Consider the following 72089-nt stretch of genomic DNA (forward strand, 5'->3'; position numbering starts at 1 on the left):
GCGGCCCTAACCCCGACCGCCCTCATCCCGCCACCCCCAACCCTATACCTCAAAGAACCTCGAAGGACCTGTCGCGGCATGGGTGATCCCGAGACCAGAACATAGGGCCCGGGCCCACCCATACCAATGGATCCCAACATACCCAAACGGAACAGGAAGCTTACTCCCCCTCCCACAGAGTCTCTCTCTCTAGAGGGAGAGTTTTAGCCACTATCACGCAGTCCCCAACCCCCCACCCCCCACCCCACAGCCCCATTCTCAATTAGAGGACAGAAAAAGTACTGCCCCATGGCGGCAGCAGTGCCGGGCAGTCATTAAGGCCCAGACGACTCGATGGGTCCAACCAGAAGTCACAGCCGTGACAGTAGAGATGGAAAGGCAGGGCCTCGGAATTTTTTAGTGGTCCGTCCCAGATTGTTCGGAGTCTTCGGTTCTGCCACTGGTCTGCGTGCCATCAACCGAGGCCGCACGTCTGCGCGATTTGGATCGCTTGGTTCGACCCTTCTTCCTCGACGTCCGGTCTTGCTGAGCCCGTGGTGAGCCCTCTGGAGAGCCCGGATTGAGCCCCGGTTGCGAGCTCGGTCTAATCCGCACCGTTTCATCCGTCCATTTGAAGAGGTCTTCCGGCGTATCAAAAAACAATGTCCGCGATTGAAAAATCACCCTCAGGCGTGCCGGATACAACAGGGAATATTGGAGCTTAAGACCCCTCAATTTTGCCTTGGCGGCCATGAAGGAATGACGCTGCTGTTGCACAATTTTGGTATAGTCAGGGAAAATCATTATCTTATGATTTTCATAGAGGAGGGCGTCCCTGATTCTAGCTTCCCTCAACACAGCATCTCTGTCATGGTAATTTAGTAGTCTGGCGATCACCGCCCTAGGCCGCTCGCCCTCAGGTGGCCTTTGCGTCAGGGCGCGATGAGCTCTCTCGATGATGAAGCAAGTGGACAGCGTCCCTGGGGGCATCCACGATTCCAGCCACTGTGTGAGGAAGAGCTCCGTGTTGCCCTTCTCACAGCGCTCCGGAAAGCCAACAAAGCGGAGGTTGTTGCGGCGCGCCCGCCCTTCGGCATCCTCCACCCGGAGCGCCGCGATCCGCTGCGCTGATTCCATCGCCGCCATTCTCTTTTTAAGGGTAGTTACATCTTCCTCCACTACCGTGACCCTGGATTCGGTTTCTGTAATGCGCGCCACTGCGTTTCTCAGGTCTTGGCGTAATAGGGTTACATCCGCGCCCACTGCCCCGATCTTGGCGTCTAGCATGTCCCTCGAGTGAGTAATGGCCGCCATAAGGGCTGCATTGTCTGGCCCCCCTCCAGGCGGAGCACCCCCGGATGAGCCAGCGCCCCCACTGGGCCCGGTGAATTTGTCGATAGTCACTTGCTTGGCGGGGCCACCACCTCCCCTGGTCATGACTGCGGAGGGCCAAAAAGCAAGAGGAAAAAAAAAAGGGGGGGGGGGGCCCTCACGATGGAAGGAGGCGCTGAACCACGACCGCTCTTGCTAAGGTCTATGGAGGGCAAGGGAGGACAACGTCCGGCCCCGGGGCAGGTCTTGGTGGATCCGTCTCAAAGCGGCCCAATGACTCGGTCAGGACGCGGCCGGCCCCAGTGACCGCCAAGGAGCAGGGTCGCCTCCGAGCAGCAGCCCCCCCCAGAAGGGTGGACAATTATGGAGGGCAAGGGAGGACAGTGTCCGGCCCCGAGGCAGGTCCCGGTTGGTCTGTCTCGAAGCTACCCAATGACTTGGTCAGGACGTGGCCGGTCCCAGTGACCGCCAAGGAGCAGGGTCACCTCCGAGCAGCAGCCCCCCCCAGAAGGGTGGATAGTTATTGTGTATGTCGCGCTAGAGCGCTGGCGTCTCCCTCGGCCTGGGGGGGGGGGGGGGGCACTACTCACGGCTGCTGCCAGCTTCTCCACTGTCCGCCCACGTCGAGGGTCAATCACCGCTGTTCAGGAGCATCAGGGCGCCCGACCTCCGCCTCGTCCGCAGGACCCGGCCAGTACTGGGCCGCGAAAACCGAGGCCCCGGTTGCGCCTGGGCCACCAGGCCTCTCCAGCCGATCTCGGTCGTCCGCTGCCCCGGCTCCTCCTCCGTGTAGGACTGGGCCCCGGCAGAGGGAGCACAGAGACTCTCCCGCGTTCCCAGCCCCTCGGGTCTCCGGGCGTCGCGGCCGTCACCAGGCCCGGCGATGCACTGCTCTCCGGCCGGGGAGCGCCAAAATCGAGGTCCCGGCTGCACCTCCGCTCTCCAGGCCGCACTTTACACCTCGCGGCTCCGTCCCGTTCCAGGACGCCGGACCTCCGCTGGGCACACCGGAGGAGTCCAGGTGTTCTCGGCAATCACCGCCCCGTTGTGGCTGTGGGTTCTGGGGTCGGGGACCAGGATATCAGGAAGGATTAATGGCGGGCCGGCGGGAGCTCTAACAAGCTGCGACCGCCATCTCCGCTTGCGTAGCCACGCCCCCCTTTTTGGGATTTTTTAATTCGATTTTTTCCAATATCTTTGGTGGATTGCGCTTAATACTCGCATTAGTTTCCGGTGTGCTTTTATTAATTTGTTTACATAAATATGGATGCACATCCTGCAGCAGATGATAATATATCCCGGCTGTTGCTGCTCCGCAGCTGAATGCTTAGTTACTATGGAGCGCTGCCTCTTGCAAGGTAAGTGCAGTTTATGGATTATCGTTTCGATTTTCCTTTTTCACATGCGTTCAACCTGTCTTCCATTGCCTGAGCTGGAATTTCGACTGGGCTCTGGATTTGTGTCCCTGCAGTACGGTGTCTCCGAACGCGGATTATGACCAGCTGATGAGCCCCTTAGTGGTTCATGACTTGCTCTGTTCTGGTGGCGGGATTATGGCCTTAGCAGCAACACATGGAATAATGGGACGTTGGAATGTTTTTGCAGTGGCGCTTGAGTTCTTGGCACGCAGTTACATTGTAGATGACCCGATTTTTCCTCTGAATGTGATAGAGGCTCCGGTTGTTGAGGAACATGTATGTTCATTCTCACTATTGAATTGGATGGCTGAAATGTTTTCAGATGAGAACAATGACTTCCTCTTGGAGGCTGTTGCTACAATCTGTGCTTACACGCTGTTGGATTAGGACACTTTGAGTGTTCTACGCATTCTTTTTTATTTAGTTACTGTTTTCTATCAAAGAGCGTATAACTTTTTTTGGGAAGTGTGAACTTGACTCTGCTTTTTAGGCTTGGACTTTGCGTTCCTAATTCGCCCACGTTTATATCACGTGCTTTGATCAAGAAAGGGTGCTGTGGGGCTGAGTGTTGCACTCACAGCCTGTTAAGTTAGCATAGTTTTATTAGAAGCTTACACGCTATTTTTGCTTTCCTGTTCTGCATTGCACAGAACACGTACTTGTGATATTGTTTAGAGAAGGCTGAGTATTTTGCTTAATATGAGAATAATTTGGTATGCTAGATTTGTAAACTAACTCGCTAGTTTTGTGTGTATAGTAAGAGCATGGAACATCAAGGTTATCTTGAATACTGTGTCTCTTATTCAGAATGATCCTCGCATGTTCGAGCCATAATACATATGGAGCTGTGGGCACCTCTGATACTTGCACATTTCATAATCCATTGTGGAGGCAAAGTTACACACAGTTGGAGAACATTCGGATCTTGACAGCTTGTGGAGCACTGAATGTGATCCACTACTGCTGAGTACCAGAGGTATGGGTGTGCTCATGTAATCCTATGAGACTTTCTGTAGTTATAAACTAATCTGCTAGGTAGGGAGGGTGAAATGTAGGTATATTTTAAATTTGTTTACCTTTAGCATTATAGGATGCTTCTTCAATTTGTATTTCATAGAATAGTAACAATGCTGATAACATTGTTTCTGATAATATGTTTGGTTGTATTTTCTAAGGTACTGTGCATGAGATTATGGCATTAGAAATAAACATTTCAAAGTTGCACGTGTCTTTATTTACATCTTGTTTTTGATTGGTGTAAGAGTATATTGAAAGAGTGTTTTTGTTATCCACTTTACTTCATGTAATCTAAGTCGCATGTTCTGGATTGACTAGTCATTGGTGTTTTTTCTCTAGGGTGAAGAACCAATGAGTGACTGATTGCTAGTCTGGTAGAGGGATTGTGTAGTAAGGTGGGTTTTGGTACACCGTAATTCACTGAGGTCCTAAGTCTTTATGCACAGTTTTGTGTATGAGCAGAATTCCTGGAATAGTAGTTACAACAAAAAGGCTCGATAAAGGGCTTGCACTTTGAATATGAATATAAAATAGAAGAATAGTTGATAATCACAGCTAAGGAATGCAGCAATCAGATGTGTGTATGTGTGTATGATGTGTAGATTGAGTAGAAGATGAAAAACGTGAAAAATAAGAAAGGTTGGAGAGACGCAAACTACCCACTGCATTGTCAGTGAAGTGGATCTTTGGATTTCCAGGTCATTACACAGATAGGGTGTTGGATTCTGCAGTGGGAGCAAGAGAAACTAGTACAACAACTAAGGAAGAAAGCTAGTGCATAAAGTACACACAGTTGGGCAGATTTACAAGGTCGTGGAAAAATGATGCAAAAGTGGCGCAAGGGGCTTGTAAACCTGCCGCAGTGTGTGGTAGGAAAGACGCAAGAAAGGACAGAAGTGTGCAAATTACCCACTGCTATTCACGGGAAGTAGTTACCAAGAAAGCTGAATAAAGGGCCTGCACTTTGAATTTGAATTAAAGAAGAATAATTGATAAGCTTAGGCAAGAATGGTAGCAAGTAGGTGTGTGTATTTGTGGTTGTTGTGTTGATTGAGTGGAAGATGACTAAGGTGAAAAATTAGAGAGGTTGCAGAGATGCAAACTTTCCATTTCTTTGTAAAGGAAGTGGGTGTTTAGTTTTCCAGTGCATATATATATTCACTGAAAAAAACATAGGTTTCAGGCACGTTATAGTTAGGAATTAGCATTTAAAAAACCTTAGAAATTCACTGAAAAAACTATAGGTTTCAGCAACGTTATATAGTTAGGAATTAGCATTTAAAAAACCTTAGAAATTCACTGAAAAAACCATAGGTTTCACCCATGTTATAGTTAGCTGGACATTTCTCTCATACAAAACCATTGAAATTCCCCCGGTATAGTTAGTTCAGCTAACTATAACTTGCACGCCTGCAATGCACTGCTGATAACGTAACATATTACATCACTCATGACATGGTCAGTGACATCACTCATCACATCACTGATGACATCTCAAATGACATCACTGATGACCTCACTGATTACATCATCCTTGTGAAAGAGTGGCAGACCTCCTCTCACCCTAATATAACCTTTGATACACACATTCAAAAATAGAAACTAAAATGTTCAAAAAATTGGAGATGCCAATACCAGTTACAACAACCTATTAGGTAATTCCAACATCTAGATACACATCCCCTCATTCAGCAACAGTTCTATATAGTCACTCATACATGTACTCACTCATCATATGTACTCATACACCTATACATCCTGTTACACACCGATACTCATCAATAGAGTTACTCACACACATACTCACACATGCAAATAAACAATCAAACATCCATTTACTTGCATATACAGCTATACATATACCGCTACACTTACTTCTACTGAAATGTACACATACTTACTCTCTTTAACAATCACTTATAGAAACACATACTTATGTATACAGGAACTACTCCAATCTCTCACTCTCACATATACTCACTTATATACATCAATACTCACATATACTAGTTTAAAACATATGTAGTTACTCATAAAGATACTATTGAGACAGTGATTCACTCACTAACACACCCATATACACACTCAGTCACCGATACAGTCCTGCACACATTCTGTCTTCAAAACACATACTAACAGTGAGTAAGTCATTCATGCATCTGTGCGCTAAGTAATACCCCCCAACAAACCATACAGACACTCATTCTAATACTCAAAAAACCAACTAATAGCCCATATAGACACTCATGTAGGCACTCACCAACCCATGCAGTCACTTATATACAAAGTGAGACACTGATACAGATATTTACATATTTAAACATTACTAGCTAATACATGTATTCACTAAGGTATACTTAATAAGTCAGTTATACAATCAATTTTACAAAAAAACATCCATTTAGACAATTATTTACCCATTTATTCTTCCATCAACCTTTAGATATACATATATAAAAAATATTTATTTTTCAGAAAGACACACATTCACTGGATGATGTCATCAGTGAGGTCATCAGTGATGTCATTTGAGATGTCATCAGTCATGTGATGAGTGATGCCACTGACCTTGTCATGAGTGATGAAATATGTGACGTCATCAGCAGTGCATTGCGGGCGCGTGAGTTATAGTTAGCTGAACTAACTATAACGGGGAATTTCAATGGCTTTGTATGAGAGAAATGTCCAGCTAACTATAACACTGGTGAAACCTATGGTTTTTTCAGTGAATTTCTAAGGTTTTTTAAATGCTAATTCCTAACTATAACGTGGCTGAAACATATGTTTTTTTCAGTGAATATATATATATATATATATATATATATATTACCTACTGGCGGTCGCCAGTAGGTAGTTATAGTTAGGATAATTTTCAATGTTAAATCTCAACATTCTATTTTGAATAACTTTGGCGCCGGTTGACGAATCTGCCTGAAATTTTCAGGAAAATGGTCTCATGGCGGTCCGGTCCTTCCCTGAAAGTTTGGGGGGGATTCATCAAGCGGGGGCCGAGATAAAAGGGGGGTCCCAAAACGCGTTTTCCCCATGTTAATTTCCATAGGGCGGTCGATTTCACTTTTAGCCCGAACGGCTGAATGGATTTCCACCAAACTTGGCAAAATTGTAGGGACTGGTAGCCCGATGTGCCTTTGCTATGTCTCAAGATATGTGCTCCAGTGGATTTTGAGTAATTAAGGTTCAAAAAAATATATATATCTATAGCCGCGCTCCGGTACGCGCACCGGTACGCGCACCGGGCGCTTACCGCGACTTGCGCGGAGAAAGCTGATTGGCTCTGGGGGGTCTGTAAACATTCTAAACAGTCCGGAGCGGCCGCCATCTTGTGTCTCGGTAGGATCGAGACACAAGAGGTGGCCAAAACAAAGGGGGAAATGACCATAAGGGGGCAGAGTAGACCCCCCTTGACCCCCTAGGTTTGATGTGGGGGCCATAAAAGGGCCCCACGGGGCAAAAAAAAAATAAAAAAATTTTTTGATTTTCGCGGGGTGAGCGCCCGGTACGCGCACCGGTAAGCGTACCGGGGAGTGTACCATGGGGAAAAAGAATGACAGTTTTAAAAGTAGCTGATTAGAAAAAAAAATGTTTAGTTGTTTTTTTTATATATACACATACATATATATAAATGCATATGCACATATATATATGCATATATGTCTATATGTGTGCGTGTAGAGAGAGGTAGAGAGGTAGAGGTGTAGAGGTAGAGAGGTAGAGAGGTAGAGAGTAGAGAGTGAGTAATAGAGAGTAGAGAGTGAGTAGTAGAGAGTAGTAGAGAGCAGTAGAGAGAGTAGCAGAGTGAGTAGTAGAGAGTAGTAGAGTGAATAGTAGAGTGAGTAGTAGAGAGTAGTAGAGAGTGAGTAGTAGAGACTGAGTAGTAGAGAGTAGTAGAGAGTAAGTAGTAGAGTGAGTAGTAGAGAGCAGTAGAGAGTGAGTAGTAGAGAGTGGGAGAGAGTAAGTAGTAGAGAGTAGTGGAGAATATTCCAAAGTTTGGCACAGCACCACTTTCACAATGAGTCCAATCAAATCATATCACTTAGAGTACTTATTGAAGCGCTGAATCTTGGTGTATATTCAAATGCTTTTATTTTCCTTAAGTTTATGTACCACAGCCAGCCGAAACGTTTCGTTCTGTACAACAGAACTTCTTCAGGGCGTTCTTATTTCCTTCAAGTTATGTCGGTATCCCGTTGTCATATAACTAGATATTTCTTCCAAATGTTAGACGAGACATAAGTATATTCCTATTCAAAGTGACTAGGTATCAATTTTACCCACACAATTCGGGCAGACTTGAGTAATTTATAGCATCCTCAAAGTCAGTCTTTCAAAAATTCCAAAGTATAGGACATGATAATCCAAATCCAAATGTTTCTCAAGAAAAGTCATTTACAATCGTTCGGAATATCGGTGTTTGGGCAGATATGATCCAGGGACCCCCAGTATGCAAGGGGAATTAGTCCCCCCTCTGCAAAGGCGCCAGTGGCCTGCATTGCAGAGAGGTGTAACAAGGGTGTGGCCTCATTACACTTCTCTGCAATGCAGCTCCCTCGTGCATACTGGAGGCTCCTGGTGGACTAGTTGACCCCAGGGACCCCCAGTATGCAAGGGGAATTAGTTCCCCCTCTGCAAACGCGGCAGTGGGCTGCGTTGCAGAGAGGTGTAACAAGGGGCATAGTCTCATTACACCTCTGCAATGCAGCCCCAGGCGCATACTGGAGGTTCCAGGTGGGCTAATAGGCCCCCAGGGGCCCCCAGTATGCAAGGGGAATTAGTTTCCCCTCTTCAAAAATGCACGGGGGCTGCGTTGCAGAGAGGTGTAAAAAGGGTTGTGGCTTCATTACACCTCTCTGCAATGCAGTCCCCTGGCGCATACTGGAGATTCCTGGTGGGCTTTCAGGTCTTATATAGTTAGGAATTAGCATTAAAAAAACCTTTGAAATTCACTGAAAAAACCACAGGTTTCACACCAGTTATAGTTAGGAATTAGCATTTAAAAAACCTTTGAAATTCACTGAAAAAACCATAGGTTTCACACCAGTTATAGTTAGGAATTAGCATTTAAAAAACCTATTAAATTCACTGACAAAACCAGTTATAGTTAGCTGGAAATTTTACTGATATAAAACCAATGAAATTCCACGTTATAGTTAGTTGGACTCACTATAACTTGCGCGTGCAATGCACTGCTGATGACGTCACATATTACATCACTCATGACATGGTCAGTGACATCACTCATGACATCACTGATGACACCATCCTTGTGACATAGTGACAGACCTCCTTTCACTGTAATGTAACCCTTGAAACACATATTCAAAAATAGAAACTGAAATTTAAAAAAAAATGGAGATACCCATATCAGTTACAACAAGCAATTCAGTAATTCCACCATCTATATGCACATCCAGTCATTCACCAACAGTTCTATATAGTCACTCATACATATACTCACTTATCATATGAAGTGATACACCTATACATCCTGTTACACACCGACAGTCATCCAAAAGTTACTCACACACATACTCACACGTGCAAATAAACTATTGAACATCCATTTATTTGAATATAGAGTTATACACACACTTCCACCTTACTTGTATTGAAAATTACACATATTTATTCTCTTAAACAATCACTTATAGAAACACATACTTATTTAAACAGGAACTCTTACAATCTCTTACTCTCACATATACTCACTTATATACATCAATATTCACATATACTAGATTAAAACATATGTAGTTACTGATAAAGACACTAGTGAGACAGTCATTCACTCACTAACAAACACATATACACACTCATCCATCCATACAGTCCTGCACATATGCTGTCTTCAAAACACATACAAACAGCGAGTCAGTCACTCATGCATCTATGTGCTAAGTAATACCCCCACCAAACCATATAGACACTCATACTGATACTAAGAGAAACATCTAATAACCCATATACATACGCATGTAGCTACTTACCAACACATGTAGCCACTTATACACAAAGTGAAACAATAATATATATATTTAAATATTTAAACATTACTCACTAATATTTATTTTTCAGAAAGACACATATTCACTGGATGGTGTCATCAGTGATGTCATGAGTGATGTCACTGACCATGTCATGAGTGATGTAATATGTGACGTCATCAGCAGTGCATTGCACGCGCAAGTTATAGTGAGTCCAACTAACTATAACGTGGAATTTCATTGGTTTTATATCAGTAAAATTTCCAGCTAACTATAACTGGTTTTGTCAGTGAATTTAATAGGTTTTTTAAATGCTAATTCCTAACTATAACTGGTGTGAAACCTATGGTTTTTTCAGTGAATATATATATATATATGTATATATGTATGTATGTATGTATATATATATTACCTACTGGCGGTCGCCAGTAGGTATATATAGTTAGGATTTTTTTCCTATGGGATTTCTGAAAATTCTATGTCGAATAACTTTGCAGTTTGTCGACGGAATTGGCTGAAATTTCCAGGAAAATGGCACATTTTGTTTCTGAGCAGCCCCTGACAATTTGGGGGGGTTTCGTCAAGGGGGGGCCAAGAAAAAAGGGGGGTCCCAAAACGCGTTTTTCCCATTCATTTTTCCATAGGGCGGTTGGAATCACTTTTAGCTCGAACGGCTGAATGGATTTACACGAAACTTGGCAAAATTGTAGATATGGTTTGCCCGACGTGCCTTTGCTATGTCTCAATATATGTGCTCCAGTGGATTTTGAGAAATTAACGTTTTAAAAAACAGATATATCTGTGACAGCGCTCCGGTTAGAGCCCCGGTTCGCGTACCTGACGCGTAACGGAACTTCGCGAAGCGAAGCTGATTGGCTCTCCGGTGTCTGTCAACATTCTAAACAGTCCAGAATGGCCGCCATCTTGTCTCTCAGTAGAATCGATAGACAAGAGGTGGAGAAAAACGAAGGGGGAAATGAAGGAAAGGGGGCAAGGTAGACCCCTCCTGACCTCCTAGGATTGATGAGGGGGATATTAAAGTGCCCCACGGGGAAAAAAATAAAAAAATAATTTTTTTGCGATTTTTCGCCGTAGAGGCGCGTCCCGGTACGCGAACCGGGCAGCTAACCGGGCAGCTAACCGGCAGCGTAACGGGAGTCTGAGGAGAAGCTGATTGGCTGTCAACATTGTAAACAGTCCGGATCGGCCGCCATCTTGTCTCTCGGTAGGATCGAGAGACAAGAGGTGGAAAATATATTTCATGTGCGCCCTCGGTATTTTTATTGCAGGCTCGCACGGAAAAGGCTTTTGCTATCGAGCGCCTTGCGTGGAACAGACCCCCGGTTACGGTAATTACTTGCCTGCACCAATCACCAATCGCCGCCACTCGCCCCTCACTCCAATTTATCAACCAATGGCCCTTGTTTTTTGTCCACAGGCTACAACTCTTAAACTGGAGTCCCACATCGAGCCCACGCTAAATGCTAGGCTCCATCGGTAATGTTGTTTTACCTTCACTGCACTTAAGTCGCCACCCTGATACCACTGTTGCAATTTTAACTTTGGATTATAATACCTTCCTTCTAGGTCACAACCAATTCGACCTTTTTGGCCGGTATTAATCCTCCTTTCGATTCCTCTGAATCGCCACCCGGTAACTATGGTTTTTTAATTTTTTCCTGTGTCTTATTTATCTGCTACACGCCAAATAATGACCAAAACAATTCCATACAGGCATCAACTGTAATCGGAACTGATTGGCCTTGGAAGTGTTTTCATCCACGACCGGCCCATCCAGCCCTGCTCGTGCTAATTACCTAATTCTTACCGGGCTCCCAATTTCACTCCCATGATCCCATGCTTCACTCACCACGATAATTCTTCACCCAAACACTATATTCCCCGCCACTAAGCACCACTGCCACATAAATGAACGCGGTATGCCTTTTTTGACTCGGTCTTCTGCACCCCAAACACGAGCACATTGAGATCCGTGCCCTTTGGGAACACACAACTGCATGTGCACATGTTGCATTTTGCATGACAAGAACGGTTGTTGACGAGCACTTTAGCCTTTTAGCACTCACTCTGTAAAGATTTGGTACAGAAATTTTTCTTTTCTTTCTCTTCCTGTTTATACCCTACAGGCTTACTCGACAAATCAGGCAAAGTCAAATTTTAGTCCTGAAGATGATCCCACTATATTATTGGAGATAGGGATCGAAACGTTCGTCGACTGTTTTGCAGTACTGCTCGTTGTATGATTTTTAACTTTCTCGGCAGTTACTGTGAGTTTGTGCTTATTCAAGAACTTCTTGCATTGTATTATAAGCCACCCTGTTCTCCCTGTTTGCCTGTGAATTCTTTGTCTTTCATTTTTTGTATTGTCTCCCCCTGACTTGGTACAGGCTTGTGCCCAGTTATTAATGTGCGATTTGTTTCGCTTTATTCTGTTTATCTTTACCATTTCCAAAATAAATACTTCTAGGTCCGGCTGGACACTGAAGAAAAAAACACAGTCTTTATTTTTAGCCTGTGAAAATTAATCCTCTAGATATCACAAAAATCCGAGGACCTTTGTAATATAAAAAAAAAAAAAAAAAAAAATCGGTAGAACCGAGGCACAAGAAATCGGTAAAACAAATGCGCAAAACGCGAAAAGGGTGCAGGGTAGAAACACCCTTACCCCCTAGTCCTGCTTAGGGGTCCCACAAGGACTCCCAGAGCCAAAACTTTTTTTTAAAATCGGCTAAATTCACTGAGGATTCGCGGATCCGTCCGAAAATAAAAACGAAGTCCGGGCTCCCGCGCTTAGTTAGTATTTAGCCCCCGGGTGGGCCAAGTCCCAGAAGCAATTGTTATATTGTAATCACCTGGGCTTTTAAAAAAATATGTTTGGGGGGCTCAGATCACCCCCAGCCCTGGGGACCGCCACCCCCAGGGCTTTTCAGTTAAATGGGTGGGGGGGCTCAAAGTCCTCTCTAAGCCCCGGGGACCACCACCCCCGGGGCTTTGTAATTGGTGGGAGGGGGCTGCATGGCGCCCCTCCTGGAGCCCTGTCATGGCCCTGGGGACCTCCACCCCCCAGGGCCGGCTCTTGCAGTGTTCCGGGTTGCCCACCCCGGGACACTGCAGTTTGTTATGGAAGGGCGGGAGCCTCATGGCCCCCTCCCTGCCATAGCAAACTCCTCTTTGTTGTTTGGAAAAGAGAGCAGGAAACCTGCTCTCTCTTCCAAATACCAAACCAGATTGCTTTTCCACATGAGGAGCTGCATCTTAGCAGCTCCCCGTGTGGAAAAGCATTGCCAGCTCCCGCAGGAGGGACTGTGGGGGGATTGGGGACCCCCACACGGTCTCCAATGGATAGGGCCGGCCCCGGGGGATGGGGTCTCCGGGGCCAGAAGTGGCCGGGAGGGGGACCACGCAGCCCCCCTCCCCTTAGAAATAAAAAAATATATATAGGCAGGGAGGCTTGGGGGATGTGCTCCCGGGGCCATAATAGGCCTGAGGAGGGGTACCACGTGGCCCCCCTCTGAAAAAATAAAAATACAAAGCAGTGCCCAGACCCCAGGGGATAGGGTCCCCGGGGCAAGAAGTGGCCCAGGAGGGGAGCCACACGGCCCCCTCCCCTTAGAATTAAAAAAATATATAGGCAGGCCAGCCCCGGGGGTTGGGGTCCCCGGGGCCATAATAGGCCTTAGGAAGGGGACGACACAGCCCCCCTACGGTCAAATAAAATTAAAAAGCAATGCCCGGGAGTGACCCGGGAGGGGACCACATGGCCCCCCTCCCAAAGAAAAAAAAATAATGGGATGGGGTCCCCGGGGCCAATAGCAGCCTTAGGAGGGGGCCACACAGCCCCTCTTCATAATAAAAAGATCCAAAAATGTGGTCATGCCCCGGGAGATGGGGTCCCAAGGGCCGGAATTGGCCATGGAATTTCAATTTGTGCAGGGGGAGCGCCCGGTATGCGCACCGGGGAGCGTACCATAAGGAAAAAAGAATGACAGAGTTATTAAAATATGTAGCTTTTTTTATAAATTGGAGGTAGTTCTAAAAAGAACTGTTTTTTTCTTCTTTTTGTTGTTTTATATTTTTTTATTGTTTTTTTGAACATTTTGTACTTTTTTGGGCTTTTATGAACAATTTTATATTTTTTTGTTATTTTTATGGGGAGAAACAAAAAACTGGGAATTGTAAAAAGGCTCAACTGGAGCAAAAAAAAAATCAGGAAAAAAATTTAGGTTTTTTGGGGCAATTGTGGTTGTCACCAGCACAGTTGATGAGCTTTATGCTTTGCTCACCATAGGTAATTGTTTTACCACAAAAAATACAACTGATTTTGTATTTCCCAAACTGGGGTTGTATGTTTGGGACCATCTCCCTTGTCTCTGGTCCCGATGGAGTGGGTTGCTTTCTTTTGGAGGTGCTGGGTGAGGATTGGGGAGGGTTTCTGGCTAGTTCTCGGACCTCTGCCGCAGCATAGTTGTTAGGATGCTGGCGTTGCATGTTGCGAATCATGGTGTTATTGCCAAAAGAGTATTTCTTGTTAGGGTTCCCCCTTGAAAGTTCAGTGCCTCAGATTAGGCAAGTTACCCTTGGCGCATTCACTTTTTTGAGGTCCTTTGGGATGGAAAAAAACTCCCAGATAATGTGCTGCTTTGGCCTATATGGGGTATTATCTTCTGGCAGGAACGTCCTCCTCCCCTCCTCCTCCTCCTCCTCTTCTTCATCTCCACCACTGTGGTGTTGTGGTGGTCCTCTTGGTGGTGGTGGTGGCTGAGATGCTCCTGCTGCTACTGAAGCCATTTTTCAGTACAAAAAGGTACAGAGAGGTCTATCAACAGGTCTTCTTCACTCAAAGTACAAAGTGAGAATGTGGAAAAAAGGTGGGGGCTTTCATCATTAGGAAAAAAAAACTGTCCTGAACCAATGAAAAGTGTTATTTTCAGGTCACATGACCAGGGCTTTCATCAGTTGGAAACCAAAACTGTCCTGAACCAATAAAAAGTGTTATTTTTAGGTCACATGACCCGACGCGCTTACGCTACGCCCCCCAGGGCGCGCCCCGGGGTGCGCCCAGGGGCGCGTCGCGTAAGCGCGTCGGATGCTTACGTTGCGCGATCGTATGCGCTCGAGTGCTTCCGGGTGCGTTTACACCGTGCGTATCACACGGACGCGGCTACGCGATACGTCACAATGATGTTTTCGTTCGCAGCAATAGCGCTAACGGGTACTCACCGGTACACGCCCTGGAGCGCGCCGCAAGACTGCGCCTACCGGTGCGCTCACCAGGACGCGCACCGGGAGCGCTCCAGGGCAAAAAAAAAACACCAAAAAACATGAATAATATACATAAAAAAATAGTATTACATAAATATACAATATAGAATTCATTATAAAAAATATTACATTTCATAGCTATAGAAATTTTCTATTAAAAAGCCTTTGAAATTCACTGAAAAAACCATAGGTTTCACACCAGTTATAGTTAGGAATTAGCATTTAAAAAACCTATGAAATTCACTGAAAAAAACATAGGTTTCACACCAGTTATAGTTAGGAATTAGCATTTAAAAAACCTATTAAATTCACTGAAAAGCCATAGGTTTCACACCAGTTATAGTTAGCTGGAAATTTTACTGACATAAAACCATTGAAATGCCCACGTTATAGTTAGTTGGACTCACTATAACTTGCGCGCCTGCAATGCACTGCTGATGACGTCACATATTACATCACTCATGACATGGTCAGTGACATCATTCATGACATCACTGATAACACCATCCTTGTGACAGACTGACAGACCTCCTTTCAGTGTAATGTAACCCTTGAAACACATATTAAAAAATAGAAACTAACATTTTCAAAAAAATGGAGATACCCATACCAGTTTCAACAACCAATTCAGTAATTCCACCATCTATATACACATCCTCTCATTCAGCAACAGTTCTATATAGTCACTCATACATATACTCACTCATCATATGTAGTGATACACATATACATCCTGTTACACACCAACAGTCATCCAAAAGTTACTCACACACATACTCACACATGCAAATAAACTATTGAACATCCATTTATTTGCATATACAGCTATAGACACACTAGCACATTACTTCTAAGGAAACTTACACATACTTACTCTCTTAAAGAATCACTTATAGAAACAAATACTTATTTAAACAGGGACTCTTTCAATCTCTCACTCTCACATATACTCACTTATATACATCAGTACTCACATATACTAGATTAAAACATACGTAGTTACTCATAAAGACACTAGTGAGGCAGGCATTCACTCACTAACACACACATATACACACTCATCCACCCATACAGTCCTGCACATATACTGTCTTCAAAACACATACAAACAGTGAGTCAGTCACCAACCCATGCAGCCACTTATACACAAAGTGAAACACTGATACATATATTTAAATTTTTAAAAATTACTTGCTAATATATGTATTCACTAAGATACACTTAATAAGCCAGTTAACCAATCAATATTATATTAAAAAAAGATCCATTTACACACTTATTTAAACATTTATTCTTCCATCGACCTTTACAAATACATATATAAAACATATTTATTTTTCAGAAAGACACTCATTCACTGGATGGTGTTATCAGTGATGTCATGAGTGATGTCACTGACCATGTCATGAGTGATGTAATATGTGACGTCATCAGCAGTGCATTGCAGGCACGCAAGTTATAGTGAGTCCAACTAACTATAACGTGGGAATTTCAATGGTTTTATGTCAGTAAAATTTCCAACTAACTATAACTGGTGTGAAACCCTATGGTTTTTTCAGTATATATATATATATATATATATATATATATATATATATATATATATATATATATATATATATATATATATATATATATTCAATGAAAAAACCATAGGTTATAGGCCATATATAGTTAGGAATTAGCATTTACAAAACCTTATTTTACTCGCATAAAACCATTGAAATTCCATATATAGTTAGCTAACTATAAGCGCTAACTATATATCGCGCACCCGCAATCCACTGCTGATGATGTCACATATTACATCATTCATGACATGGTCAGTGACATCACTGATGACATCACTGATGACATCTCAAATGACATCACTGATGACATCACTGATCACAACATCCAGTGATTGTATGTGTCTGTAAAGTTTAAATATGTTTTACATATTGAAGAATGAGTGGATGTATAAGTGTCTGGATGAAGAATTTAGTAGGTGCATGACTGACTGTATGAGTGAGTGATTAAATGTGTCTCACTGAGTACATGGGTTAGTGACTAAACTGTCTTAATTCGTGCATCAGTATGTTTGATGTTGTGTAAGCTGCTGCATGTGTTGATCAGTAGCTATAAGAGTGGCCATATGGGTTATTGATTGGTTGCCCAAATATTTGAATGGGAGGCTGAGTGTGTGTGTGGGTGGCTGGGAGGTGCGTGACTCTGTGCATAGATGTGTAAGCAGTTGATTCACTAGGAGTATGAGTTCAAAAGTGCATGTGGAAACAGCTATATGGGCGGTTGACTGTGCATGGGTGTGTTGGTGAGTGAATGGATTTCTCATTGCTACATGTGCAAGTAAGTACGTATGTAAAACACAATACATGTGAGAGTTGAGATATATAAATAACTGAACATAAGAGCCAGTGAATGTGTGAGTGGCTGTATCGATCACTGTGAGCTTGTATCAGGGATTATATAAGAGAGTAAATATGTGTTATTATATGTTTGAATAAGTAAGATGTGTATAACTGTATAGTTGAGGAAATGGAGGTGTGATTGATTCTTTGCATGACTGACTAGGTGTGTGAGTAACTCCATGGATGAGTGACAGTCTGTGAGTGTCTGTTTATACTGAGTGTATGTAAGGTTATATTAGAGTCTGAAGAGGTTCATTGTATTATCACATGAGTGATGTGATCAGTGATGACAAATGAGATGTCATCAGTGATGTCATTTGAGTTGTCATCAGTAATGTCATCAGTGATGTCATTTGAGATGTCATCATTGATATCATTTGAGTTGTCATCAGTGATGTCATTTGAGATGTCATCAGTGATGTCATCAGTGATGTCACTGACCATGTCATGAATGATGTAATATGTGACATCATCAGCAGTGGATTGCGGGTGCGCGATATATAGTTAGCGCTTATAGTTAGCTAACTATATATGGAATTTCAATGGTTTTATGCGAGTAAAATAAGGTTTTGTAAATGCTAATTCCTAACTATATATGGCCTATAACCTATGGTTTTTTCATTGAATTTTCAAGGTTTTGTAAATGCAAATTCCTAACTATATATCCACTATAACCTATGGTTTTTTCTGTGAATTTCATTGGTTTTTTAATAGCAAATATGAAAAGCTTTAAAATGTCAAGTACGTGATAGATAAAAACATTTTCGTATTTATGCACGCTGATGTGCTTTGAACGCTGCCCCCCCCCCTCCCCTCTTTTGCCTTAGTAGTACTCTCTCTTTGCAGATACTGAAGGGTAGTTAACGCAGGCCTTTACCCCCGTTGTAATCCGTCGTGCCTCCTTGTCTCTCCATTTGATTGATTGTTGTCCAAGCATTTACTGTTTTAGAATTGGTTCTCTTTGGATCATTCTCTATTTACAAACAAGCACAAAGTCGCAATACTCTGTTTAGTCTTTGCAGATAGTGAAAAATCGTGTAAAAAAATAAAAGTAATCGAGCAAAATCAGTAGGCCACTAATTGGATCTCTTTTTGACCTCGCTAAAATAGAAATATTAGGAACAACCCTTCTTGAGAAATACGAAAATAGTGAGATGAACTGAGCTCCACACCATGAGGGCTGCAAGACAGCTCGGCTCCATCACCCATCCCGCACAAAATAATGACAAACCCTATGCAAATATTAAAAATATAGACAACACACCAGCAAAGAAACAGGGTAAAACATTTTATTAAAAAACTATTTACATAACGTTGGTTTATAAGATGATATCAGTAGTGGACCGATGTGTGAATAGATCGAAAACAGCACAAGGCTCCAAGATCCGGATAGCAAGCTCCTGGATGTTGGGTGCCATAGTTTAGAGTTCTGAATTTCAGCCTTTTTCAATGCCTGTGCTTTGTTGAATCAAAATGGCGGCTTGACACAAAGCTGACTCAAGCGTTGTTACTGATGCTATGCAGACCAAAACTGGTTTTCAGTTTGTACATTTTTCTAGATTTTTCAATCCAAGTTTGGTTGACTTTGTAGAACGATGGCTTCAGATTTTCAACATACGGTGTGGTGGCGCTAACTGGGAGGGGGCGCTTCGCTCCTGCCCCCTCCCCAAGTAAGATTTTCATACGTGAAAGTACGTTAATGGTTTTGGTCCCTGAGATGCTTCGATGTCACTACCATTCTCAAATAGCATAAGTTCTGGATGTTGGGTGCCATAGTTAAGAGTTCTGAGCAGCGCTTGTAACACTGTCTGAAGCTTATTTCCACCTACTGCAGCTTCACTATTCTCAAAGTAAGTGAGTGTCGTTTGTGGACCTGACTGCATTAGAAAACAATGTGATATGTTACCTTCCTAAACAGCTTGACGGAGGCCCCTGAGGGGCGGTGTGATGGCCATGGACTCGGAGAAGACGCTTGGCTCCGACACCCTCCCCAAGTCTTATAGCACTGGTGTAGCCTGAGATCGCCCCCGACATAGGCGGCCGGCTCCCGGGGTCCGGCGGAACTTTTTGCCTTTTGATGACTCTTCAATTCTGGACCTTGTCCCAAAATCCGTTTGACCTGAAGACAAGCTGTAGTGGGGCGCCCCTTTATCGTTTTAGTTGCCATTCCGCCCGCTTTTGCTACACTGTGCCTCTTCCGCCATTCAGCTGTTTTCCGCCCGCTCTTGCGACTACAGCGTCTCGCTCACCATGTAGTTGAGATGCGCCCGCTCTTGCGGTGCAGCGATAGGCGGCTGCCACACGACTCTCAAAATGGCGGCCGGCTCTTCGGTTTTGGGCCTGGTCCACTAAAATGGCCCTGGGACACCTTGGAACTCGGACGCTTGTCTGCTAGGGCTTGGGTCCCATTCTCGAAAAGCGTCCCCTCAGCCGTGAAGATTCTACAAAAGTCTTGGGGGCCTCCGACTCCCGCAGGCTTCTGGTGGGGAGCGGCTGCCATGATTGCTCGTGGAATGGCCACGACGGAGCTACGAGATGGTAGTGGTCTCATGCTGACGCCAGCTTTAGTCTGAAACATCCAGAAACACTGTAGACTACCAATTCGATCAGTTCCGGTAGCGCCCCAACATGACCCGGAAGAGAAGAACTTGCCCTCCCCTCTTTGACTGATGGTTCTTGTTGCCTGTCCCCTCTGTTGTCATTTAACAGAACTTTTTGGACTGCTGAAAGGGGTTGTGTTCTGAACGGTGGTTGGTGGAGACATTTAGACTATATTCTTGACCTACGTTGTCGCGTAATGCGTTTTATGACACGCCGCGTTAGCGCACCCGGAAGTGATCCGAGGCGCGGCGCGCAGCGCGTAACGTAAGCATAACAGGTCATGTGACTTGTTAATAAAACTTTTCATTGGTTCATTTTACTTTTGTTAATTTAATGATGAAAAGCTTGGTCATATGACCTAAAAATTACGCTTTTTATTATTTTCGAACAATATTTTTTTTTCAAACATATGTTATAATATTCCAGGCTAATGTACTTTCCCGGAAAATTTACAACTGTCTTGCAAGTAAAATATATTCCTTTTTCGAGAAAAAGGGCGTTTCTTCCTTCCATGACGGAGCCGTTGAGTAAAAGAGATTCGGCCTGCTGTCTTAGTCGCCGATACGCCTGATTATCAGATTCTTATCGATCACTTTATGTTGCAGACATGAAAAACACAACTGCCCTTGACCATTTATCTTTACTGCGTTCCTACATATTATACCTTTTATCCGTCATGTAATTGGACTGCTTTATTTCACTTGCCTTTTACTGATTCCAAAACAGTCACTAAAAGTAAAAACTTTACAAATGAAAATACTACTACCGTGTTTTGTTTTAAAAACCTTTATTGTGAAAATGTCAGTATACAAATACGGGCCTATAACCACGTGGGCCGGCCACGGAGCAAACTCAAATCGTATATGATGAGGAGACATTTACACTGTAGAGGAACGTAACGAGCGGGCCATTAGGTGACAAGAACAAAGGTGTCTAACAGTTGCGGAATCGGTGGACGTACATTTTGTAATTAAAATACGACAGGGCCACTTACAATAACATTTTCTAGATATACATTTGCGGGCAAAGAGTTACGAGTCCCATTTATACCGGCGCCATTTTGGGCGAGGCCGGGCAGGTCCAAGATATAGTCAAAATGTCTCCACCAACCATTGGCCAGACCAGAACCCCTTTCGGCCCTTTATGTTACAAGATGGTGTCTTCTATTCAGAAAATATTGGTGGCAGCATTTTGAAAGGAAACAGAAACAGCCGTTCTCCTAGTGAGTTTCACATTGTTACATTTAGGAAGAATGTTGAAGAGTAGTATGTGGAAAATCTGAAGCCATTTTTCTACAAACTCTCAATCAGACTTAGATGGAAAAAAAACCTGAAGAATGTACAAACTGAAAACCAATTTTTGTCTGTATAGCACCAACAGTAACGCTTGAGTCAGCTTTGTGTCAAGCCGCCATTTTCATTCAATCAATAGCGTCCCCCTGCACACATTCAGGGACCTGGTCGTGTCTTTAGATGAAACGCATTGTAGGAAAAGAAGCAGAAAGGAAAAGGAAAAAATTTCCGCCGGACCTAGTGAAGCTGCAGCAGGTGCAAATAAGCTTCAGACAGTCTTACAAGCACTGCTCAGAACTCTCAACTGAGGCACTCAACATCCAGGACTTGCCATTCGGATCTTAGCGCCTTGTATTTTTGTTTTGTTCTTGATGGAGGGGAAACAACAAAAAACAGGCATTGAAAACGGCTCAACTGGAGCAAAAAAAAAATTACTTCTTGGGTGCATTAGGGCATTTATGATTTTCGAATGCCGTATTCATCAGGTTGGTGCTCATGTTGCCATAGGACAGCATAGCACCACAGTGTATACAAGTTAACTTCATATGTTCAGATGAGGCAGGTGGCATATTTAGCATTCACCTTCTTTGATCCAGGAGGGATGGAGAAAAACTGCCAGATGAAACTTGAAACTTGGCCATCCAGATCTCGGCACATCGGTCCGCTACTGACAGTGACCGCAACTCAGCTGGACACGCCGTCTTTCGGCGCAGCATTGTAGGATGGCCACACCAGTGCGGCAATTTGCTGGACACCACATCGGTGCCATCCGCATCTCGACGCGTTGTGCTGCCTTCGGCCTATTCGCACATCGGTCCGCTACTGACAGTGACCGCAACTCAGCTGGACACGCCGTCTTTCGGCGCAGCATTGTAGGATGGCCACACCAGTGCGGCAATTTGCTGGACACCACCTCGGTGCCATCCAGATCTCGGCGCGTTCATTCATTCAATAGCGTCCCCCTGCACACATTCAGGGACCTGGTCGTGTCTTCAGAAGAAACGCATTGTAGGAAAAGAAGCACAAAGGAAAAGGCAACAAGTTCCGCCGGACCTAGTGAAGCTGCAGCAGGTGCAAATAAGCTTCAGACAGTTCTACAAGCACTTCTCAGAAATCTCAACTGAGGCACTCAACATCCAGGACTTGCCATTCGGATCTTGGCGCCTTGTGCTGGTTCCGACCTATTCACACATCAGTCCGCTACTGACATCACCTCATAAGCCAACGGGGCACCCCACGCCGACTTCCGGCGCAGCATTGTAGGATGGCCACACCAGTGCAGCCACTTGCTGGACACCACCTCGGTGCCATCCGGATCTCAGCGCGTTCGAGTCACTGTGCCGGAAGAGTAACCGGAACTCAGCTGAACACGCCGTCTTTCGGCGCAGCATTGTAGGATGGCCACACCAGTACGGCAATTTGCTGGACACCACCTCGGCGCCATCCGGATCTCGGCGCGTTCGAGTCACTGTACCGCAACAGTGACCGCAATTCAGCTGGACACGCCGTCTTTCGGCGCAGCATTGTAGGATGGCCACACCAGTGCGGCAATTTGCTGGACACCACCTCGGTGCCATCCGGATCTCGGCGCGTTGTGCTGCCTTCGGCCTATTCGCACATCGGTCCGCTACTGACGCCGCCTCACGTGCCAACGGATTTTCTACGCTTTTTGTAGCCCTATGTCGCATAACAGGTCATGTGACTTGTTTATAAAACTTTTCATTGGTTCATTTTACTTTTGGTTTCCTAAAGATGGAAGGCTTGGTCATATGACCTAAAAATAACACTTTTCATTGGTTTAGAACATTTTTTTTTCCCAAACGATGAAAGCCCCACCTTGTTTCTGGATCATTCAGACTGAAGCTGGCGTCAGCATGAGAGCACCACCATCTCGTGGCTCCGTCGTGGTCATTCCGCGAGCAATCATGGCAGCCGCTCCCCACCGGAAGCCTGCGGGAGTCGGGGGCCCCCAAGACTTTTATACAATCTTCACGGCTGAGGGGACGCTTTTCGAGAATGGAGCCCAAGCCCTAGCAGGCAAGCGTCCGACTTCCAAGGTGTCCCAGGGCCATTTCAGTGGACCAGGCCCAAAACCGAAGAGCCGTCCGCCATTTTGACAGCCATGTGGCAGCCGCCTATCGCTGCACTGCAAGAGTGGGAGCAACTCCACAACATGGTGAGCGAGACGCTGTGGCCGCAAGAGCGAGCGCAACTCAGCTAGATGGCCGCCACCTGGGGAGACCCGTTCACGCCGCCTCCCCCCCCCCGGGCCGCCGCACGCCAATTTTCGGAGCAGCATTGTAGGATACCAAAACCAGTGCGGCAGTTTACTGGACATCACCTGGGTGCCTGTCGTACATGTTGTGTCAGCCATGTGACACTGGACACAGACCGCTACTGACGAGGCCTCCCCCCGCACCACCCGGGACGCCCCACGCTGTTTTTCTGTGCTGCATTGTAGGATCCCTAAACCAGTGCGGCACCCAGGCGACATCACCTGGGTGCCGTCCAGAACTCTGCACGTTGTGCTGCCTTGGGACTATTCGCACAACAGACCGCTACTGACGAGGCCTCCCCCCGCCCCACCCGGGACGCCCCACGCCAATTTTCGGAGCAGCATTGTAGGATCCCTAAACCAGTGCGGCACCCAGGCGACATCACCTGGGTGCCGTCCAGAACTCTGCACGTTGTGCTGCCTTGGGACTATTCGCACAAAAGACAGCTTCTAACCATTGTTGCTTTTTGTGTTAATAAATGTTTAAATGTTTTTAGTTTTTGTTCTGTTCATTATCGTTAAAAGTTAATAAAGTTTTATAATCTTACTTTGTTGGAGTGTTATCTATTTTTTGAAAAACGGGTGAATGGGGCCTTGAATCGGGTTATTGTCATGTGTGGGCTTTGGAAGTGTGCTGCTGCAGGATCGGACATTTCAAACTCAAATGCACGTTCTTTTTCTTACCTTTCCGAAGCATGGAGCGCAATAGCAAGCAGAGAAAGGGTGATGCACGTGTTGAACACTACCTGACCTGGCAAGTTGCTGGCAGTGCCCCCCCGCCCGCTCCTGAAAGAGGGCACACACACACCGCCGCCCCGAGTACTTCAGAAATCTTTAAAAGACCATGCGCTTGTTCATGAGGCTTAAATGGTTTATCACCTCTTCTAGAACCCCTACATCGACCCTCTGACGTTTCATGGAAAAATTACCATGTAACACAATACCAAGCCCTATCAGCTGAAACCCCCAAGGAATCGTGGGGCATATTAGCAAGGGGGTTTATCTCCCCTTTTTTGGCTTTAAAAACCATGAAAGCGGAGATAAAATTATTTCCCTATTATCAAGCTGTCGCTAACACCAGTTAGTGACACCTAAAAGGAGATAGCGACCATCTTGGGCCCGGCTTTGCATGTCAGTGATACTTATCACTAATGACATGCAAAGTGGCGTGCCAAGATGTTAGCGACTGGAAACAGTCCCTAACATCGCTACCTTCTATTACCAACTTTTGGAGATATTCGCACTAAGCGCGAATATCTCCAAAAGCTAACACCTGCCCTGAGCAGGTTTTAGCCATGTTATCCAATGGGAGGTGGATAACATGGCTAAGAGCATTAGGTCGATAATACATGAATATCGCTGACTTTTCTGCGATAATAGCAAGGTTTATCTGCGATAAAAATCGCCGATGTGCGGCGATAATTTTTGTCTCTAAACAAGTTATAGACAAAAATTATCGCTAGTTGTTAGTAATATGCCCCCGGGTTTTTGCTTGCAGAAATCGGGAGGCGGGAGACTAGCACTGAAATCAGTACTCACACGCCTGAATCAGGAGGATTGGCATGTCTGAATTCTCTACAGCTGGGGCCATAAACTACATCCGCAGGGGTAGGTGATAGCCTGGGACCAGCCTGGCATCTAAAATGGCTGCCGTGCACGACAAAATTGTGGCATTCGAAAAAAGGCAAGATGGCGCAGCCGCTGGAAGAGATGTATCAACATATATCAGCCTCCTCAGCCACCCTCAGGAAACATAGGGGATTAGGATACGTCTCCCGCACCCCCTTATACCTAGTAATTTAATTTACGAAGCACAAAATGGCGAATTCCCGTTTCGCTACCAGTTTGCGGCCCAGTTCGCGGCCCGTGAAGCGCTTCTACCGTGAAAAATCATTTTTTTTTTCTTTTCCCCACGGGTCCCTTTAATAACCCCAACAACATTCCTAGGGGGTCAAGAGGGGGATACCTTGCCCCCTTTCATTAAATTCACCCTTCGTTTTTCACCTCTTCTTCTCTCTCGATCCTACCGAGAGACAAGATGGCGGCCGCTCCGGACTGTCACGCAGCAAAAAAAAAAAAAAAGCTCACGCACAGCCGCTGGAAGAGATGTATCAACATATATCAGCCTCCTCACCCACCCTCAGGAAACATAGGGGATTAGGATACGTCTCCCGTACCCACTTATAACTAGTAATTTAATTTACGAAGCACAAAATGGCGAATTCCCGTTTCGCTACCAGTTTGCGGCCCAGTTCGCGGCCCGTGAAGCGCTTCTACCGTGAAAAATCATTTTTTTTTTCTTTTCCCCACGGGTCCCTTTAATAACCCCAACAGCATTCCTAGGGGGTCAAGAGGGGGATACCTTGCCCCCTTTCATTAAATTCACCCTTCGTTTTTCACCTCTTCTTCTCTCTCGATCCTACCGAGAGACAAGATGGCGGCCGCTCCGGACTGTTTAGAATGTTGACAGACACCGGAGAGCCAATCAGCTTTCTGCGCGCAAAGTTCCGATAAGCGAAAAGTAAGCGGACCGGATCGCTGCCCAGAGCGCTGTTACAGATATATATCTTGATTTAAACGTTAATTTCTCAAAAACTACTGGAGCACATATATTGAGACCTAGCAAAGGCACATCGGGCTAACAGTCCCTACAATTTTGCCAAGTTTCGTGCAAATCCATTCAGCCGTTCGAGCTAAAAGTGAGTCCAACCGCCCTATGGAAAAATGAATGGGAAAAACACGTTTTGGGACCCCCCTTTTTTCTCAGCCCCCCCTTGACGAAACCCCACCAAATTTTCAGGAGCTGCTCAGAAACAAAATGTGCCATTTTCCTGAAAATTTCAGCCGATTCCATCCACAAACGCCAAAGTTATTAGACATAGAATTTTCAAAAGTCCCATAGGGAATTAATCCTAACTATATATACCTACTGGCGATAGCCAGTAGGTAATATATATATATATATATATATATTCACTGAAAAAACCATAGGTTTCACACCAGTTATAGTTAGGAATTAGCATTTAAAAAACCTATTAAATTCACTGAAAAAACCATAGGTTTCACACCAGTTATAGTTAGCTGGAAATTTTACTGATATAAAACCATTGAAATTCCCACGTTATAGTTAGATGGACTCACTATAACTTGCGCGTGCAATGCACTGCTGATTACATCACATATTACATCACTCATGACATGGTCAGTGACATCACTCATGACATCACTGATGACACCATCCAGTGAATGTGTGTCTTTCTGAAAAATAAATATATTTTATATATGTATATGTAAAAGTTGATGGAAGAATAAATGTTTAAATAAGTGTCTAAATGGATGGTTTTTAAAAATTGATTGGTTAACTGGCTTAATAAGACATCATCAGCAGTGCATTGCACGCGCAAGTTATAGTGAGTCCATCTAACTATAACGTGGGAATTTCAATGGTTTTATATCAGTAAAATTTCCAGCTAACTATAACTGGTGTGAAACCTATGGTTTTTTCAGTGAATATATATATATATATATATAGAGGTGTGTGAACAAGAGTACGTGGTACTCGAAACGCGTCACTTGAAGGGTCGTGAATAAAAAATCATCCTGCCTGAAAACGTGGGGTCTGCCCTCTTCTTTCGCCGCGCTGCGCTGTTGGCGTGGAGGTTCGAGGATTGTGCTATATATATATATATATATATATATTCACTAAAAAAACATGTTTTAGGGGTGTTACTTAGCTGGACATTTCACTTGTACAAAACCATTGAATATCCTACATTATAGTTAGTTGTACTAACTATAACTGGTGCACCCACAATCCACTGCTGATGACGTTGCATGTATTACATCATTCATGAAATGGTCAGTGACATCACTGATGACATCACTGATGACATCTCAAATGAAATCACTGATGACATCATCCAGCGAATTTGGTTTGGTTCGATATTTAAATATATATTATATATATATAGCAATCTACATTGAAGAATGAGTGAAAGTATAAGTGTCTGGATGGAGGATTTACTAACAGTTTTATTGACTGTTTTAGTGACTAATTTAAAGTGTCTCACTAAATATACGATATAGTGATTAAACCATGTGAATATCTGTATCACTGTGTCTCTTGTTGTGTAAACTACTGCATACATTGGTTACTAGCTATGTGAAAGTCTATATTAGTTATTGATTTAGTTAAATGAATATTTCTATGGGAGAGTGAATGTGTGTGTGGTTTGGTGGGATGTGTGTGACTGTCCAAAGATGTGTACATAGTTCTTTTAGTAGGTATTTGAGGTTAAGACTGCATGTGGAAACAGTTGTTTTGGTGAGTGAATGTCTTTATGGGTGTAGTGATGACTAAATATATTTCTCAATGATACATGTCCAACAATGTAGAAATATAAAAGGCAGTGTATGTGACAGTTGTTGTATATAAGTACGTATACATAAGACTCAGTGATTGTATGATTAACTGTATGGATAACTGTATACTTGTAATACTGATTTTATAACACATTAAGTATGAGTTACTATCTATATGAATAAATGAAGTGGTGTTTGTATAAGTGTGTAGCTGAGTAAATGTAAGTATGATCAATTGTTTGTATAAGTAAGTAGGATGACTGTACAGATGTGAATAGGATGTTTGCTGGTGTGTAATGTTGATGTAGGTGTATAAGTATATTTGATAGTGTTCTATTGATCTTTGTTAGCATGTATGAGTGAATCTATAAGTAAGTGTTTAGATGTCTGTGTAGATCTAGTAATCACTGAGTGGGTTTTTAGAAACTTGTACTGGTGTGTCAATGGTTTCAAATATGGTACTCCATATTTCATAATGAGTGTTGAAAGGTTATACTAGTGTATGATGAGGTGTATCAGATTGTCACGTGGATGATGTCATCAGTGATGTCATTTGAGATGTCATCAGTGATGTCGCCTGACCATGTCATGAATGATGTAATATGTGACATCATCAGCAGTGGATTGCGGGCGTGCAAGTTATAGTTAGTACAACTAACTATAATGGAGGAATTTCAATGGTTTTGTACAAGTGAAATATCCAGCTAACTATAACACCTCTAAAACCTATGGTTTTTTCAGTGAATTTCAAAAGTTTTTTAAATGCTAATTCCTAACTATAACATGCCTGAAACCTATGGTTTTTTCAGTGAATTTTAAAGGTTTTTTAAATGCTAATTCTTAAGTATAACATGTTTGAAACCTATGGTTTTTTCAGTGAATTTCAAAGGTTTTTTAAATTATATTTTTAAAATATATTACTTGTTTTATTTTTTTTCAAAATTCTTTTACTATATTTTGTTAAAGTAATTTTTTTAGATATATTATTTTTCAAATAACATTAGACATATTTAATAAAAATGTATTTAAAAAAAATGAAAATATATATATTTTTAATTTTTTTATGTTATTTTAAATTTATTTATATTATTTGTTTTTTTTTAAATCTATTTTTTTTGGAGTCGCTCTCCCAAAGTGCACCCTTCTCGTTCACTGCGTGGAACATGTCTGCCATTTTAGGACTCTTGTGTAGGATCCGTGTACGGTGTGCGACGGGTACTACTTTCCCAACGCGGCTGCTATGCGACTAGTACGCGACTCGTAGGGCCTACGCGACATGTACGGATTATGCGGCGCGATGGTCGCGCAGTTATGCTTGACATCATACGCTCATCAGACGCAGTGGGTGCGCGACCCAGCAAAAAAAATGTTATTATCAAAAACCTTTATATATATATTTAATATAAATATCACCACAAGACATTATCTGAACTAATCATAAAAATAATATTCTTTAACTTTCAATAAAGTTACATTACTTATAAATACAATTTCGCGATGTCACGCTGGGTGCAAGTTGGGTGCAAGCTGCGTACGCGCATCCTATGCATACCTCGTGTGACCAGAAAAAAAGATTTGATTGGTTCATTACACTTCCTATTGTAAGTATTGAAGTACCCCACCCATTTCAATCACTCTTGTTAGAACTTCCTGAGGAGAAGACATCTTCAGGCAAGATCTGCTCTTTTTCAATTGTGCACACCTGTTTCTCAGCAAAGTTGGAGAAATAATGAACCATCTTCTGATTCAGAACACTCTGGAAATGAAGATTTGTGCCTGAACCTCCAGAGCAGTATACTTCAATTTCTGTGGAAGTTTTTCACTTTTCCCCCAGGGCATAAAAAAGTGAATGCCACAAAAGTCACTTGTAAAATCTGCAAAGCAGTCCTGTCCAGGGGAGACCCTACAAAGAAGTACTCTTGTGGAACAGCGAGTATGCAAAAACATCTGCAAACTCGACACCCAGTCAACTTCGCCAGGGAGGAAATGAGAAAACTCAAAGAAAATGCTCGTCAGCCACCGGCTGTTGCAAGTACATCTGGGGCAACACCATTAACATCATCATCTCCTCCAGATTTACGTCTCCAATTTGGGAGAGTCAGGATCCATTGTGTTCAATGTAACCGTCTTATTTCATATGGGGAGCAGTCGGTGGACCTGGTTTGTCGTGCCATCGACAACCACCATTGTTAGTTTCCTTTATTTTTCTCTTCCTAGTTTTTAGTTCTTTTTGTCCTGTTCACATATTTTCCCTCTTTAAAAAAAAATCGTTCAAAAAAATCAAAAAAGAAAAAGAAAACAATACATAGAAAAAAAAGTTATTTTCAGAACTAACTACTCAGGTTAAAGAAAGAGCTAAACTTGTATGCTAGTGTGTGAAAGTTTACATGAATGTATATCTAGTAGATAATTGACTGAATGAAAGCATTTGTGGTGTGTGGCGAATGCATACGTGCAGAACTATAAGGAAGTGCTGCAGCATGACACTGTAAACTGTTTAGCTACAGCGTGCTGTGGTACTTCCGAAGCATAGGGATGTGTCATATGTATATAAATATGTTGCAAGTCTGTGCTTCCCTCTGGTGCAAGGATGTCTGTGTCGTGAGGACATTGTCTTTGTACAGGAAGACACACCTTCCTACACAAAAACAATCAGTAAAGGCATTTTCTCCTTCAATATATGCTGTGCATTGTAGCATATATTGAAGGATAAAAAATGAGAAGTGAAAACAATTCTCCTTGTTGTACCTTGCTACACCAATTGGAAGATGGTGCAGCATTCACACACATGTCCAGATTTATGATTTTTGATAAAACTGGAGATGTGTCTTGTTCTAGGAGTGGTCTGTGCAAACACGCACAGCAACACCTATAGAACGCCTTTTCAATGCAAAGTGGTGTGTATGATGAGATTATATTTACATGGAAAACAAAAGGTATACAGAGTGCCTTTTTTCACCTTATAAATAGGAAAGAGAGTTAATCGCTAGGCCAATTCTTATTATAGGAGTACATTTCTGCACTGCTAACAGAGAAAAAGATAAATTTATAAGTACTTATGTTTTAGGAAACTTATAGCACATATTTATAGATAACTGAAGAGAAGGGATGGGGCCTACTGTGACATGTGCAAAAAAACTCAGTGATGTGCTCTAAGTTAAATAGTTTTATTTCTTATAATTCTGAAATTACCAGGATATACAAGATCACCATATGTCTCTATTGTGTACTATACCATGTATCTTGCAGACAGGTGCTCTGAAGCTGTGTCCTATTTGATACCTGTCTTCAATAGAATTCTCTGGCACTCCATCCATCTTCCCTTTTTTCATCAGTGTGCAAACCCAAGCCATTGTGCATTTTAAGACTTACTTAAACTTACCTCAGCAGTGATATATGTAAAAAACGCTACATATTTTATTCAGTTGTTTTTTTTATAATGTAAATTGTGGTAAATTGCTTATTTTAGAATTAAGATCTGTGAAAGGGAAGAAACATACTTATAACATGTAATAATACATTTTTAACAACACAGCATCATTTTAACATTTTACAAAGTAATTTCTTTGCCTTTTTTTGCTGTTCTCAGAATATATTGAATTTTTCTAGAAACAGTGATTTCAATCGTACTCATCACATAACAGCAGGCATACAAAAAAACCAATCAATAAGATTATTAAAAAAAAAACAAGAATACATCCTCAAAAATATACTGTATAATACAAATCACACACATATAAAATACTTACTGTTAATAAAATGTTATAACTTTAAATCATAAACACTGTAAATGTTCTCACTTAAAAGTATACACCGAGACAATGTGCAAGAAAAAGTCCATAATTCAAACAGATACCTTTCCATGAGGCCAAATGGTATTTTTGCACTCCTTTTTATGTAAATTATCAAATAGTAATCCTATTAAATCATAATAATAAATTCCTCAGAGGTTGAATTATCTTCCTAAAACTTTGGCTTTAAAAATATTAGGTAGGAATTTGGTAATTCGAAAGGCAATTGTTGTTTCAAAACCAACTGAGCATCATTACAAGGTGTCCAGCCTTTGTCACTTTTTAGATAGGCAGTGTAATGTCCAGATGTTGTGGAAGGACCATCATGGAAAATTATTGCTACTGCTACAAAAGTCCTTTCTGATATTGATAGTTGAATGGCTACAAAATGTTTTATTAAAGTGTGCAATTTTCTTCCATCCGCTGTACAACGTTGCATCATTAAAATTATATATTGTCCATATCTTTGTAAAAATAATGTTGATAACATTCCTGATTTACATTGGATACACTGCATGTTTAGATTTGCAGCTTTAAATAATTTATTGAAAGACGCTGATTTACAGTCCGGTAATATCAAATATAGAAATCTTTCAGTGTCTACATTAGTGCTACATGTGTACATACAATGTTCACAATGATGTTCTCATTTATAACAAAGGCCAAAAATATTTTCTATTTCTACACCTTCATTTTCCAATATGGTAAGCATATACATTAGAAATTCCTGAGCATCTTGTTTGATATTTTGCGTAAATTGTGTAGAACCAGAACATACATGCAAAACATTACGAACATCAGAAACACTTTGCATTTTACTTGTATAAGTTCTCAATTTTTCATAAACAGAATGCAACAAGGAACAAAATCTTTTATCACGATTCTTCATAATTTGCTACTGCAAACCTTCAAGAAAAAAACAACAATGACCACTACATTAGTATAGCAGTTGACACCTAAACTATTTGCAAACTGATAACCAACAATCTCTTCAATATTGTCCTTTTTCTTTTTGCTTGCAATGACAACATTATCTTGTTTTTTTCCCTTCTCTACACCTTCAGTACAGATATTCTCATACCTTCTTTTTCGACCTACTGCACACTTTTCAAATACAGGATATTTACTTAAATTGGGAGCATATGTTCTTCTTAACCTATTATACTCTTTTACACAGTTTGTATCTGCAGTAACCTTTGTGTCATCAAAATCAATCATAAACAAACCAGATAATGTTCTGACTCACGACAAAGTAATATATGCCTTACTCTCTTTAAACACAGTATTTCCAATGTTCACCAAAGCACACTTAAACATTGAGATTTATGAATAGTCACTGCATATGCCAGCAAAACTGGAAACTGTTTTCTACGGAGATATAAATCTTTAACAAGCAAAAAACGAACTCAACAACGACCAATTTGTTTAACTTCTTCAACCTGATCAAATTTAATTTTTAATAATTCAATACCATCTTTATACTGATAATTAACAATTCCACAACTTTGCCCATTGCTCCATTAACTAAACCTTTTTCTATGTCCAAATTACACCTTAAAATGACTTGACAGTTTCAACATGCATATAGATTCTTTTCTAAACCAGCAGTTTCAGATATCGATTTTTCTAAAGAATCCAATTTTGACTTCAATTTATCTGTCAAAATAATAGTGATTCCTTCATGCTCTTTTTTATCGATGGCTTCCATTCTTATTATTTCTTCATTTTCCAGTTTCAAAAGTTGTTCGTTGAATATAGAACACTAGCGCAGTGTTGGCATTAAACAGATTACAGATTTGTTTTCTATTAATTTCACGTATATTTCCTCAGGAACTACATTTTCATTAGGAAACAAATTGGAAAGTAATCAACTCTGCAAAGCTTGTTTGCCATGTTCAGTCAGTAGTCCAATTCTTATATCTTGGAGAATAGTTCTATAATCAACATAATGTGCCTGTCGAATATTTGTAATGAGTTCTTTGTGTTCAAAATATGACAAAATATTCACGTTTCTAACACTACCCAGAGACTTTCTGGTGTCTTCATGCGCAAGTGTTTTAAATACTGGTTGTCCTTTTACAGGAGTAAGTTGCAGTAGATATCCAAAAACTATGACGTGTTTTCCTCCAAATAACATGTCGTGCTCTGTTTTAAGAATTTGTTGCATTCTTAAATGCACAAAAGCAAGCATTAAGTTTTAGACCATGCTTACCTCATCAATAATGAGAAGTTTCATTTTCTTCAGGACTCTTGAAACTTCACACCAAGCTTCTCCAGATAGCTTGTGGTATTCCAATTTGTTTTCATACGCTACTGGTAGCATTAGTAAACAATGTAAAGTAATTCCTTTAATGTTGTTGCTGCCAACCCAGTTGGAGCAGTGACAGCACAAGACAAATGCGACTCAGTTGTTTTCTGTAGATAACTTGTAATTACTTTAATTAAGAAACTTTTCCTGTTCCAGCTTGTCCACTCATATACATTTGAATAGGTTGAAATTATGTTTATGAGCACTCTTTCTTTCCATGAAGTAATCCATGGTCAATCTGTTGTCTCACTTGGTTATATATTTGTTTCTGTTCAACATTTAGTTGTTCTTCCAAGTTTGCTAAATTTGTTACATCTTCTTTAGCTTGATGCATTGCTGTTTCCACCTCATTCAAGGCGATTGCTGCTTCATTTTCAACAGCTGGTTGTCCTAGCGGATCTTGACTCAGCACAGCAGAACTTTGACTGTCTTGAGAATTGTCTCTAGCAATCTCAGCTGCAATTATAGCTTCTTGCTCAATTTCATTGTTAAACATTTTTGCATAATTTGCAAAAGCACTGCATTGTATCCTATCTTTACAAGCATTAAAGGAATCTTTATAGTTCTGGAATTCACAAGTAATTCTAGTTCTGAATGCCATGGTTTGAACAGTTGCAAAAGAGCTAAATAGTAAAATTCCCTTTTATCAGCAGTGTCGCAACTCAGCTTCCTGTGATCAATCAAATTTCCTTTTGTTTGTTTCACCAAACATTCTTCGGAACCAATGTCTCCATATTTTCCATTGTTGATGTTCTCTGTACTATTCCGTTTAAAAGTTAAGTTTTGCAGCACTTCATAGAGACACATGTTCTCAAGATGATGACTTCTGTTTGGGTAATATTTGTCCAACATATTCGTTTTCAAAATATCTGTACTTTCTGGATCTTTTTCTGCTAAATATTCAATTTCTTGAACAGATTTCAGTACCCGATTTTGCATTGCTGCAAGACCTAGACTCACCCAAATTCTTCTTCTAGATTTAGAGTATAAACTTGCAGATGATAACCAATCTGAGCATTCATATGCTCCGATTTCTCAATGCGATAACATCTTCAAACTGAAACTGTATAATTTCTTACTTAGCGTCTTCTCGTGAGAAATCTCTTCCCACATTTCTTTCAATTCTGTCTTTTCTGATTTTGTAATATAGGACATTACATATTGAGAAACAGCAATGGAATTGTATCAACGTACTGAATATCCATGTTAGCATTCCACATGGACAGAATAACTGGGTTGTAGTCATTTATGTATTTTGACTCTTCATTTCTTTATAAGTTGTAGGTATTTTTTGGAGACTTTCTTGTGATGGTATGTCGCAAAGATGACATAAAACTGTTCACTCTTCCTTTGGATATTACAGGATGTGGAAATGCAAAACGACATTTGGTGTAGAACTTATCCTTAGATTTGTACTTTTGTCTACAGTATTTTCCACATCGGTGGCTTTGGAATCGTAAGACTTGTTCTCTTAAGTTGTTTTCTTCTGTGCTTTTAGGTACAGCACATGTGGCATATTCTTCAATAAAAGACAAAACAGTATCATCCGCATCTGTTCCATATTTTGGGGCATCCTTAATCCATAGCAGCATATGTATATGAGGAACACCTCTTGCTTGATACTCCTTTCTCCAAAAGAAACCCACAACTTCTCCAAGAGGAGGATTTTTTTGATTGCAGATAAAAGACATCATAGCTTCGAATCTATGATTGAAATACCTGCATACATTAACAGGATCCAAGGGCACAATTCCCCAGGTGTCTTGTATTCAATAATTTTTATATTGCAATTTGCCTCTCGAAGAAATTCAAGTAAATCATCCCAAGCGTACTCAGCAAAGCTTAGGGTAAGGAGCCATGTAGGAGTTCCTAAGATCCGTAGCATACATTTCAGTTCTCCATTAAAACAGTACCAATATTCATTAGTCCCACGCTGACATGCCATTTAATTTATGAGCTGAGATTCTAAATGATCATCTTTCTGCTGCACTTTATCCATAAAATCTTTGCAGATACATTTTGCAGATGTATTCCAGTTTTTAAAATGTGATTGACTGCATATGAAAGTCCAGACAAGTCACTCTCAAATAAAAGATGAAATATATAAGGAATACATTGTCGAAATCTTGGATCTTCTGCATATAATCTTGTTGTTTGATATTCAAATGCAGGAATCTGAACAGGACGTTCAGATCCTTTTTAGAGAGCTTTTTAGGTCGTCCCTCAGCAGCGCGCATGCGCTGAATGGAATACATGCTGTGTCTCTTCTTTGGGCTTCAAGGGCGCCCATAACTTTCCATTTGATTCTTCTTGTGCCATTCACAAATGCTGGCTTTTGATTGGGGCATTGCTAATAAATGTCCCTTCTTTGGGTGCTTGATTCCATCCCATTGGATTTCCCTAATTGTTCCTTCTGGTCGGCCATCCAACGCATTCACTGTTCCTCGGGGTTGGACATTGCAACGTCTAGCCTGTTGGAATATATTTTTTATTCTCATTCTTCATATTTTAAATTTTATCAGCATTCCTCTTTTTGTTTCCTTGCCATGGTTTTAGTGATGATCAATCGTCATGTATTTACATTCTCTTTTTTGGAGGGTAGGGGAAGGCACAGTGTTACCAATGCCGAGACTCCAACCTAGTTCCCAGGTCTGAAGACGGCAGCTCTGGAGGCTATTCCACAGTCTTTCTCCTGCTGGGCATAGGCATCAGTATGTTTGGCTTCAACTTTAGTTTTGTCTATTTATCTCGCTTGAAGAGCTTGCAGTGACTTTATAACATTAACTTTGATATTTCAAAGGTGCTTCTATATCTTTTTTCTTTTAATAACATGTGGCCTGTAACATTATTTCACAGGGAGCTCTTATCACGTACATTTGTTTTGTTTTACTGTAGGGGGCTGCCACCCACTGTTGAAGAATAGATATGTGACCTTGCATTTGGAACTGTTGTGTGACTTGTGCTAGAGAAACATGGTTTATTGATGCCACAAAAGTACGTCCTCTCATGTGGTGGTGCCCTCGAAGAATGTGAGACCTACCCTCCATGTTTCACAAAATGTCAGAGTTTGATGGCACCTTCATGATTCTTGCTACCCAATCTCTGGTTTTAGATTGCTCTCAGTTCTTTCAGACCTGCAGTACATTGCATAATATCCTACTGCATGGCTAATGGAAGTGATATGTCTGTGAAGTTTTACTTGCCATTTCTTGATTGTGAATTGCCGACTTTAGAGACAGATCAATAATTCTCTGATAGAAGTTGCCTTGAAATCAACAGCTTACCATGTGTTCTACTTTGCTCATTGTTGTTGGGAAGGGGTCGCACTATGCACTTCCTATATTGTAACAGGTGACACAGTTGAAAGATGTGCAAAGTTAATTTTCTAAAACTGGTAAAAATAGCTTCTTGTATTTGGTGTTGCATACATTATATTGTCTCACATTTTGTTATTGTAAAACATTGCACCATGAAGTAATTAGAACAATTTGTTATTTATGCTTTGCTTGTTTTCATAAGGTCATATTTAGCCAGTAAATTATAGTGCAGCAGTGAGCATGCTTCCTGCCATTTGTTATTTGGCCGAGTTGCCATCCCCTTGAGCCAGAAATAGAAACAATCAACCTATCAAAATTTGCCTTCTACTTTATACAAGAGTCAAGGCAACATTATGTAACGTACAGTTTCCATTGTGTTGTTTCTGCCAGGGCAATACTTTGCCTTCTTTCTTGCTTTTATCTGTTTTTATTGATTTCAATAAATACAAAGAAACATTTTTGTGCATACATTTCAAATGCATTTTTATGATAGAACGTTATGTACATGCCTCAAACTTTTTTGTTAAATTTACGCAAATCGCTTATGTCATATGAGGCATCATTCATTGCAAGCGCATGTCAGTAGCACAATTGACAGGAGAACTGTGTCTTGTGATCCCTTAAATGTGCTTTGTATACTGGTTAGGTAATGTATAGCAATGTGGTGTGGATTGAGCCCAGTGGAGGCCGAGGCCCCATTCTTTCAAGGTGGTTGAGTGTTATCTTTAATGGAGTAACCTATTGCCACACACTATTCTCACTCTCTGATAATAGGGACTTTATGCAGGCCTCTGGCTTCCTCCCAGTATAATGTGGAGCTTTCGCTTTTTGTCAAGCCATAGGCTGACGCTTCTCATTCATTTTTTTATGTGTGGACCAGACAGGGACTTCCAGAACATTGTGATATCCAGTTTGGTAGTTTAGCAAAAGATCTCACTTTGCCCCACTATGGGCGAGGTGGTCATGCCAGCTCCTCTCAGGTCCTTGAACAGCTTCTCTCTGGTGCTCGTGTCATCTATTCGCATGTCCTTCTGCCTGCTCCCCCTGCAACAGTTCTCATGCCCTGCTTGCCTGCAGTCTGCTACCTTCTGCTGCCTGTCTATAGGCTGCCCTCTGTTTGTGCCTCCTCTACTCCTTTACTGATTTTTATGCCTTTTCTGCTCTCTGTTTTGCATTTTTCTGCTTGTTTCCCTGCCTTCTGTTTTGACTTTTCTGCTTGTTTTGTTTACTCCAGCACCACCTCAGTACCCCTCAGCATGACCTGAGCACCACCACAGCATCAGCTCAGCACCATCTCACCATCAGCACAGCACCGGCGCAGCACCTCCTCAGCACCAGCACTGCACCACCTCAGCACCAGTGCAGCACCACCTCAACATCAGCACAGCACCACCTCACCCTCAGCACAGCACCACACCTCTGCATCAGTGCACTACCACCAGCACAGCCTCACCTCAGCAGCAGCACAGCCCCACCTCAGCAGCAATTCAGTGTCAACGCAGCACCAGTTCAGCACTACCTCAACATCAATGCAGCATTACCTCAGAACAGCACCAAATTAACCAAATGTCTAAGTTTACAACTTTGGGAATTCACAAAGGGTGTTTACGATTACTATCTTTATGTCTGCAGTCAAGGTGGATCTCCGCCCTGAGTGCCGACATAAAGATAGTAATCTTAAATGCCCTTTGTGAATTCCCAAAGTCATAAACTTAGACGTTTAGTCCAAGTTTAGACCACATGTCTAAGTTTACCTTTGTGAATCTGGTCCAATGTCTTCCTGGTTATACATAAGGTAACAAAAATGCTTATACCACTTTTTTATCATAACTTTTCAACATGCTGCACAGCAGCCACACTGCTCTACAACATAACTTAATGACATTAGCATAGCCAATAGCTCTGGCTGAACAGTTTTAAAGGTCTCAAAGGCGAGACAAATTGGCTAATGCCAATGCTTGTTTTTAGATACAAGAGGTCATTGTCAAGCAACAGCGCATGCTTGCTGCCTGCAGGCTCGACCTAAAAACTGGCCCAACAGACCATAAAATATGCAAACAGACAGTAAAAAAACGGCCTACACACTGGCTTGTCTTAGCAGCCCTTTGGGCTTTGCCTGGTTGCCCCATAGGACAGCGCGACCCTATACAGCCTTGTTTTTATCATATCATCATCTGTGTTCATATTTCCTGCGTTATCAGTCATCGGAACGTCCGTCTGTACCCAATCTCAAGATTGTGGCTAGTTAGAAAATCTTTGCTCGAACATTTAGAAATCATAATTTTTTTGTTAATAAGTATATGAAAATGGCCTCCAGGATTACAGTGTAACTGTGGAATCAAAGTGCATCCTGCTGTTCAGCTTTGATGTATGTAAATATATTCTACTGTTCTGCTTTTTCAACATGCAGCAGTTCATGAATCTCGAAAATATAAGATTGACTCTGTGATAGATAAAATGCTGGTATTTGACAGAAACACTGCCTCGTTTATTGTTAGCAAAAAAGTGCTTTGTATGGTAATTTATACCTCTGGAGTTCAGTACATATTGGCAAAATGCAGAATACAAGGGGATGCTAACTACAGGCATGCTGTATATTGTGATAAACAGCCTCTTATGGAATCTTGCCTCAGCCTGCCCTCAGTGGGCAGACTTGATAATGGGAACCAAGGACATTATTGCACCCTTCAGGCACCTGTGCGTTTCTGATGAAAATAATAAGTGAACTAATGCTGGGCCCTTGTAATGTCCACTGGACCATCAATACAGTTCTTCGGGCCCTCTCCTTGGTTCCTATGCTATCCATTTGCTTCTATGTTCTCAGGAAAAGGCCTATGCCAAAGTTCTCACATAACTGTAAATTCTGTCTGTAAAATCAGTCTTCTGATTATCACCCTTTTCGGCCTCAAAGATGTATTGAATGGTTACAAAAAATGTATACCACTTGGAAAATACTATTCTATTAAGTAACTCCTCTCTTCACCACGTTTGGCAATTAAATATTTTCTAATTTTTCTTCTGTTCTCCTTTCATATTTTTTCCAGAGGTTTGTTATTTTTAGGGCATGTTTAGCCATTTGTAGGCCGATATATTGTTTCCATTCTATGACGTACTTTGAGTAGGCTCTAGGACAGCCCCATGCTTTTGATTGGACAGCTTTGTATTCTATCTCAGTTGTCTGCTCTTGATTCAATATCATTCTTCCCCATTCTTGTGTTATGCCACAAGATGATGAGGCCCACCAGCAGAATATTGTGAGGTGCCCCTGAACTTTCCATATATCACAAATATAAAAAGGCTTGGACTCAGTGGTCGCCCTGGAAGGGTAAGGGGGAGTCTGCACCAGAGGGTCTGCAGGACCTGTGTTAAATCCCTGACTTCATGGTCTCTTTTATTTTCACTTAGTTTTCATCATTGCATGGGAGTGCATGTTTCTTTGATCTCTCTTGCTGCTTTTTCCATGTGCCTCTGTACGCTCTCTCAAAAGCATAGACAAACCAACACTTGGCTGTTTGAAGCAGAGACCTCTTGTCTTTGCAAATTTTTGTTCTAAATGGTTTAGTCTCAGAGCTCAAAAAGCTAGCCAGACCTATTGGTTTCATCAATGCCTGTTTGAAGAAGAAGGGAGGTTATGTTTGGCCACTTTTACCTCTCTCTCTATTTTGCAGAGGTACTGACAATAAACTCAATCTAGTTCACCTGAATGCCTGTCAATTACAGTCAAACTAGGACTCTCAAAGAAAAAAAACCCATGCAGACTTCTTATGGCCTCCTTTATTTAGATTTTAGATTGCAACTGAGAATTTGAGAGCTGGAAGGTCAAATTGTGATTGTAGAATCTCACTCTCGATTGCGGTTTCAAATGTTTAATTTGTGAAAGAATGAGTGCTGGGCCGAGTGTTCTGTTGATGGTGCTATGAAATGTCAGCACTCCGAATACCAAGGCTGTGTAATCTTGAATGTAACTTTTGCCCTTTCTTCCACCACCCTACAAATTCTGTCTCATAATCATACTCTTGCAGATTCTTTTTCTTTTTCTCTCTGGGAATGGGTTCCCCAGGGCCTGAAAATGCTCGGGGAGCAGCGCCATGCACCCCTCCTCTTAATAAAGCAATATAGCCCCTCGGTATGGGGTTCCGGGGGAATGCAAAAGCTTGGGGACAAAGGCTGTCACTCCCACCTCCTTTTTTTTACAAACACCCCTGGGGAATGGGATCTGCCTTAGTGTGGCTGGACCTGAGAGACCAACTGCACACTGCACATGCCAGAAGGCTGAGTGTGGCGGGCATCAAGCACAGCCGAAGACCATATCCGCCAGAGGTTAGCTGTCTTTAGGGGTTGGCAGGAGGCATGATGCCATTCACAGCTAATTAACACCCCCATAAACATTGATAACCTCACTGCAACATCTGAAATGACATCATTGATGAGACCATTGTGCATGGTGGGGGTGCGAGTTATAGTTACCCCTTAGCGCATGAGGTATAGTTACTAGAGATAACTATACCTGGTGAATTTCATAATTTTTTTAGTTTTTTGTTTAAAACTTGACATAGTTCCTGAATTTACACCTACCTATAACACCACTTTACCTTTCATTCTTTTCAGTGATTATAATATATATATATATATAGGGGGCTGGGGGCAGCATTTCAGGCTTGCGTGCACTCCCGCCCCGGCCCCTGCCCACCACGACATTTCCACTCCTCCCCGCGCTTCACTCAGCCGCACACATTTCGCCTTGCGCGCACTCCCTCCCCGGCCCCTGCCCGACACGACATTTCCACTCTTCCACGCGCTACCCTCAGCCGCACACGTTCCTCCTCCTCCCAGCGGTCCCGCGCTTCACCTACCTCAGCCCGACTTCACCGCCCCTCGTTCTGCCTCCTCACATCAGCCTGACTTCACCGCTCCTTGTTTCGCCTCCTCTCATCAGCCCGACTTCAACGCTCCTCGTTCCGCCTCCTTTCATCAGCCCGACTTCACCGCTCCTCGTTCCGCCTCCTCCCATCGCTTCTCTGAGCGGCACACGTTCCGCTCCATGTATCTCAGCCCGACTTCACCGCTGCTGTCCACCGCTCCTCCCCACGCTAGATGATGTCAGCACGCACCTCCACGTTGTTAGCGCACACGGCCGGCGCTACTTCTGCGGGACTACTTTTTTTATTGTTTATTTTTTAAATAACGTTTATTTTTATATTTTTTATAGCCTATGTCCATCTACAGGACCCCCCCCTTTCTAACGCTGTATTGGGTGTTGCGATTGGTGGTGTACTTTTCGAGTTTACCTGGCTCAAAGGACACAGTTCTCTCTTTATAATAGTAGTATAGATATATGTTTTATTGTTCAAAAGATGTATTGCATTAACATGTTGACATACATTTTACTTTCATTGACTAAAAATTACTTAAATATTAAAATGTTAGTGGTGGTGAAATTTTTTTACATATTTTAAAAATTAGATTTATAAATTCAATTAGTATATTTAAATTATTAACCTACTGAGCTATGTAATTTTAATTGTTAATGTGCTGCAACATTTGATTTAAATAGTTCAAGGTTAATAATAAAGATTTACGGTTAGGAAATAGAATCACAGAGTTCGGGGAACATGGCGGGTGTCAGCTGAGTGGCTGCTGGCAGACGGTCCTCGGGCGCACTCCTGGTGTCTCTGAGGGGTTTCTGGCAATGACTTCTACGTGATTATTTCATTCTCTACCTTTCCTCACTCTGAAAATTGTGCTTCTTTACCTTAGTTTCCTTGAAGGTCCCCCTTTCTTCGCATCAGCCCACATCAATTTGGTGTATGGCTCCGGAGGTCCGGGGAGATAGGCTTGTGCTTCGAGCTTCCTGCTGGGAGGGCGCAGGCCGAGAGTGGAGTCAGACCGCTTGCTTCCAGGTACGGGCCTCCGGAGGCAGAGTCAGCACCAGGGACAACGTGGAAGGGACTCCAGGGCGTGAGTGGCTCACGGAGGGGGAGAAAATCCCCAGATGGAGCGTAGGGGGCTCGGACTGATCTTGGAGGTCAGTTGGTATGGCTGAAAAAGAAGACCAGCTCGTTTGTGGATTCTTTTCTTGTGGATTTCAACCACAGCAGAGAGAGACTGTTGCTGCTGCTGTCTGAGAAGCAGGAAGAGGAAGGGGAGCCCCATATTTTATGGAGAGGGGAGAAGGCCAGCAAGCAAAAGGTACATGTGTTTTAAAAGCATGCAGATACAGGATTGCCCAGCTCCCTTCGGATATTGGACTGTATATGCAAGATACTTCCCCCTGCAACTGTAACCCTGCCAATCACACAAAAGAAGAAAGGAGGTGAAGCAGGTGAAGGAGAAAGGGTGGAGAAGAAGGGAGGAAGAACAAATTCTTCAGAGTCTGTAAAAGGCGGGGGTAGAGGCAGAGGTAGAGGGAAGAAACTACCGGTTCCCAAGATAAAGATAACAACGTCTTTGAAGTCATACTATAAAGTTCTTACCGCCCGCCTGTTGTGTTCCCAGCAGGGAAGGCTCCTGTTCCGATACTACTGGAAGGATGGAATCAAAACAATCTCAAAATAAGTCACCACTGGCAGTAATACAATTGCCCCTATATTCCTAGCTCCAGCACCTTATAGCATAGTGGTGGCACTGCCTGAGGGTTCTTGTGGTCCCCAGATATTTGTTAATCCTGCAGTTTCTGTATCAAACCGTTTTGGTGTCCTAGAGGTGCAAGATGGTAAGCTGGGTCCCTGTTTGGAGCCAACGCAACAAGTAACAACACTCCAAAATTCCTCTACTTCTAACCCAGGGTCAGTGGCCGATATTCTTCTAGCGCTTAAAGACGAGATAGAGAGTAGATTTACTGTCTTTGAGAAAAACCAAGCAGGTATACAGGCATCATGTGCTCTATTAGCTCAGAAGCTGGAAGAGGAGTCTCCAAGAACCGACGCTCTCAAGCAGGAAATCCTGAAAATTAAGGAAGCAATGGATGCTTCCTCAGCAGAAATGGACAAATTAATAAGCCAGAACAAAGAAATGAAGGATGATTTGGAGTGGCTGGAGAACCATTCCAGAAGAAACAATTTGAGACTGAAGCTTTTGAAGGTTCTGATCTTCAGGGGTTCGTGATATCACTAATAAAAGAGACTGTGTTAAAAAATTCCCCAAATATAGACCCCACACAAGAAATACAATGTGTGCATCGTGACCCTTATAACAGGAATCCAGTAAACCAGAATCCCTTAAAAATCCTGAAAATGTTTCACACATACACTGTTAAGGAGGCAATCCTATCAACTGCACTGAAGGAAGAGACACTTACATCTAAAGCCCTCTCTAACTCCTTCTCATTTATTAGCAGGTCTGCTATATGCCATACTACAGCACAGAAGCAGTGGGAGATGACCAATGAAAGGTGGAATTAAATAAATTGGGGGCTAGAGCACAATTGAAGTTCCCTGCGTCACTTCCTACCATGTGGAATAATCACATGTAATCCTTCAGCTCAGTAGAGGAGGCAGATGATATTATTGAAAACATTAAGAAAGGAGGGGAGGTGTGAGGGAGGTTTAAATCTGAAAATAAGGGAGACCCCAACAATCAGAGGAATGAGGGTAGGAAAATGAGTAGGCTGTCCGGTTTTAGGTTTAAACCTATAGTAACTGATAAAACCACACTGAAAGAGAAATAGCCCTCACCAGTGAAAACATACAAAACATTGAAAAAACACCTGCACAACCACAAACTAAATGCCATTCAAAGAAAGGAAAAATAGAGTGACCGTGATTTTTTTCCTTCATGAATGTGACTTTGTTATTCAAGCTAGCAGTAAGAAAGACTGGGCTAACATTATTCTGCTTGAGTTTTGTTGTTTAGGGATGCCAAAAATATTGTTTCTTCTTCCTGTTTCTTTTTTCAGTTTTGTGGTATTTGGTCTAAAGCTGCAGGATTTACAAGCATGTTTTAGGTCTTGTTTAATTATTTTATAAACTGTAGAGAGTCAGGAAATATCAAAACCATATTTGATATTTTGGCTAGGTTTGATTATTTCACTGCTAGGTAAAATGGCTGGTTTCATAAGACTCTTCCCTAATATGTGTCATCACATTTACCCACAGATAATGGGTAAAAACCCTTAATACATTAGCCCCTAGTTTCTAGTGAGTCAGTATTGATAGTAGGTGAATTGCCAACACATCAGGCTTTAAACTTTCAATGCAAGGTATAGTGATAAGTATATGTGAAAACAGCACTATCGCCAAGCATCTGGGATAGTGGTGAAAACATTACACCAGACTTTTTGAAAACATTGAACGCAGTGTCACTTGGAATGCTCTGCAAAAAAGGTTCTTTCCACGTTCAACAAAGATTGGAGTGAAATTGTTTGTATGTGCAGTGATTTAACAAGGGACATTAAATAAGTTGTTTGATGACCTGTCAAAATTGATACCTAAGCTGAAGTGCTTCCCTGTAAGAAACCCTTGCCACTTATTAGATTGTATGCTGAAAAACTTCTTTACAATTTTCAGGGTTAATGTGGAATACTATTGACTTTTTATTCCATTCTGGTGCACTGTTTTCTTATGCACAGGAACTAAAACCCAAATGTTTCTCATTTTGTGCTTTGTGTGGCATCAAAGAAAGAGTCATCCCAACTGTTTCCCATAGCTGATGGATCTCAGTCCAAGGGGTTATGAATGATATATTATCCATGAGGCAACAGATTACAGACTTTTTGCAGAGTGATGATGCCAAAGGCAAGAAATGCGAGGATCATTGGTCGTATATTAATAGTGATGTGAAAAAAAGTACACTCTAGTGCATTCTTTACAGGAAAAAATAACTGCTGTTGTGGACATAATAAAAAAACTAGAGTCTGAAAACACCCTTGTCTGCAATGTGTTCAGCATAATTGGTGTAGATGTGAAACATCTCCTTGAGAGTAGGGTGACACCTTAAGTGACTTTGGTACTGCACCATGTTCCATTTTAGAGTGCTTGCACTTGGTAAGCAAAGCAATGTTGAAGAGCAATTCAGGAACTTTCATTTTACAAGGTATGAGAAATGGTTTGCAATGGTGCATAGAAATGTCCCTGCACCAACCATGGGATTTGAAGTCAATGAAACCTCACTGTGGTACTCTGTACAATTCTAGATGCCTTCCATAAAGGGGAATCTCCTCTGTAGTTTCAAAAGTGCTGCTTCATTTTTGACTACTTCAATAACCCTGAGGGCATAAGCCTCCAGTTCAATACAAATGTTGCAGAACCTTCCCTGAGAATCGCAATCTTCAAATACACCAGTATTGGCATGAAAAGCTATGTCAGTGGCCAGAGTTACCAAATTGTGTACTGGCTATTTTGGCGTTGCCCGTCTCAAGTGTCAATGTTGAGAGGGCCTTTTCACAGAATTTTACATGGGAAGGAAAGAGCGAGCGGACATGAACAAAAACTCATTGACGAAGTATTGTATGGTGTACCACAATAAGTTTAATTTGCAAAAATCTATTTGGACCTCATATTCACTATACATACACTGAATCTATACCATGTGCTATTAGTGCAGAAAGCAAGCAATAATAAAAGCAAAACATTCCATAAACACCAGATAAACACTGTTTCTGTTGTTTTTAATGCCACAAAAATATGTAACCACTGATAACCACTGTTTTTTTTAAAGATATTGAAATCACTTGAAAACACTGGAAAAAACACCAGAATTTACCAAAAATAGAAACTGAAAACAGGAAAGCCTAAAAATGAGCAATGATCTTTTTGATCTTCTTTGATATTTGACCAGAGGACCCAACGCCGATTAGGCTCATAGCCTAAATAGTAGGGAGCATTACCCTAAGGGTGGGAGGGCCACAAGGGAGAGATGGGAAGGTGGGACGAGGGGGGAGCACGGGTGGGGGAGCAGTGCGAAAAAAATTCAAAACATTCCTCTATCTCAATCTCAATACCAGGTGGTCTGCTCATGGTCCTTGGTATCAGGTGTAGCTAGTACCCGATGGGTCCCTTTAATAGCTGAGACCTTGCAATGGGAGTCGGAGATCTAAAATTCCTCTCGTGGCATATAAATGGTTTGCAATGCCCTCGTAGGCAGAGGTTAGCGGTGAAGTACCTAGAACAGAGTCCAGCCCTAATATGTTTAGTTCTGACGACCCACTTGAGCCATATAGAGAGTCGCATAATATTTGCTAGGCATCCATGGATAAAACACTATTGTACCTCAGAACAGATAGTCCATTGTAAGGGAGTGGCTATTTTGAAACATGGGGCAGGATATACTATAAAATCAATAAAAACCGATCAAACCGGGAGATGATTGATGGCTAGATTAGACTTTGGAGGATCGGAGTTGGTATGCGCATCCTTTTACCGTCCCAACACGGATGACCCTACCTATATTTGTAAGTTGAAATGGATCCTGATGGAAATAGCCTCGCCAGTAGTAATCAGTGGAGACTTTAATGTTCTTTTAGATCCCCTAAAGGATAGATCTAATCAGAGTCACTATGTAGGGGCACCATTGGTGTTTCAGGCCCTAAACAATATGATACACAATCCAGTGCTTGTGGATCTGTGGAGGGTAAAGAAGTGTAACAAGAGGGGATACACCTTCCACAGTAAAAAATATGGATTTTTTTTTAGAATCGATTATGTCTCTATTGACAGGTCTATTGAAGAGGGCATGACATCAATAGACATTCAGCCTAGCCACATATCAGACCATGCCTCTGTTGTATTCAACTTAAAGGGGAGCCGATATAATGTAAGACCTAGGTGGACACTTAAAAGATCTGTGTTGTCCAACCCAGAGATAGCAAGAGACCTCAAATGTACAACTAAAAATTACTTCTCAGATAATATCGGATCAACATTAATGGATTTGCTATGGAATGCCTTCAAGGCATATATCAGGGGCTTTCTACATAGCTGTATATGTACAAAGAATAGGGAGGAATCACTAGAGCTATGATTGTTGGAAGATAAAATCTCCCAATTAGAGGCAAAAAGTATCTGGCTTAATAGGGGGCACCTGAAAGAATATCTCAAGTTCAGAGAGACCTTGATATTGTCCGCCAGGCACAGTGGCTGTCAAAATCCATGCAGAATTTTGAATATGGAGAGAAGGCAGGAGCACTGTTGGCATGGAGAGCCAGGGCAGATTGTGTAAAAAACCAAAGAAATGAATTAATTATCAACGAAAATGGGGAAACATCGAGCAGACTGGTAGACATGCAAGCTCGGCTCATTTCATTATTCTTGGAGTTGTTTAAGGATGAAATTACACATAATACAGAGGCCCTTAAGATCTGACTGAGGGAGAAATCCCTTTCGATTCTAACAGCTGAATGCTGTGACCTCCTAGATGCCCCAATAACCAAGGGTGAGAAGAGAACAAATTAGGAAGTGTAAAAACAACAAAGCAGCAGGCACAGATGCCGGATGGTATTCCTGGGGACCTACTGCGCTCAGACATCCCGAAATGGGGGAAATTCATTCACCGCCTGCTCATTGCCATCTGCAGGGGTGCACCGATTCCCACATCCTGGAAAGGGGCGGAGGTCGTCCCTATTTTTAAAAAAGGTGCCAGGGACGACCCGTCCAACTATAAACCTATAAGCTTGTTGGACATAAGCCAAAAGGTAGTCGGTAAGGTATTGCTGGTTAGAATATTGGATTTAGAGTAGGCACTGGCACAATAGAACAAGCCTTCAGATTGATGTTAGTGTACTGGAAGGTGGTGGTTATAGGCAAAGGCAGTCTTTATCTCGCATTTATCGATTTAAAGACTGCCTTTGACCTTGTACCTAGGGAGACCCTCTGGAGAGTCCTTACTGATATGGGAATACCGCACTACATTCTATTGTTACTTGTAAGGCTTCATGAAAATAGCTTTGCCCAGATAAGATGAGGTACAGAGGGAGAAAAAAACAGCAGTATCCCGGTGAAGAGAGGGGTTCGCCAGGGATGTGTTTTAGCTCCCACCCTTTTCTCCCTGTATATCAATGGAGTGGTCGAGCATCTGCTGAAAGATCCTTCAGATGAACCATCCCTGGCGGGGGAGCGCATCCCCACCCTTCTCTTTGCCGAGCATACGCTCCTGCTATCTAAATCCCCAATGGGTCTTCAAAAACTCCTTAACAACTTTCAGACCTTTTGTGCAGAACGGGGCCTGGTAATCAATACCGACAAAACGGAATATCTTGTGATGAATCCCCCCCAAAAACGTGTACGTCCCCCTAAGCTGAACGCTGTACCTTTGGGGAGGGTAGATGTATTTGATTACCTAGGCATCCGTTTGTCGCACAATATGCAGTGGGCCCCTCACTTAGATAAAATGCTGCTAGCCCACAAGAGGGTAACAGGGGCTCTCCTGAAGGAGCAGCGCTCTTGCGCTATAAGACCTATAGCCCATGTTATCGACATCTATACAGCAAGGGGAGTTAGCTCTGCTCTCTACGGGGCAGAGATATGGGGCTCATGCAATATCAATGAATTGTCAGGATCCGAGAGGAAGTTTTGTAGGGCCATCATGTCACTTCCCCAAGGTACTTCCATTGCCCCATTAATGCTTGACTTAGGTTGTCGACCTATTGGAGATTTAGCAAAGTTCCGGCCCTTACTCTTATGGGCCCGGCTGTGGTGAGTCCCGAAGCTCGCCAAATATGCGAAAAGGCTCTCTGAAATTATGTCTTTACCAGGGTGGCACAGAATTAAATGGTTAAGAGACATGAAATCCCTCTTGTGCAACTTGGGCCTAAGTGAAGCCTGGGCAAATAGGTCCTCTCCACCAAAGGCAACACTCAAGAGTCTGTGCTGGAATTGGATTCTGACTCAACAGAGTATTAACCGCACATTGGGCAGACTGACGGAGGATTTTTTGAAATTCAAGGACTTACCAATTCGGGAACTCTATCTAGACATCATTGAGAAAACATTTGATAGGACCCTTTATTTCAAATTCAGAACTGGAACTCTTCCCCTGCATGCCTTTACATCTCGGTGGAAACCGCCAGCACAGACCACAGAGTTTTGCCCCACGTGTACATTCAGACAAGAGTCAGTGGCACATTTCATGTTTGAGTGCCAGGAGTATGCCCGACGAAGAAGAAAATGGCTTAAGCAATTGTGCCGCTTGCTGGGGACCAGGCACCACGTTGAGGCACTACGTATTTTAATGTCCGACTCTCGCCCACTGTATGTCTGTACCCTCTCTAAATTTTTATCATGGGCCTGGTGCATTAGAAGTAAAAGGCTTAAAGAAAATGTTTAATTCTTTTTTAATCAACCTCCTATGATATGCTTCTTTTATCAGAAAATTAAGATTTTTAAAGTTGAATGTAATTAAATTGTTGTATCTTTCTTTTTCTCTTTTAAATCAAATGAACTTGTGTATTTTTATGGTGAAGCTTTTATGATAATTTTTATCGAAATAAAGCCTTTTTGACTTGACTTGAAAAACAACAAAGTCGCAGGCACAGATGCACTTCCTACCGAGATACATAAACTTTTGCAGGAAGACCTGGCCCCGATTTTGAGGGTTTTATTCAATTCAGTCTATCAGCTATAGGGCAAGATACCCAGCTCATGGAAAGAGGCAACTATTGTGCTTATTCTGAAACTCGGAATGGATCCGCAAAGGGCGGATTCCTATAGACTGATCTCCTTGCTGAATGCCGATTATAAGATCTTTATGAGCATTTTAGCAGGGAGGATGGTCAAAATTGCTCCACAGCTGATCAATGCCAAGCCAAACCAGAAAGGCTTTATTCCTAAAAGATACATACAAGAACAAACGCAACAACTAATTGGCAATATAGATCTTGCCACAGCTAGATCTGAATCCTTGGCCGTAGTGGCATTAGATGCGGCCAAGGCATTCAATAGAGTTTGTTGGGTGTACCTTTGGGAAGTGTTAAGGTCAATCCGTTTTGGGCCTATTTTTATCCAGGGTTTGGTAATTTGTTGTCAGGGGGCCTCCGCTAAAATATTATTAAACAGGGTCTTAACATCTAGTTTAGACATACTACGAGGAACAAGACAGGGCTGCCCCCTTTCACCCCTTCTTTTCAACATCTATATAGAACCCCTGGCCCAAACATTTAGGGCAAATTATCTGATTACTCCCATTAAATCTCACCAATACAGCAGCAAGTTCACTCTATAAGCGGACGATCTGCAGTGGCAATACCAAGGGTTGAAGTTTTGTTAGAGGAATTTGGAGCTTTTTCAGGATATCTAGCCAACACCTCTGAAACTGAGGTGATGCTCTGGAAAATAGACAACTGGGAGGGTAGAATAAGTCAAGAGTTTAAATACTTGGGTATTACAATCATTAAAGAAATTGAGAGCATTCCGCAGATCTATCTAAACAGGACTATAAAAGAAGTTGACCGATTAGTAGCCAGGTGGAAAAATCTTCCTTTAACAATCTATGGCAGGGTCAACCTAGTCAAAATGGTCATTCTCGATAAACTAACATATCTCTTTAATGCTATTCTCCTTACCTTTCCAAAATTAGACATCAGTAAAATCCATAGTAAGATCACAAGTTTTATCTGAGCCCATAAAGGCGCCAGACTGGCTCGGAAGACGCTCAGGTGCAGGCTGATTAAAGGGGGGTTGGCTCTTCCATATATTAAATGGTATTGTATTGCTTTTCAATAAAAACATATTATAATGATGCTTATGAAACCAGATGAGTCAACTTGTGGCTGTCTTTTGGCAGAAATGATAAGGCAGAAGGGGGGAGAATGTTTTCCATATAAATTCGGAGCACCTAGGTACTTCAAAAAAATGCGATTGAAAGTACTGAAGGATGCCCTTAGCCTGTGGCATAAGGTCAGAAGTAGATGGGGGATAGGGTATTACTCTGAGTTTGCCCCAATCTGGGACTCCCCTGGGATACCTGAATGCCTTAAAGATAGCCTTGCAACATCAATCAAAAGAGCAGGTATCACCACTTGGTCAGACTTGGTATCTTCTGAGGGGGTCCACCCATGGGAGGCTTTAAGGGCAAGAATTGGGAGTGGCCTTTCTAGATTTAAATATATGCAATCAGTTTCTTGGTTTTCTTCGGAGAAGAGTGAAATACAAGGGATCTGGGCGGTGGAGCAATCCAACCAAGATGTAGATCCTAAAAGCAAGAAAATCTCAAAATGGTATAAGATGTTTTTAGAGGCAGAAGACAAGGAATTCCCTCTCTCCACATCTTATATGGAATCAGTTCCCCTTGGAATGTGACATTGAAGATCTTTATGAACCCTCCCTGAAGCTGTAAGTATGTTAAACCGGCAAACCTAAAGAAGAATCATTTCTTTTTTATTAATCGGCTATGTTACAACCCAGCCAGGATAGCAAAGTTTGCTTCTCTCTCCAACCCCAAATGCCCAAGATGTGACTTTATCCATGCTAATGATTTACACATGTTTTATGAGTGCCCTAGACTTTTGCCTTTTGGAGGGGAGTGGAGGAAGCCTTATATGGCATCTTTGGAGAGAAAATAATTTTAAATATGACTCTAGTATTATTAGGGGACGATAGTACGTTAAGCAAGAAGTTGAGACCTACACATAGAGGCTTAATGTTGTACCTGGTGTTAATAGCACAAAGGGAAATATGTATGAAGTGGAAAGACCCTTTGCCCCCCAAGCTTCAGGACTGGGTCAAAGCTGCCTTCATAATAGTTAGGTTGGACCAGGGAACTGATAATGACAACAATTTGAATATCTGGCAGGCCTTGACAGTGTGGGGTAGAGGTCTGGGTTTTGTGTAACAACTTCTGGTCCTATGATTACACCAAGCCTTCAACAAAGGGGCACGGTTGGTTCTGGACACTAGACTAAAAGCGAATGCAGTAGCAGCGGGCGCACAGGTCAGAAGGGCGGCTATCCAAAAATTGCAGACGCATACTTGGTGAGATGAGGACATTTCTTTTATGAATATTTCCAGTTTATTTCCAGATTTATTTTATGTTAAACTGTTTTAATATTTAGTTTTAAAATAGATAATTAACTTTATTGTTTTTCCATCTACATTACCATGGAAGATCTCTGCCCCAATGGCGGAAATCTCTGCCTACAAGAGTAACATTTATAGTAGTAGCTTGACCCCTGGTTTCACCTAAGTGCAACAAGTGCAAGAGTAAATTTATACATGAGTAAACAAAAATGCTGAAATTAAGCTTTGTGAATAGGACAAAGCATGATGCAGCCATACTAAAGTGCCTTTTCCTGAGCACATTCCACACTGAGACCCTCGTTAGAAACTTGCATTTTAAAAAATACTTTCAAAACTCCACCCATACCCCTGTCAAACTTGTGAACTCACCTGCATTTGGCAAGAGCCACCCTCTTTTTACTTCTATTCAATCACCTGACAAATGATTTCAAATACTTGAATGTAGTGAGTCACTTTTCAAACCTTTATAACCCTCCAAAGAACTGTTCATTCTCCATTTATCTTAATGTCCTACCCCTCTTAAATGCCTGACCACACTCTTATTTTTGAGTCTAGAGGGTGACAGGTTTGCCTTATAGGTCTCACACACCGTCAACAGTGACATCAGTAAAAAGCAATACAAATGAAGCCCAAACACAGAGGTACCATTAAGCAATAAAGTGCTGTGTGTACCGCTCTGTTAAAGACTAACGTGATGGGACGTGCTGCAGCTCCAGATCAAAACCATAGACTACACATCTAAATTTGAGAATAGGGACTGGGATGGGTAGGTCAAGAACTTGGAAGGGCGAGATTTTGATCGATACCTTATCACTATTGATCTAAAACCCCGATCTGGTCGACTGAACCTTTGTTGCCTGTCATTGAGGGAAGAAAGTGCATCTCTTACCAAGTTAGTTCACCCAATAAAGGACTCCGCTCCAAAAGATCACAAACAACTTCTAGCTTTCAAAGGTTTATTATAAGGTTAAGATAAGTTGCAAATACAGGCATCTCAGAATGAGATTCACAAGATACACGGGCCCAACTACATACATGTGCTCTCTGAAAGCCCTCAGACGAGCAACGGAAACTACAAGTACAAGTTCTAAGAATAATAAAGCTATCAGCATTGACACGTACTGGGATCTCTCCGTCATTTAAGTTGGAGGAAAAACACAAGTTAGGCTGTCCCTACCCTGCTCTAGATGGTATCCCTACTTAACCAGGTCTCAACCTAACAAAAGGTGTCAGCAGTGAATAACCCCCAAGGGAAGTCACCCACTCTTAGTCTCTTGGTGAAAACCTATAGTTCTCCAGTCATGACCCCTCTCTGCCTACCCATCCGCTCTCTAAAGGGTCCTCAGGCATCTGCTCTAACTCCACCCAGGGGTGCTGTCCCTAATACAAAATACACAACAGCATTTGGGACGCCCCTCGTGAGACGCCCCTCACGTGGTGTAACTTCTGGCTTTTTCCATGATGAGGCCTCGTGCGTTAGAGTTGACCTTGCTTCTCAGACTCTTCTCCGGCCCGCTGATACCCCCTAAAACATTCCGGAACCCTCCTCCATGTCTGGTCCGTCTCCTGAACAAACCTCTATTCATTTCATTTATAATTGGATCCCCCCTTTCTCTTGCAGACAGACATCTGCAGCCAAGATCCCAATTCTCATAGACTTCCAACAAAAGTTTGCAACATTTCTCGGCCCAGACCAATACGTGTAAATCAATGTTTAAAACATTTCAGGCCTACAGCATTTCTCATAATGATTATAGCATTCAACTTCTTCATTAATTAATAGCATGTTAGTACTCTTATTCTATTATTCGGTAAACACATCTATAAATCATGGCCCATTATCGTTATTACTAAAACATTAGTGCAATCCATGTCGTGAAATGAACCACCTTCCCCATCCCTTCCATCTCTGGCCCTGAGGCCTACCACGTTCTACGTTTAACCGTATGCCATCTTACATTTTAGCAGCTACACGACATGGATTCAGGAATAATCACGTCTAATAAAATCATATAGTTTCACACCTTTCTGCATTAGTTCCACTTCTACTTAAATCTCTACATTAACTACACATTTCAGAATATAGATGTAGGTACTATCAGCACTCATGGCATTTCTCTTCATGACTTGTGCTTACTACGTGTAAGTGTGGTGTACTTATACATTTAGGTCAGTTTGCGCTCTCTCAGTTCCCCCCTTTGATGACCTCTCGGGGTCATCATTAACATTTAAACTGCAGTGATTGCTAGCATAACTCGTTTCTGCGTTTCCAGAGCCCTCAGACTCCTATACTGATTATCTTGCATGGCAGCCAATCTCTGCAGTTGTTCTCTCCGGGCCCTCTCTGACCTTCTTGCTCGGTACCATTTGAATACCCTCACCAATCCCCATAACACGATCCCACAGATCAATATTATGATGATAGGTTTTAGTATATACCACACAAAGCTTTTGCCTAATGTGGTGAGCCAACCCCCAGCTTCACTCATTCCGTGGCCCACCTTTTCCCAGACATTTTCTCTACTCAGGTCTTCGATCTCCTTGTGAATATCAGTTATGTTCCTAATAACTTTCTCAAGGGGCTTCGAATTGTCTGGAATGTAAGTGCAACATTCCTGGACCTTCAAAGCCTTACAGACTCCGCCCTCTTTTGCTAATAGGACGTCTAATGCAAGACGGTTCTCGAGAACCATAGCCCTTATCGATTGCATCTCTCCTTCTACCAGCATTAAGGACTGAGCAGTGCTGGCAGACAACCTATCTACGACTGTTGCCAGTCGTCTAATTTTAACATCATTAAGGATTAGTCCCAAAAGAGGGAACACAGCTCCAAAGACATCTCCAACCATTTCTGCATCTCCTATATCTCTCCTTCCTCTCGATGATGTCTTGCCCTCGATAATCTCTAAGTCTTGGGCATGATATATTTTGGGGAAGATAATTGCCAAGTAACATGATCCATACCAGTTGTCAGGTAGTCTCACGTAGGCATTTCTTCCACATACAAAATATACATTTGGAATCACTTGCATTCCCTTCAGGAAGTCCTTAGTATAGTACTCTAGATTGAAAGCATGTTCACAGCTAACTTCTCCCACGTATACATTTTCATAATACGTTTTGGCTCTATGAAGACATAACTTTCCTCTCTGCGTTCTATCTAAAGCTATTGGACCACTACTACCCTTTCTCTTGTGTGCCTTCTCTTCCTCGGTCCAATCTGTTTTCCATTGTCCTGATTTTTTCAAAATCTTTTGTCTCCTGTTTCGATCATCCACCTGCCCTATGAACTTCTTCTCGACTTCTGACACCTTGCATGTCAGGTTATTTCTGCGGGCATGTGAAGTATCTAAGGTAATCCAAGGAATGAAAAACTTTGCCAACCTGTCTTCACTCTTCCAGTAGTCCCATTTGTTCATCTGTTTATAATTTGGGACTTCTGGTAACACTGCATCGTAATTGGAGAAATAGTATTCAAAACTATCTCTCCCATAAAATATGCTAAGCAACAAGCTACATGTAATGCCATATGTCAGCGGGAGGTGATGATATCGAATGCCTTCATCTACAGACGCCGGCAACTGCATGCAGACATAGCAGTCCTTAACCTCCATGGCATCCACGTATTCATATAAAAGTTTAGCATAAGCATTTGACCTAAAGTCACCTTGGGACTCATCTACGTGTAACCTGCGGGCTTCTGCAGCTAATAACGCTTTTTCTTGAGTGTTTTCCCCTTTCTCACCAGCAACGGTGGGTGTAAGCGTCTCTACAGATTTCACATCGGTTACCTTTGCCTCTTCCTCACGTCCCTTTACATAAGAAACTGTTACCACTAAAGCTATTAATATTATCACTCCTACTATTAGTGTGCCTATTATACATTTAGCTCTGCGGTTCTGGGTGCCGGCTTCCATTTCGTCAGACAGTATGGCTCTCTCGTAACTCAGCACAAAGTTCTTTTCTTTTCGTTCCTGTACAGTCTTTTTTTTTTCTCCTTTTGTCCTTAGAACCACAAACTGGAAGCTGACAACCTTCTTGCAAAAAGTCTTTTAACAGTTCAATACAGACAACCCTAGCCCTTCTCCATCAACTAAAGGGAAGGTCCCTAAGATTCTCTGCTTCCTGGGCGCTAGGTAATCTTCTTTTCTTCACGCTTATTTACAAAGTCTTTTAAGCATCTACTATCAGGCTTGTGCCTGCGGCTTCGACAGCAAAGTTCAATATTTCCAAACGAAGATTGTGCTCTTCATGGTCTGTTATCCTTGTACCAAAATCGGGGAATTGCAATTCTGTGAGAAACATGTGCTTTAACTTGCTGAGGCGGGGAGGTCTGGGGAGCATGAATGTCAGTGACCCTTCTTGTTCGACTCCGGGTACTAACAGTCGTATTTCCACTGTGACGATGGGCTCAGAACTGGACACCACCACCGCTCGGATCCTCCCTGTCTCCGGATTCAAAGACATTTGTCGCCAGATATGTCCACTCAGGGGTGGAGTATCTTCTGCTAGGCACACGCACTCTTCTTGACCTCCTCAAGTCCGGTGCTTCAGCGCCCTGAGCACCTTCTTCCGGGTCTGAGTCCTCTGATATCGGAGGAAGGGTTCTCTCTGGAGTTGACCTCAGGCTAGAGCTCCTTCTTTGCGGCCAACTAGCTTCTCCACGTACCCTTCTACTCCTTCTTCTTCTGGTTTCTTCACGCTCTCTGTCAGACCTGTCAGTGTCTGACTCGTACTCCCAGCTACTTTCTCCTTCAGTAGCTTCGTCCGTTTCGCTGTTGTACTGACCGTCCTCAGCTTGGTCAGACTCGTTCCCTGCTTCTGCTGGCACCTCTACAGCTTGGCTAGCCCCCTCTATGGCTTCTCGGTCCTCAGCGGGACGTCTATCCGAGAGAGGAGCTGTTTCTTCCAGAGGTGCTGGAACCCTCCGCGTATGTGACGCGTGGATCCAATTGGGCAGGCCTCCCACCTTCACAGCCGTGTTCGTGATCAGGATGATCTGGAAGGGCCCACGCCAACGAACATCCAGGCAGCTTCTTCTCACGTGTTTTTTCACCAGGACCCAGTCCCCAGGAAACAGGTCATGACACGGGCCCTGGCACGATGGAACCTCGGCAGCCTGCACCTGAAGGGACACAGAATGAATGGCGTCAGACAGCCCCTTACAATAGTCCAGGATCATATCATCTGTGATATTTAACAGCGCAGCAGTTGGGACAGACGGCAACCTCATTGCTCTCCCCATCAACACCTCATGTGGTGACAGCCCCGTTCTTCTGTCTGGGGTACTACGAAGGCTCATAAGGACCAATGGCAAAGCGTCAGGCCAACTCAAGGATGTTGATGAACACACTTTTGCAATTCTGGCCTTGATGGTGCCATTTATCTGCTCCACAATTCCTGAGGCCTCTGGTCGATAACTGCAATGCAATTTCTGATCTATGTTCAAAGCCGCACAAATCATTTTCACAAGCGAGCTGTTGAAATGCGTTCCCCTATCTGATTCCAAAGAGGCCGGCACCCCGAAGCGCGGAATAAGCTCCCTAAGCAGTAGCTTGGCTACTGTGAGGGTGTCGCACCTACGTGTAGGGTATGCCTCAACCCATCTGGAGAATACGCAAACAACCACCAGGACATAGCGGAGGCGGTTGCACCTTGGCATTTCAATAAAATCTATCTGTATTCGATTGAATGGACCTCCAGACCTCCCTATGTGGCTCAGTGCAACTGGTGTCTTTTTCCCTACATTCAACTGCTGACAAGTCACACAACGCTGGCACACTGCTTCGGCTGCTACTCTGAACTTAGGGTTGTACCAGGTCTGTCTAAACACTCTCAGCATAGCATCTCTTCCTAAGTGGACGGGACCATGTATGTGTCTGGCCATTGGGCTCACCATCTCATTGGGCAACACTGCTCTGCCATCTGCTGAGACCCAGAAATGGGCCTCACCCATCACACATCCTGCCTTTTGCCATGTTTCTTTTTCAAAATCAGGAGCATTTTCTTGCATGTTTTTCAGTTCGTCCCAAGTATCAACAGTTTCTAATATCATGGCTAATTCAGTCCTTACATTTATTCCACCCACTTCCACCTCTGTGAAAGAGTACCCTTGTTCCGCGCAATACCGCGCGACTTCGTCGACATATCTATTGCCTTGTGACACGAAGTCCATATTTCTGGTATGTGCGGTGCACTTCACAACTGCGATACCTGCTGGACATTGCAACGCCTCTAACAACAGGCGCACAAACTCTCCATTGCGAATGGGAGAGCCTGAAGAGGTCATGAAACCTCTTTGAGACCACAACTGCCCGTAATCATGAACTACCCCGTAACCATATTGGCTGTCGGTGTATATGGTGACTCGGATTTGATTGCTTGCCAGGCAGGCACACGTCAGGGCAATAATCTCGGCTACCTGAGCGGAGTGTACTCCTTCCAGGCATCCAGCTTCCACAACTCCAGTAATTGTACAGACAGCGTAAGCTGCTCTCAACTGCCCAACTTCGTCTCTTACACATGAGCCATCGACAAAGAAAATTTCGTCTGGGTCAGTCAGTGGCTCATCTACGATGTCGGGTCTTGGTTTGGTGCATAGTTCAGTCACATCGAGGCAGTCATGGTCTGTACATTCATCATCATCCTCAATATCGTTTGGGAGTGGCATCAAGGTGGCAGGATTTAAAACAGAGCATCTCCTGAGGGTCACGTTCTCTGCAGCAAGAATGACTTGCTCATAGCGCGTGAGCCTGCTGTTGGTCAGATGCTGTGTTTTGGTCCTGGTCATCAACAATTCAACAGAGTGGGGCACATGCACCTCTAACGGATGCCCCATGACTATGTTCTCACACCTCTCAATGCTGACACCTGTTGCGGCAACGGATTTGAGACATCCGGGCAACGCTGCGGCTACTGGGTCTAAAGTAGCCGAGAAATAAGCGACTGGTCTACGGGCATTCCCATGAATTTGGACTAACACAGACAGCGCGCAACCCTCTCTCTCACAACAATAAAGCAAGAATGGTTTATCGTAATCCGGCATTCCCAAAGCCGGAGCACGACACAGGTCCTCTCGCAGCTGTAGGAACGCCATCAAACAGTCTTTGTCCCATGGTACCGGATCGCTCACCTCCTTGTGCGTCAGTTTTTGCAAGGGCTTTGCTTTCAGTGAAAAGTTTGCAATCCACTGTCGGCAATAACCCACCATCCCTAGAAACATCCTGACTTCTCTCTGTGTTTTAGGCGCATTCATCTTCATGATGGCCTCTATCCTGTCTGGTGACACCTTTCGTTTGCCTTTCTCAATTCTGTGTCCCAGGTAATGCACTTCTGTCAGGCAGTACTGCAATTTTCTTGGGGACACCTTGTGCCCATTTTCAGCTAGGTGATTTAACAAAGCAATAGAGTCCTCCCTGCAAGCTTCCTCTGTTTCTGACGCCACAAGGAGGTCGTCTATGTACTGAACCAGAACTGACCTCTGGGGCAGCACTAGACTTTCAAGATTTTTCTTCAGAAGCTGGTTGAAGATCGATGGGCTCTCTGTATACCCCTGAGGAATACGACACCATGTTAGGACGCGACCTTCCAGCTTAAATGCGAAAAGAAAATGGCTTTCCTCGTCCAGAGGGATCGAGAAGAAAGCCTGACAAAGATCTATCACAGTGAACCATTCGGCTTGAAACGGTATCTGAAACAGTATCACTGATGGATTCGGTACCACTGGACAACATGAAACAACAATATTATTAATCTTTCGGAGGTCCTGCACTATCCGGAATTTCCCATTTGGTTTCTGCAAACCCATAATCGGGGAGTTACATGGGCTACCCACGATTTCCTTCAGTATTCCCTGCTTAATCATGGACTCGATCACGGGTTTTATGCCTGCAATCGTTTCTGGAGTCAATTTATATTGGGGTGTTCTTGGAAACTCAGCATGCGGTTTCACTACAACTTTCACTGGGTCCACCCCCTTAACCAATCCAATCTCTTCCCCAGTGAAATTCCACACTTCTGGGGACACTGTCTCTCTCAGATCCCAGGGGAGCTCATCTACTGTCAGAGTGGGATACAACTCCACACATATTCTGGAATTTGCGACTTTAAAGTCAGCATCATCGTCGTTAGTCAATACCTCCACTCCCTGTGGTGTGCAGTATATGGTGCAATTTAGTTTGCACAAGAGGTCTCTTCCTAGCAGACATACAGGACTAGAATCGCAAACCACAAACTGGTGCTCATCGCTGTACTTCCCTATTTTCACCTGCACGGGTTCAGTCAGTGGGCTGGTCATTCTCCTGTTAGCGACCCCCACCACTTGTATGGTCTCTCCAGACATGGGCAGGCCTGGAACTGCGGCTGATCTGATCGTGGATCGAGTGGCTCCTGTGTCCACTAGAAATGTCGTGGGGAACCCTGCCACTTCGGCCTCAACATAGGGTCCCCTCTGGTCTACCTCCAAAGCTGCCCCAAGGGTGCAGTCTTCCCTTTCCACTCTCTGTCCAGTTAGTGGGTCCACATAATAGCACTCCTCTCCTCCTACAAACAGGGGCATCTGTCTATAGGTCTTACCCATAGTCCCTACTCTGGGTGGCTGTGGGAACTGGGCTCGGGGAGGAGGACCCCCCCCCTTGAGCACCTTTCCCTGGTATTGTGTTACCCCTCTTGTAGGCGCACTCTGGGTCTCTTCCTCCTCTACCTCTTGTTCTCCTACCTCAACATTATAGGGACACTCGCGTTTCCAATGCCCCACCTCATTACACTGGTGGCACCTAGTCGTTTTCTTTAAGGCAGCTATATCTATCCTGGGTCTAAAGGTGGAGTTCTCCTCATTGCCCTTGTTCTGACTGTACTGTTTCTTTCCTCCAGTACCTGTTCCTGGTTGCTGTTGCTGCTGTCCCCCCTTCCCTGCTGCCTGCATCTGTACCACCATCAGTTTCTCCTTTAGTTTCTTAGCCTTGGAGTCTATCTCATCACAGCAGTACCTGGCATATCTCAGTATTTCATCTAGGGGCTTATTTTGCCAACAAATCAAGTGTTGCTGAATCATTAAACTAAAATCCGGTCTCAGGCCCAAGACGAACTTGGACACAAATTGCCCTATGTCCTTTGGATCCATTACATCCAGACCGCTATACTGTTTAAACGCCTTCAGCAATCTCTCATAGTATTCGTGAACTGTCTCCTTGGGTTCCTGTCTTGTTCGGTCAATTTTGACCCAATCTATGTCTTGCATTGGCACTTTATCTTTCAGCCAAGTCATTACTCTCTCGAATTTTGCCATCACAATCTCAGACGGCCCATTAGTCTTAGCATCTCTCTCTGGCTCTGTGGTGGGCCACTCAGCGCTAACCTTGCATGCGGTCCACAAATCTCCAGGCACTACAATGTCAAACAGCGTGTTCAGATCTATCCATAGGACCTTTGAGATTTTTACGAATCTCTCAACTTGCTTATACCACTCCACTGGGTTTTCCCGCAATTTGGGGAAGGAGGTGGTAAAAGCAGCTAAATCTCCCCTACTCCAAGGGACGTGGACATAGGTCCCATTTGCGACTTCCCACAAAGGGTATGCCTCTACTCCCTGCTGTCTTCCTGGTGTCATACCAAGTGTGCTTCTCCTGACGGTCCCTTTCTTGGACCACCTCTCTTCCCACTTATCTAGTGCCCTCCATGTCCTTATTCCAGTGATCAGCTCCCTTATGTGCGTTTTCAATCCGATCGTTCTCCTCTCATCTAGGTCTCGATCTGAGTAATGTAACCTGTGGTTACCCTGTAGTGCTTTGGTCCTTGACAGGTCCACCATATATTTGCCTGCTAGTTCGACTAACTTCTCATGGATTGCTCTCGCCTTTCGAGTTACGTCCTTTGCCATGAACAGAATTTCATCCTGCTCATACATTTCCATTCTTTCTAAGGGCAGGGTACCGTCTACCATGTCATCCAGATCTGACCTTAAGCTGGAGACATCGAGTCTTTTGGCTTTTATCTCCGCTCGCAATAGCTCTTTCGAGGGAGGTTCACAAGTTTCTCTCCCATCCCAACTCCGAGCCCTACGTTTGGGTTCGGGAGAGTTGGGGAGTGTTCTCCCTTGCTCCCATCTCTCCAGGTCCCAGGCTCGGCCATCCGATCTTGGAAGGTGATGGAACACGGGCCTGCTACCCCCTATCTTACTTTGTCCATTCTCTCTCTCTCCTCTCTTTTCACAGTAGGACTCTCTGCTATTCTCCCTTCGGTCTCCATTCACTCTCGGCCTAGTATCACTCAGTATCTGATACGATCCTTCCTGGTTCCCCATATTCCCTGGACTGCGCTCATGTCCGTCATCACAGGGACTATGGTGCGACCTCTCGCAACTCCCATTCTGTTCTCTGTTGCCGGGCACACAGTGGATACACTTAAAGCTATCTCTGTACTCCCGTGTCCTCCTGTCTTCTTCACTATGTATTGGGCGAGACACCCCCCCGCTCTCTGGGCCCCCGTTTTCCAGGTCTGATCTACCTCCACTCCGGGCCCAATGGGTGACTCCCCTACTGTCCTTCTCCCTCCCGTCCCACTCCGGACTGCTCTCCTCAGCCCCGCAGTGAGTCCGGGCTCTGCTGTCCTGACTTTCCCTTTCAGCTTCCGCAGCTATGCTGCTCTTGTGAGCCTCTACTGCCTCATCCCATTTCTTCATGTACTCGTTTAATTCCTGAAAGGATTTCCGTCCTGATCCCCTCATATCCACCGGCCATCTAATGTCCCCCAGATCCCCTGCTGTGTGTACTGGGGTGCTCCACTCTCTTGGTATCGGCAACTGGCTTGGGGAGTTAATCGTATCGTTCCTCCTTGCCATCTCTGCTCTTTCTCTGTCCCTCCGTACCCGTTCTTCCCCTCTAGCTCTCTCTGGGTCATATATCGATACTATAGGACCTATGGTAACAGGGACCTGTAGTGCATCTGGCAATGCGTAGGATGTGGCACACTCCATTTCCGGCGCCCTTTGTACCACAAACCTTCCGACTACCTGCTGCACCTGACTAGGCTGGGACAGTTCTTTCTTCGCAGCGGGATCCCAATCGGAACTGGGAAGCGGCCCATGCTCTCCTGCATTGCCCCCCCTTCTCCATCATGCCCGACCTCCCCCCCTGCTCTGTTATACGGGGGTGGCCTATCTGTCAATAATCTGTTTATCAGGCTATCCTCTGTCTCGCTCTCATCATCTTCTTCTAGGGGGCTTTTGTTCCCGGGCATCTCTAACACTGGATACAATTTATTCACTTCCATGTTATGCACCCTCCATCTTTTAGCATCCGCATCCCACTTGGCATCCTGCACTGCCCTTACCGATCGTTTCACCCTTTCTTGCCGTCTGTTCATGTTCTTTTCGTGCGCTGCCCTAATCCATGCATTGAGGGCTTCAAACTGGGTCGGTCTAGGCAAGGGTCTCATTGAGGTCATGACTGCTTTTAATCGGTGTAGTACCTCTAATCTGAACGTCCCGTACCTCGGGAACGTCAGTTACTCATTTCCTTCTGTAATCTTACTCCACTCTGAGATCCACAAAATCGTATGCAGCCCAACAATTGTCCCCATATAACGAGCCGGCGTACCCTCCGGCGGGGCTTCTTCCCCTTCATACGATCCCCGCCGCTCTTTCTTAAACGCCGCTCTCAACCATTTAAAACACTTCATAATTATACGCACAATTTCCAGCCTCAATACTCTGTTTACTTCCTGATGACAATCCACCAATCCTAGCGCGGCTTTGCTAGCTGGCCTATCGCAGCGCGGTCTTTCTCCGACCGGCCAATCCCAGCGCGACACTTTCTGACGTCACTAGTCTCCGCTTCGCAGCAGCACCCCTCCTTTCTCAGCTCGTCTCCCGGTCATGCATGCGTCCCATTCATACACCGAAAAATGACTACTTCCGACCAAGCGGTCACTTCCCTCGACTGTACGTCCACAGTCTATCTGTAATTGTCAACACAACTGACGAAATGTCTATCGTCCCTCTGATAGGTTGCTTACACACAGTAACCTCCAACCAGCGTCCGTTACTCACGCACTCATTCTTACGTTCCCCCTATCCCAGTCTTTCGGGTGATCAATGGTACCTCATGACCCCCTTCACACTAGTTGACAATTACTCTGGGTGTCCGATACACCCGAACCACTTAAGCTCTCCTTGAACTTAAGATTTCCACCGGTTGCGCGCGCTCACAACCTGTTCCACAGTCACTCTACAGACTTTCAACTCCGCCAGACATTACAACATAGATACAATACAAAAACACCGCAATCTAGCACGCATGACCCTTTATACTCACTCTCGACCGATACTGCTGCTTTTCTGTCTCACGTCATCCGGACCTTCTTCGGCGGGCGGTTCTTCCGATCATCGATCTCTAGGGGCCTTGGGGTAATCTAACCTGGCCTAGATCACCTTCCTCAAGAAGGCAACCATCCTCTATAGCTACCAACTGGAAGGGCGAGATTTTGATCGATACCTTATCACTATTGATCTAAAACCCCGATCTGGTCGACTGAACCTTTGTTGCCTGTCATTGAGGGAAGAAAGTGCATCTCTTACCAAGTTAGTTCACCCAATAAAGGACTCCGCTCCAAAAGATCACAAACAACTTCTAGCTTTCAAAGGTTTATTATAAGGTTAAGATAAGTTGCAAATACAGGCATCTCAGAATGAGATTCACAAGATACACGGGCCCAACTACATACATGTGCTCTCTGAAAGCCCTCAGACGAGCAACGGAAACTACAAGTACAAGTTCTAAGAATAATAAAGCTATCAGCATTGACACGTACTGGGATCTCTCCGTCATTTAAGTTGGAGGAAAAACACAAGTTAGGCTGTCCCTACCCTGCTCTAGATGGTATCCCTACTTAACCAGGTTTCAACCTAACAAAAGGTGTCAGCAGTGAATAACCCCCAAGGGAAGTCACCCACTCTTAGTCTCTTGGTGAAAACCTATAGTTCTCCAGTCATGACCCCTCTCTGCCTACCCATCCGCTCTCTAAAGGGTCCTCAGGCATCTGCTCTAACTCCACCCAGGGGTGCTGTCCCTAATACAAAATACACAACAGCATTTGGGACGCCCCTCGTGAGACGCCCCTCACGTGGTGTAACTTCTGGCTTTTTCCATGATGAGGCCTCGTGCGTTAGAGTTGACCTTGCTTCTCAGACTCTTCTCCGGCCCGCTGATACCCCCTAAAACATTCCGGAACCCTCCTCCATGTCTGGTCCGTCTCCTGAACAAACCTCTATTCATTTCATTTATAATTGGATCCCCCCTTTCTCTTGCAGACAGACATCTGCAGCCAAGATCCCAATTCTCATAGACTTCCAACAAAAGTTTGCAACATTTCTCGGCCCAGACCAATACGTGTAAATCAATGTTTAAAACATTTCAGGCCTACAGCATTTCTCATAATGATTATAGCATTCAACTTCTTCATTAATTAATAGCATGTTAGTACTCTTATTCTATTATTCGGTAAACACATCTATAAATCATGGCCCATTATCGTTATTACTAAAACATTAGTGCAATCCATGTCGTGAAATGAACCACCTTCCCCATCCCTTCCATCTCTGGCACTGAGGCCTACCACGTTCTACGTTTAACCGTATGCCATCTTACATTTTAGCAGCTACACGACATGGATTCAGGAATAATCACGTCTAATAAAATCATATAGTTTCACACCTTTCTGCATTAGTTCCACTTCTACTTAAATCTCTACATTAACTACACATTTCAGAATATAGATGTAGGTACTATCAGCATCATGGCATTTCTCTTCATGACTTGTGCTTACTACGTGTAAGTGTGGTGTACTTATACATTTAGGTCAGTTTGCGCTCTCTCAAACTTATTTGTAAAAGATGTACAAAATGTAATGGTCTATTTTGATATATCAATGGCTTCTAGTTTGTGGTTGTTATTCAAGAGTTTAATTTCAAAACAATACCAAACTCCAGTTCAGTAATGAGAATGGGAGAAAACATGTGTGCACAGGAGTGGGGAGGGGTATATCAATTGAAATAGGCAGTGGTTGCATAGGCCAGGTTCAACTTTCAGGCCATGCCTCCAGCCTTTTATATGCTTCATAGTAAACATGCATTGGCAAAGCCTATGGGTCTGGCGTTGGTAGCTAGCCCTTTGGAGTTGTCAATGCTTATCTTGTTTTTCCATGCAATAAGAGAAAACACTGGCAAAAAAAAAATAATACTTTTGGGGTCTCCAAATGCGCACATAGATCTAGTAGTTCTTGGTGGCGTGACCCTGAATATCAAAACAAAAATATTGATTGACAGAATATCAAAGACAGTCTATTGAAAGTAAAATATTGACAGGTAAGTCTGGGTTTTCTATACCTAACTCTACATATATGTAACTACGAGGTACATGTACCTTCAAGGTATGTAGATGTGGAGTTAAGAATAGTAAATCTATACTTCTCTATATGCACTTACCTTTTGATATTTTGTCACTCGGTATTCCGTTGTCGATATTCTTGTACCACAATATTTTTAGTGTTGATATTCAGTAGTACAATCGTTTCCAGCGCATAATTTGCAATAGAATGACTGCTGGTGCCAAAAGCTCTGCTCAAAAGTCTCGGGTTACAACAATTATCACAATGGTCCTGTGGGAGTCTTTTTGAGTTCAAGTACCTGAACAAACTCCATTTGAGGTAAATTGATTGTCGACAAACTATTCAATTTCTGGTAGATAATACAGTATGCTGGCCTTCGTAGCTCAATTTTCAGTTTCCATATATATTTCAAACATCACAAAGGTGAATACATTTATCATAAAAAGTCACAAAGTGCAGATGATGCAGTGAAAGTAAGTGAGCAAGTGATTATATACTATTAAGACCAAAATGCAACATAAGGTAATAATTCCCAGTATCCTCTAGACAAATGGGATCCTGTTTTGAGTCACAGTTCAACATAGATATTCATTCAAACAATCAATGACCGGGGGAGCTACTGACAACGTTTCAACCCTTTAGTTGTTAGCAGAGTCTCATCAGGACTATTCATCTGAAAAAAGTCACAGTGTTATGGATCCTAGTGTGAACACATCAAGTTTTAATTCTGTATCTAGCTATATGCCGATCCATCAGGTTGCATTAACTTGTTGCTCTCAATAGAGCTGCATTAAAGCTCGTTATCTTTCATACTGCTCCAGATGCACCTCCTCTCACCACTTGTGTGCTTTTCTTTCTCTTGCTCGTAACCACAGGAAAAATAAGTGCTGGTCTCAAAAAATGAGGGTCGGTGGGCTCCACCGGCAACCACCGGCTCAAATTAAGCAGTGATCGTTCCTCGCACGTAAGAGATCTATGCTGTGTGTGGATGTGATCCCTGTGAAAGAGGAGAATGCTGTCACGTACAGTTAACTTAGCCAATGGTTGAAGTGGGTTGACCAGTTGCCCCAAGCTGTATGGGGCAACTGGGTAAATTTAAAATGTGAAAGATACAACCGACCTATGGATTAAGAGAGCTGGTTGAACATCCCTCTAAGTAATAGTATTATATCTAATTTTAACAAAACCAAAAGGTTTTGACTAACGCCAGATGTAAAATGAGAGACAAGTAGGCAGCGGTGACTCCTCTGCTATGGCGGAGGAGTGTTGCCCCAGCCAGCAGCTGCAAAACTAAAAAAAAAAAAACGATAATAACAGGGGTTTATTATCGCTTTATTTTTTAGCATGAACAAGTCTTGGGGGGCGAGGCAGATGATGACCGGCTAGAGGGGGGGCGGTGGCCAGCACTGCTGTCAGTGCACCTGTCGGTTTAGCAGGCCGTCTCAGGGTGGCCAAACTGACATGTGCACTGAAGCTGTCTCCAACTCCGCTGCGTTTCCGGGTTGGAGAAGGCAAAGCAGGGGCTCCGTGTCTTTTTGGGAGTGCAAATTCACAATGCTGATGCCAATCCTGACGCTGTTTTCGAATATGAACAGTGTCAGGATTGGCAGAAGGGGAGCCAAGGAGCCTGTGAAGTGCAGCAGCAGAAGAGCACCGAGTTGGTGATGTGGCGAGTGGCAAGAGGCAGGTAAGTGGTTTTATTTAATAAAAAAAGAATTTGCCCCCCTGCTCCGCCACTTTGCCCTGATACCACCCGCCACTGCAAGTAGGGTGGGGTCTGTTTGTGAAAATGTATGAGTGTAAGACAGAGGCGGTTGAAAAAAAGCCCACTTCTGTATTAGATGTATAGCCTTGAAGACAGAGAGAGAATACAAGAGGCCAACGATCCACAGAAGAGAGCTTCTCCCAAAACGGCCCCTCGCAGGGTTCTCAAGTTTCCCCTATCAAGAGCAAGACAGGACATTAAACTACGATTTTCATGTCCCTTTCGAGAATGTTTCGATTACTGTTTTTTCTTAGCATTTTTGGTACTGACAGTATTGCACATGCAATGGCAAAATCCAAATTATATGGATAATGCGATGCTAAAAAAAAACACATGAAACACATGAACGGCTACCCTCACCTGGCTCTACCAGAGATCTTTGCAGCTGGCCAGAGAAGGGAATACCCAGTCATTTTTCTTGGCACTAGAGTGCTGTTGTTTTGTATGCCTCATGTCTTCATAAACCTATTTAATGGGACACTGTCAGTTGAAGATTTAGCCAATCTTGCTTCTGGTGGAACCCAGCTGATTCTGCGATGTATGCACAAAGGTGAAGCTACATATAGGAATGTGTGCTCATAACGAAAGATACAAACTTTTTAGCTAAGGGGAAAATGCAGTGGAGTGAGGGAGAAAAATACAACAAGGAAGGGAGATAGAGAAAAGAGAGACCGTCACTTTTTTGTTTTTATATGTTCTTTTTTACAATCGTATATCTTAACCAGCAGTAGGTACATTCCATACGTTTTACTACGTTGGCATACACTCCATTCGTATTTACACTGTGTACATCGCGCTCAAATTACACAGACTGCATGCAACTACATTCTGTATCCTAGAGACATCTGTCACTCCCATACTAGAATCATCACCTTCACCATTTTTCTTTCCGATTACCTGCATCATTTATTTAGAGTTAGTTATTTGTTTTGTATTATTTAGGGTGCATCTCTTAAGGAGATTTGGACTTACTCTGATCTTTTTGTACTTGCATACAATTTTGCTGAGATTATTCTACATTGATTTGTTTCTGATTTTATAATTAAACTTATTAAACTTAGATTAAAGAGTCAAGTGGATTAATGTGAAACCATGTTGGTTGCATTATATTGAAATGATACCCAATGATTTGATTCCTTTCACCGCTCACTCCACTAGAAAGACCTATCCGCTCTGGAGAGAATTGTGTAAATGGGCCACTCCTGCTTTGTAATGCACATACTCCATAAGTAATTACAAGGGCTAGTAAATAACAGTGATCATTGGATTCTAGGGAATTTCAGGAGCTGAAATCTCCATTTGAATCAAACACAATTCACAATTCTGATGTGCCAGAAGACTTCTGTTACAAAGCCCATCAGAATTTAGGGGCCACTCTTAATGAGGGGCTATGTACATTTCAACACCTTAGTAACAATAGATAATGCATACAGCTATATTACCAAGCCAGAGCGAAAAAGGAACCTAAACATAATCACTTGAACCTTCAATTCTAAACATAGGAATTCTGAACTTTTGTTTTAAAGTGATTTGAATTCAGAATCATTGTTGATTCTTCTGAAATTAATCTGGTGTATTACATTGTAGGAGCAATGAACGGATCTTTCTAGCTCTGGTCTCCCTATTTAAGAGATGTATGTGCCTTCATTTAAGCGGCTTCTGATCTATGAAAGTGGAGTGGCATGATACTTGCCACCGTCCACTGTGCCAATGCCAGCATCTTGCCCTGGGTACTCCCTTATGCTAAGAATTTTATACAATATACTTGCACCAGTACTTTGCCATTGATACAGCCCATATACCAAGGGTGACCCATATACCAAAACATTTCTAGTAGTATGTCACAGCCAGCATTTTCTCGTGGCTTGTTTCTCCAACCTGAACTCCCTCTCCCAATATGCCATGGTTGCCAAGAATTACATGGAGGGTGCCAGCACCAGCATTTTGCCATAGGTGTCCCCCATCTCCCAAGAATTACTTCAAGTATGTTAGGGACTGTGTGTTGCCATTGGTGCCCTGCTTTATTACAAGAATTAAATCAATATGCCAGACACAATATGTTACATGGGGTGCCCCATACATGAAACGATATCTTGAGTATGCCATGGACAGCGGAAAGCCAACAAGCGTAAAACAGGGTAAGAAACACACTCTTACTCACTCACATTCACTTCCACTCATACTCACTTCCTCACTCTAATTCACTCCCACTCACACTCATTCTGACTTAGACTCACTCAGACCAATTGTCACTCACATACAAATATACCCTTACACTCACTGATTTTCAATCTCACTCACAAACATACTTACACATACTATTTCACACTCACCGGCCCTCACTCACAGCTGCTGGGGCACAGAGGGTTGTTCTTCAAACTCCTAGTTTAAAGGCACTCAGCTTTAATAAATAGGAATAAGTATGCCCCAAAGGCCTTTGTGTCCTAGGGTAATTGCACTTGGTGCACCATTAGTAACTACCATATAACTAACCCTACTCCCTCTCACAAGCAGCACTTCACTCACTCATTCTAACTCACACTCCTTCAAATACTCCCTCTCACTCACTTTCACATATTCATACCCATCCCCACACTCACTATCATTGATTCT

The sequence above is a fragment of the Lissotriton vulgaris genome, chromosome 12 (assembly GCF_964263255.1).
Source record: "Lissotriton vulgaris chromosome 12, aLisVul1.2, whole genome shotgun sequence".
NCBI classification, from domain to species: Eukaryota; Metazoa; Chordata; class Amphibia; order Caudata; family Salamandridae; genus Lissotriton; species Lissotriton vulgaris.